The following is a 70,104-nucleotide window of genomic DNA, read 5'->3' as shown; positions in this document are numbered from 1 at the left end:
CGATGGATACGGGCGACACCACTAAAGACGGCTCTATCTTTTGCCGATCCTTGAAGATACACGCTATGTTGTCCGGAATGCATATGTCTAGTGTATACCAAATGCGTCAAGGACGCCAGCTGTTTTAATTTGTGCGATGCTCGTGACTTCAGAGATCGCCGCCCGTGAAGCAAGAGAGAAGCGAGACGACGAGGATACGCACGCATGTATATATCCATGCAGGGCTGGCTGCAGCGACAGGGACAAGGGATTGGACTTGCCGGTGCAGGAGAGGTGCCGTACACGAATCCGAATTCGGGACAGAATGATAGGATGATGAATTTGTTTTTGTTTTGAAGGAACCGGTACGAGAGTTACCCGTTATATTAGTAAGATGGAGATCTGACGGACCAATTTTTTTACAACCTAAAAAAAACAGATTGAGTCCGGGCATCCCCAGCCTGCCCAAAGGCCTACTCTCATACTATAAGGCACTCCAATTGGCGCACTCCTGCAAAAGAAAGCTCAAAGGGAGGCTTCATCCTCAATAAGATGGACAACCTAGGTTGAAGATAGCTCTGTATGATCAAAAGTGTACATATTTTGTTCATTCCAAATCTCCCATAAAACTAGCAAAAGAAGGGACATGATCCCTTTTTCACTAAGTGTGAGGTGTGGTCGTCATGATCGACTACAAATCATGCACCAAATTCGATGGCAACCAATTGAAGGGGCCGATAGTCGGCTGGGCAATCTAGGACGTGACAAGCCCCCATATACACCGGGTGAAGTGGCATTCAACAAGAAGATGGTGAGAGGTCTTTGGAGATCGCCGACACAAGGTGCAAATAAAGTTAGAAGGCCACCCTCTATTTGATAGACCATCCACGGTCTAAAACCTATTCTGAATAGCCAGCCAAGCAAAAAACTTACACTTCAGTGACACACAAGCTTTCAAAAAGATGGTCATATCGTCTGTGACGATAGTTCCAGAAGTACATCTGATAAACTAAAAATTTAAAGTACTCCAAATCAACATTCATCCTCCAAATAATCATCCATAATATGGAGTTGCAAGATGACCTCCCATGAGATCATCCATAGAGGATAGCCTAGGAGACGTGTTGGTGGGACATCATCTGGGCGAGGTCGAGGTCCCGTACCCAGGATGATGATAGGCAATAGATAGATTAGACCCGATCACCCGACGAGCCCCGCCTCCAGCTCCGGTGCCCCCGTCCCGTGTCGCTGCCCGGCGATTGAAGTGTCGCCGCTCGCTTGGCTGGGCCGGCATGCGTGCGCGTGCCGAGCATTGCGCGAGGAAAACTACAAAGCAGCGACGCCGCTCAAGAGTAACGTGTAACAGGGATTAGCCCCGTCCTAATCACAGAAAGTGTAGCTGATTAGGACACTAACTCAACCGGCTGGATCACTCGTCAGAGTCGCCTTTCAGCGAGCCTAATCTTTGCACACGGGTACCTACGCGTAATGCGGATACTGTGATTGGGTAACAGGATAAGCTCAGTGTACACAGGGGTTTCCTGTGTTCCTCTGTTCTGTCGTTATATGCTGCTGATCAGCTGTACCTGATGTTCACGAGCCTGACAGTATGCTCGTGTTGCATTATTCATAACTAGCGTATTAACCCGTACGTCTGCACATACTAGAAATTTAACTTACAGCTAAATTGTAGATATTTGTGTTAATAACGGTTGTATGCTAAGATACATCAGCTATTTATATTTAAATATTAGAATGTAAAATATAAATGTAATTTTTTTCATAATATTGGAATCATGTTTATTATTTGTGAATAGATCTAATTTATAATTTTCATTTTATGTGTTATGCAAATTGATTTTTATTTGTTTCTTGATTTTTTGAAATTATTATAATTTTAATGTCATCACCGTATCTCATATTATTATTTTTGGAAATACATTATAAATTCTTTGATATTATTTTTATGTGATAATCCGTAATATGTTTGCGTTCTGTGGTTTTAATTTTGTAATGTTTGATTACACGCATATTTAATTGGCATATTTTAATTGATTTGGATTTGTAATGTTTGATTACACACATATTTAATTGGCATATTTTAATTAATTTGAAAAAGTGTGTTGATTGCTAACGTAACTAAATTAGAATTTGCTAACGTAATCTTGTTGGACAAAGGGTATCTACAACCAAAAAAAAAGGAAGGAAAGGAAAGGTAAGAAGTAGTCTTGGGGCTGGACTCTATGATTTGTTTTTTAATCTTTATGTTGTTTTGTCTGGTTGTTGATCTATGGTTACAGTTAATCAATCAATCAATTCGACGGTTGGATGTTTTGCTTTTTGGAGGGAATTTCTAGGATTTTTCTAGAATTAATATGGAGGCACTAAAAAGAGCCTCCAATTAGTAAATATAAGATTGTAGCCTTGCAGGAACCGAAGAATGCGTTTCTGTTAACGCGACAAGCTTAATTTCAGGATGACCGAGTACTCGAGATAAGATCGTTGAGCATCTTCAAGAGATGTGTAAAAACCTACCTCTAATATCACTATATAGAGAGCTTCTCAATAAAAATTTATTTTCTTTCATCTCTAACGAACTTTTAATATCGTATTACCTATGTCTTCTACTATGTCATCGACAGATAAATCTTACCTATCATCTCTCCCTTTGCTCTTTACCAACGATAGTACCAGTATGCTCCTCCATCGTCTTTGCTCTTGCTGCCTATCTCCACGAGCTGGCCCTGCCCACCTGTTGCTCCTGCTACCGTGGCTGTCCTGACCATGCCTATCAACAGCCGCCTCCCTCGAGCTTCACCAGCGACGACTCCAATATCCAATGTTGGCTCCAACATCCACATCGTCTCGCTAGAGATCGAGGTAGGGAGCTCGCGAATCAGAGGCCACGAGGCGCTCCTCCTCGCCATCGACCTCCTTGTGACGCCATGGTCTTTGGGGATCGTGTGGCAGTCGAGCCGAGGGCTGGGTCGAGCTCAAAGCTTTAGTCAGATGGGCTCGACAAGAACGGAGGCGGGTGGCTCGCCATCGACCTCGTCGGAGGGTAGCTCAGCGGGGACACTGATGGGGAGCATAGGCGCGCAGGGAGTGAGATCATTGGAGAGAGGAGGTTGGTGGGTTCGGAGATGGATAACGAGTTAGGGTGAATTCCAACTTCTAGTTAGGATGGGAACTTATTTTGGGAGTGATAAAAATTAAGAACAAGATTGAGAGATTATTGAAGTTTAATTTTAATATCAAAATCCCTAAAAATAACTATTAAGAGTTATTTTAGACATTTATTGGAGATGCTCTTAGCGACAGAGTATCCTACATCCGAGAAAGATAGATAGATACAGCCATGGCACAAAGATGCCACATCGAGCAGGGCAAATGCCATGCCACACCCTTGGCTCCGTAGGTGCTGAGTCATCGATAGGCACCCACGATGCGAGGGAATCCGCTGCAAAAAGACACTCACTTTTAAAGCTAGATCGTGGCATCGCGTGCATCGACTGATGCTTCATTTGCACCATTCGTCTCCATGATGGACCGATCGTATTATCGATGTAACACATCACCTGGGATGCGTATCTCTCGTTTGAATAGACTTTTTTTAGTTTTTTTTAGAAGTCGGAAGCTATTCAAACGGCTGATTTTCGGTCTCGGCTTCTGGTGGCTTTCGATTGACTGAGGAAGCGGTTGTAGCTAAAATAAACTAAAAGCTGAGAAACAGATTCTGACTGATTTTTTTTTGGCTTTTAAGTGTACTAAGAAACTAAAAATTTATTATAAAAACTAACAAATAAAATTCAACAGTTACAACCGTTTTATCAGCTAGCTAAAATCTCAAACCGATCTCAACTAGCACTATAATTTGTCCTATCCATACCAAAACCATAGCCAACCTAAACGGGTATATGATTTGTCCTGTCCATACCGAAGCCGAAACTATGGGCTGTGTTACATGCTCGGGATCCGTTCCGCGGCCGCGACGTGCGTGCCAGTGATGCGCGGGGTAGCTGGCCAGGGGACAATCAATTCCCTTGCGCCACCGGTCAATCCGGCCGGTAGGCTGAGCGTCCACGCAGCCAGGCGCCAGCCGGCTGATGGTGAGTTCATCGCCGGAGTCACGGGGTTCCGCAAACCCAAAAGGATTGGGCGTCCTCCCGGCCTGACCGCCGCAGATAGACTGCACATGCATTCAATCGCACGTTGTCCTTCGTTAGCGCTTTCGTCCATTTCACGTGCTGCTGGACTTAGAATATCGTCTCCGGAAACCCAACGTTTCGCGTGGCCTGCTCACTCACATGCATGTCGAGAGGAATTCATGCATGCGGCCGGGAGTCTGCTCGCTCCGTCGTCTACGGCACCATTCTCACATGAAAACCTTGTCATCTTGTCATGCTGCACTATCAGTTTGGTACGTAGTACTAGTACGATACACAAGTCTTTTCAACACATCGAGTATTTTTGGCAAATTTTGTATTTTAGACAACATACGGTACCGTATTTACGAAAATAGACAACAGTTTAGCGTATTTACAAATTTAGCACTCGTATTCGGAACCTCAGTTACCGAATACTCGATTTTGGAACTTCAGAATCCAAAAACAGTCCGGACCCACTGTTTTCGACAACTCAGTTACCGAATACGGTACTGTTCACCATATTCGGCAACTCAGTTACCGAAAACACAGTAAACAGTGCCGTATTCGACAACTGAGTTACCGAAAACACAGTAAACAGTGCCGTATTCGGCAACTCAGTTGCCGAATACGGCCTGTCCAGTCTGCCGCGCCGGGACGAGTGGTAGCGCTACAGTAAAGAAGCTAGCAAGCTAGCGTCTGAGCTAGGAAGGCATAGAAATGCCGGTTTTTTTATTTAATTCGCGAATTTTTTTGGAGTACAAAAATAGTCCAAAAATTCTAAACGTTTTCATGAGCAAATTAGATATCACTAGCAACCTATTTTAATTAGTTTGGTCCAAAAAACCTGAGCCAATATTTAATTAGAATTATCCTAATAAACCAACTTTTATAAACTCTAGCAAATTTTAATACCTCAAATAAATTCACAAAAATCTAGAAAAATTCACTAATATTCTTCTAATGTGGTGTAATAATTTATAAAAATATTTTCAACCCTATGTTATTTGGTGAAAAAATGAGTTCCTTTGTAATGATCTATTTATATGCATTTTCATCATTTCATGTGATATTCGCTTTTTAATTCAATTTGAATAAAAAAATTCAAATATACACAATACCTTGGTTTTCAGATTAATTCAAAAATGCTCAATATAATATGTTGCCGGCACCAAGCTGACAACGTCAGGCAATAAACAGTTGGTATGAACAGTTCCTGGAGTCTCGTTTGGCCTCACCTCAGCTTGTGACTGAAAAAGACAAGTGCCGGCAACATATTATATTGAGAATTTTTGAATTAATCTGAGAACCAAGGTATTATGCATGTTTAAATTTTTTTATTTAAATTGAATTAAAAAGCGAATATCACATGAAATAATGAAAATACATATAAATGGATCATTACAAAGGAACTTATTTTTTTCACCAAATAACATAGGGTTGGAAACATTTTTATAAATTATTACACCACATTAGAAGAATATTAGTGAATTTTTCTAGATTTTTGTGAATTTATTTGAGGCATTAAAATTTGCTAGAGTTTATAAAAGTTGGTTTATTAGGATAATTCTAATTAAATATTGGCTCAGGCTTTTTGGACCAAACTAATTAAAATGAGTTGTTAGTGATCTCTAATTTGCTCATGAAAACGTTTAGAATTTTTGGACTATTTTTGTACTCAAAAAAATTCGCGAATTAAATAAAAAACCGTTATTTCTATGCCTTCCTAGCTCAGACGCTAGCTTGCTAGCTTCTTTACTGTAGCGCTGCCCCTCGTCCCGGCGCGGCAGAGTGGACAGGCCGTATTCGGCGACTCAGTTGCCGAATACGGCACTGTTTACTATGTTTACGGTAACTCAGTTGTCGAATACGGCATTGTTTACTGTGTTTTCGGTAACTGAGTTGCCGAATATGGTGAACAGTACCGTATTCGGTAACTGAGTTGCCGAAAACAGTGGATCCGGACTGTTTTCGGATTCTGAGGTTCCAAAATCGAGTATTCGGTAACTGAGGTTCCGAATACAAGTGCTAAATTTGTAAATACGCTAAACTGTTGTCTATTTTCATAAATACGGTACCGTATGTTGTCTAAAATACAAAATTTGCCAGTATTTTTCGTTGACATCGTAATGACTGGACGTTCCTGCACTGCGCTGATCAGAGTGGAGTCAAGTCGGTTTTTCCCCCCCATTCTCCCCGAGGCGAAATCATCCGCCCCGAGGCAGCTGTCTCGCATCCAGTGGGGGGAGCCGGGAGCGTCGTCGAAAGGGTTTGCGATCATCGTCCGATTTGGCAACTCATCATGGGTCGCCTGATTTTGCCGTTGAAGCTACGCCAGTTCTGATTATCACATGGCGCTTAATTTAACAGACACGTACCGCTAGGATAATCGCGCCACCGTGCGCTCCCGCCGGCCATAATTTTTCAAATTCCTGTTCTGGGAGCACGGTAAAGCGCTGTGCTTTAAAACTGTCAAACTTCTCCAAAGCAGTTGCCGTTGAAGGTATTACCTTCGTTATCTTTTATTTATTGTTTAGGATATTAACATGATATCCAATATATAATCATATGAAAGTATTTTTTTTATAGCGGATCTGTTCGTATCACTTATATATGTCAAATTCTAACAATTCTGTGTGTATCAATAGTTAAAATTTTCAAAATTGGTCTGCACATCTTTTAAAACGACATATATTTGAGAATGTCCACTGACTGCTCTCAAAAGTAGGAACAAAACTGTCGTTTCGTGTCATCGTGTGAGGACGAGTCATCTGCGCTTTTAGTCATTTGCCTTGGCTCGCACTTCTATCCTACTTGACAACACTGTAACATAACTTATGAAGCACATTCCTAGTTAGGTATGATCCAGGGCCGAAAGCGAAGATAAACTTAGATTACTTGGTCGGTTTGAAGATATACCTCAGAACGGGCAGTGCGTACTGTATTGTTTTCTTTCAGGTTTCAGACACGCAGAGTCCTCCATGCAGACAAAATTGATGTGTCTGATAATGTGACAAGACCATGCTTTTCTCCTTGCAATTCTAGTACAGTAGCAAAACTTGGAGGATAATTAGATAACCCACCGTGTGTTGCTAAAGCTTGAAAGCTAGCGGCCCTTTAAGCGCCAACCACAAACAGCCCAACGTTCCAATGAGACTGGTTCCAGCGGAACTCCAATCAGTTACGATGTGACCTGAATTGTATATGTCGCGGTTACTTAGCTCCATCCTCCGATACCCGAGTGCAGGCCTGCACTTTCTCCCCACTTGGAACCTTCGAGCTTTCCTTTCCTACCAAGCACTAGCATTCTTAAAGCATTTGTGATCCGGCGCTTCAGTTATAGAAATCGAGCACAAGTACGTAGCAACTAGTAACTTGGTAGGACAACATGTGCAGGAAGGAGCGTACTAATTCGTTCTCGTTGATGTACGAACAGATTCAGATGCGTCACGGTGCTAACACTGTTATGTATGAACGCACAGCATTTGTTACGCCAAAGTTGCATGCTGTATTCTGTAAAACTGTGCAGAAATGTTGGTTGTACTTATGAGTGACCGGCTTTACTCGATTTGGTGGTACGTACGTTTGATACGAGCACTACTTGCACGTTCGATTACCAACAAGATCTCCTCACTAAAGATGGAAGAGTTCACTGATCTGGAAAAACAAATAGAACACACTTTACTCTGAAAACCCAGACGAAAACAACGAATTGCTGAGGCTAAACCCTACTCTGAACATTTGCATACCCTCTTTCGGCACACCATCACGGATCCCTTCACCCGGAGCGGCGGTTAGCATCCGAAGCCCTCAAAAACGGCTAACAAAGACGTCGCTTTTGCAGCACAACGGGCACTTTCGAAGTGGAAAGATTAGGTAAATCTCCGCAATCTGTCCGGGATATATGCGAAAAGAAAAAGAAAACTCGGCCTTTTTAACTCTTCTAGCTGCTGGCTGGTCCTTCTCCCTCTTAGAAAATGCAACTTCGTATGTTTCTGTGCACTGATATGCTATTTTAGCCGTTTATTAATCTTATTTGATATTTATCCATCATATGATTCTTTATTTATTTTATAATTTTTTATCTACCTTATTTAATACGAATCTCAACACAAATAAACGGTTTTAATAAACTATACATCCACATATCCAAAAGGAATTTTCATATTCCTCTCCTCCCCGTCACCATCCTTCGGCGCGCGCTCGCTACCATTTTGTTCCCCTCACGGCGCCTCGCTCCCCCGCGGCTTTCCATGGGACCCTCGCCTCCCGGCGTATCTAGAGACGCAACCTTTTGTGGCGTCGTCGATTCAGCAAGGCGGGTGATGCGCCCACTGCCCACATGGCCGTGTCCTGATCGACCGGCTTGTGCTCCCGTCTCCGTTCCTGGGTTGGGTGCTTGGACGTGGCCGATACAGCGTCGTCCAGGGTTTCGAACTCAGTGACCTTCTCGTTGTCTTCGCCTCCCGTTTCGGTGCTCTAACAAACGTGAGGAATGCCGGAATGAGCTGGACGCAACGGTTCTGTACAGCTAGGTGGAGGTACTGGTAGTAAGCTCAGGGCAGGTTTAACAAATTCGGTTTCAAGGTTAGTGAGTGTGGATGTCTGGTGTCTGCACATCGTGCTCAACATTCGCGATTCGCGTTAATTTATCTGCTTCTCTTTCCCACCCTTTCAGCCTCTCTCGAGAAAGGCAGAGCAGTGAGAAAGTGAGCAGGAGGACCAGCCGTTGCTAGTTGGTTTCGGCCTCTGTTTAGCTTGGAGCAGGGAGTGTGCCGCTGGGGCCTTAACATTCTCCCTTGTCCCCATCGTTTCAAGTAACTCTCTCTCTCTCCCCCGCAAGGCCGAGGCCAGCCGCGCGCGAGCTCAGCTCCTCGTGTCCGCCTCAACTCATCTATATAAGCGCTCGCCTCTCTCCTCACTTAAATCATCCAGTGTTAGCTCCGCACGGAGAGAGAGAGAGAGAGAGAGAGAGAGAGAGAGAGAGAGAGGAGGCGGAGCAGCAGCAGCAGCAAACAGGGAATTAAGGCCAGACAGATAGGTGGTAGAGAGAGGAATTAGCGAGAGCTGAGCTGAAGGGGAGGGCAGCAACAACCATAGCTAGCCAGTAGAGCATAGCAATGAGGTCGACGAGGAGATCCTTTCCGTCGTCGTCGCGGCAGAGCGTGCTGGCCGCGCTCGTAGGCGTGGTGTTGGCGGCGACGGCGTGCTGCGCGGCGGCGCAGCTGAACCAGAGCTACTACGCGTCGACGTGCCCCAACGTGGAGACCCTGGTTCGCGGCGCCGTCACCCAGAAGCTGCAGGAGACCTTCAACGCCGCGCCCGGCACGCTCCGCCTCTTCTTCCACGATTGCTTCGTCAGGGTACGCACGCACAATCACATGATTCATCACTTGGCCCGAGAGTCAACCTGTCACGTTCGTCAGTTTCTATGGGTTGTTGATGTCGATGGATCGACCCTTTTCTTTGCAGGGGTGCGACGCGTCTGTGCTGCTCTCGGGTCCCGACGACGAGCACAGCGCGGGCCCGGACACGACGCTGTCCCCCGACGCGCTGGACCTCATCACCCGCGCCAAGGCGGCCGTCGACGGCGACCCGCAGTGCACCAACAAGGTCTCCTGCGCCGACATCCTCGCCCTCGCCGCCCGCGACGTCGTCTCCCAGGTACCGATCGAACCACACCAGGACACATACACCTCTGCCCCAACTCCCGTAGAAAATTCCTTGGCGCTGTCTCTCTTTACGTCTCTTTCGGCGCCTGGAGGGATACCACCGGAGAGCCGTTTGAGCTTGCTTGCTTTCGAGACGGTTATGCCACCCGGGATTTGCTGAAGGCTTACGCTTAAACCCTACGCCATCAGCACTACCTTAATCACTCCCAAACCTGCTTTATGTTTCGGTCTCCGTTCTAGCTCCGGCAGGTGGAATGCCGCGTGCCCACCGGGCGACAGCTATGATGAGGCTGACGTGTACTAACGCTCCATATGCTTTTCGCACTATCGTCTATCTTATTATTTTTTATTTATTTTTTATATAAATCTTTATGTAAATAAATGGTTCTAAATGTATATCCAAGTGGAATTTTCGTATTGTACTACTGCCTGCGTATGTGCATGGGCAACTCGGCAGCGGCAGCACGAGTCCACAGTGACCCTTAGCTGTGCCGCAATCATGCCTCTCCCTCCCCTGTGCCGGAGCACGTCCGCGCGCAGCGCATCATGTCCGGAGCACTGTCTTCTCCCACTGCGCGCTGCAATCCCGCAGCCTCGGTGCCGTCAAAAGCCCCAGCTGCCATGCAACTGTACGTGCAGGCACAGTTCGGCAGAGTTTTTTTGGAGTACCTTTTACCTATCCTAATGTAAGTTTTTGCAGCTTGATTAGGAAATTAGGATTAGCACAAATCTGGAGCTGCAGAGAGAAGCTCAAAGGGATTTTTTTTTTACATTGGCGCTAAAACATGGGATTGGGTTTGGAGTGGTCCTGGGGCTGTACCTTTGTCGGAATCCCCCTGCCCCAGCTCATTTATTCGCTGTAATAACCGGCCCAGAGTTGGGAAGGCATGGCGCGTAGATGAAATCGCAGTGGCCGGTCAGCCTGCCCTGGTGATGGGAGTGAGTTACTGCTCTGTCCGTGTGCCGGTCTTCCCCATCGGATTCGACTTCCCGAGGGGAAAAACACACGGTCTGACTTCAATGAGCCGGTACGGCGTCGGCAGATACGTCCACCCGATACCTAATCCGCCGGGCGGGGCTGCGCAGTGTCTGCAGCCTCTCTGGACGGACAGACCGGTGTTCGTAGAGCTACGGATTCAGTTATTGAGCCTCGCAACTTGGCCGATAATTCTGCACATGTTCAGATACGAACTTACTACTTTGGAGTAGATTGCAAGCTGTTGCGCTGTGTTGTAATTTTTTTAGTACTGATTGGAGTAGGTTGCAAGCTGCTGCGTTGTGAATTTCGAGTTCTGATTTCACTGTAAGAATAGCCTGGTTATGTACTGACTGATGGTGAAAACTGCTCGTGCTGGTTTATGCAGGCGGGCGGGCCGTACTACCAGGTGGAGCTGGGTCGGCTGGACGGCAAGGTCGGCACACGCGCCGTGGTGAAGCACAGCCTCCCCGGCGCCGGCTTCGACCTCGACCAGCTCAACAAGCTCTTCGCCGCCAATGGGCTCACGCAGACCGACATGATCGCGCTCTCAGGTATACGCTCGCCACGGATTCACGCACACATCACGACATGCCATGCATCTGATTTACTAGCCGAACGATCGATGTCTCGAGCTCACAAATGCTCGGTGGCTGGCGAGTCCCATGTCACGAAAGCCAGCGGCGAACTGTTTGGCAGTGGCGGCCGGGAAGGATGGCTCATCACTTCGCCTTCTCTCGTCTGGCGCCGCTGTTGCTATGCATTTTTTGCTCGTAGAGACGCATGCCCTTTCCAGGCTGGAGCTGGGTATGCTCAGCTTTTCTGTGCAGCGTGCAGGCTTTTTTCCTTTGCAAGGTCCCATTAGTCCAACCCATTGTTACTGTGTTATCACAGCGACCCATCGCCATTGTTACTGTGGTACACTACACACGTTGTAGCTGTCAGCATGTCAGTGCCAAGTGCTGACCAGCCGCTGCTCGTTAAACTGAAAACTGTTCTGTTTGACTAGTGTAAAATTGCTAATGATTGAACAAAGATGACGCTGTCACTGACATGCTTGGGATGGGATGGCTGCAGGGGGGCACACGATCGGCGTGTCGCACTGCGACAAGTTCGTGCGGCGGCTGTACACGTTCAAGGGCGGCGCGGCGGCGCAGCGCGGCCCGCCGATGAACCTCTACTTCCTGCGGCAGATGCGGCAGACGTGCCCGCTCAACTACAGCGCGTCCGCCTTCGCGATGCTGGACGCCGTCACGCCGCGCAAGTTCGACAACGGCTACTACCTGACGCTGCAGCAGATGAAGGGCCTGCTGGCCTCGGACCAGGTCCTCTTCGCCGACCGCCGGTCCCGGGCCACCGTCAACTACTTCGCGGCCAACCAGACGGCGTTCTTCGACGCCTTCGTCGCCGCCATGGCCAAGCTCGGCCGCATCGGGGTCAAGACCGGCGCCGACGGCGAGATCCGCCGGGTGTGCACCAAGGCGAACTAGCACGTCTGCACGTGCAGCTGGAGTTGCATCGCGTTGGTTGATCCGCACCGTACATTGTGCAGTAGAGGGTTGAGGTTGTCCGTCACTAGCTTGCTGCTGTCCATTCTCAAGAGTCCATCGATCACATCACAGTGTATTAATTTGTTCCCGCCCAATTCTTTTCTAGATCGTGTAATCATCATGTTAGAAGAAGAGGCTTCATACATCTTATCAGTTCAGGGCCTACCACAATGTGACACAAGATGAAGGTACTACACTTACATCGATGTAAATGCTACAGTTGGTCATGCAGTTGATCACAAGTATACCCCTACCCTTCCACCTTCTTTCCCATATGCCATTCAACTCTCAGAAATGAGATGAGGTCGAGTCGTCTGTACATTAAACTCTCAGCCTCTCTCTGTCCCCTTCAGACTGAGGACAGGGCATGTATGGTCCAAGTCCTCATAAATACAGACAGCGTGAGCTCTGTGTGTGTGTTCTTCAGAAAGCATGTGAAGGTTTCAGTGAATGAGCAAGCAGAAATTAAGGTAGATGAGAAGGGACAGTGATCTATGGTGTTACTGCCTACTCTAATGGAGAGGATGGTTTCTGTTTCCGGATTTGTCCTCTTCGTAGTAGATAAGAGAGAAATGAAGGACGAAGGCGAAGGAAAAGAGAGCATATGTAAGCTCATGCGCAAGGAAAAGGTGACGGCTGAAAAATGTGATCTTGTGACACGAGTACCACAAAGCATGCGGCCATAAACCACTGCTTTTCTAGGTCAAGTACTGAAGTCTCAAGCCATTAGCACCTGTTCAGAATGCATAACTTCATTCGTTGGATTGGCACAATCGCAAGGTCCCTTTCTTGATCAGGAGGAGCCGGCTTTGCAGTTTTCCAACCAACTGAAGTGATTCCTCCTAGAACAAATATTCGTATGTTCTGGTACTCAGCTTCAAGCTGCTCATTAACTGAAATTTACGCTTCCAGCTTGGATAATCATGACCCTATCTTTTTTTCGAAAAATAAAGCTTTATTAACTTTTAATGTTACATCAAGATAATACAAACACATAACAATTCATTTTCAGCTTCTGCATAGTCTAGATGCACACAGCCAAAAGCACATAAACCAAAAGAAAGACGGATAACTAGCGGTCTACGATGGGCCTTCAATCCAAAATCTAGACTTTCATGCAAAACGTGTAAAGATTCCCTTAACCGTTCGCACCAATAGAGTATATGTTGCCGTCACCATATGTCGGTGCTCTTTCCGCTTCAAACCCATATATGAAGCAAACACATACATAAAAAGATAACTGCAAAAGAAAGTTAATTTTTTTAAAAAAACTATATTATTTCTACATAGCCACAATGACTAACAAAAAGCTACCATCGTTACCATAACTTTGTCTTTCCATTGTTTACTAATCTAACAAAACCAATTACCAAACATATTTTATACACTTCTAGGTGGATAAAGGTTGGAAGCCACTTGAATGATAAACCACGCAGATCATGCAAAGTAGTAATAAAAAAATAGATGCTTAATCGTCTCATTCTTGTGACAAAAACAATACTTTTAACTACTTTGTCATTGTCTCTTGACTACATTATCTTTTGTAACGAGGACCCCTCTTTGAAAGTACCAAAGGAAGATTTTTTTATTTTTATCTTTAGAGGTATTTTAATCTTCCAGAATTTCTTGTTCCTTCGAGATTCATCATTATGTATAAGTGCTCGGTAAAGGGACCGAACTGAGTGTATAGTCATTTGCATAGAAGAGTGTTATTTTGAACATCGAGATTTGGATCCCTAAACCCCCTGATCGATTGGCAGAGGATAATCAATTTTATTAGTCGATAATGCTTTTTTGTGACTGTAGTTTTGACAGAAGAATCTAGAGCGAAAATAATTCAGTCTTTTGAGTACCCCATGAGGGATCAAGAAGAAAGACATCATATGAATTAGGAGACTACCAAGGACATAGTTGAGGAGAACACGTCTACCTCCTAACAATAAATACTTGCCTATCCAACTAATCACTCTTTTTTTCAAATCTCTCCTTAACTCATTTCCAATCTGAGTTTCAGGGTTTGTGATAATGTATTGGTATGCCCAAATAGCGCAGAAGGAGTTCACCCTTAGCATATCTGAATATTTCTTTGTATTGGCTTACACTATCTATCGCTTCATCAAAATAGAACAATTCGTTCTTATGAAAGTTGATCTTTAAGCCATATAATTGCACGTAAGTGCAGAGAAGTCATTTCATGTTTCTAGCCTTTTCTAAGTCATGATCCATAAAGATGATTGTATTATCCGCATATTAGAGAATAGATAGACCCCCTGGACTAGATGGGGAACTATTCCATTTCTTGATCTACTATATTCGCTCTTTTGATCAGGATTGCTAACATATCTGCGACAGTGTTATAAAGGATCGGTGATAATGGATCTCCTTGATGTAAACCTTTTTTGTTTTGGAAGAATCATTCAATTGAATCGTTAACTTTGATGGCTACATTTTCTCTAGATATGAAACGTTCCACCCAAGAGCACCATTTCGATGAGAAACTTTTCATCTGAAGGCTCTATAATAGAAAAAGGTCATTTGACTTCGTCATAAATCTTCTCAAAATCAATTTTTAGTAATACTCAATTTAGTTTCTTTCGGTGGAGTTCGTGTATAGTTTCATATAGTATTACGACCCTTTCCAGAATGTTACGTCCCCGCATAAACGTTGTTTGGGTGGGGTGGATTATGCTGCCTGCAATGCTATTTATGCAATTGGTTGCAACCTTTGTAAAGATTTTGAAGCTCACATTCAATAGACAAATTGGCCTATATTGCTGAATGCGACAAACATCTTTAGTTTTTGGTATTAGGATGATTTTTCTGAAGTTTAAGCTAAAAAGCAGGAGATCTCTAGAATGCAACTCATGAAACAATATCATCAAGTCCTCCTTGATTACATCCCAAAATTTATGGTAAAATTCCGTCGGAAAACCATCGGTGCCGAGGGCTTTGCTATGTTCCATTTGGAACACAAGCATCCCAAACCTCTTTTTCTGTAAAGGGAGCTGTAAGGATTTTGTTTTCAGCATCGATTACATGTGGTATATCCTTGGTCCATGATTCATTCATGAAAAAGTTATTCGTCACAGGTGGTTCGAATACATCTTTATAATACTTTGTTATGTATTTCATTAATTGAGTTTCATGCTCAATTTTCCCTTCATCCTACTCTAGGTATAATATTCTCTATTTTTTGTATTTTCCATTTACTATCATATGAAAGTAACGTGCATTATCATCTCTATAAAGGATTTGATTGACCTTTGCTCTTTGATACCATTTAGACTCTTCCTCCCATAGAAGTTGATTAACTTTTTGTTTGCTCGATTCTTTAGATGAAGCTTGGAATCAGATAAGTCCCTTGACTCTGATGCTTTGTCAAGGACATCTATTATATCCATAAGTTCTCTCTTTTGTTGTTTATATGTTCCACTCGTATGGGCAGCCAATCCTCTGAGATGGCGTCTAAGAGCACTTAGTTTGTTTGACCATTTTTGGCTTGGTGTTCGTCCTGTATTCGTTCGGTTCCAAACCTCCTTAACACGGTATGAAAAACCTTCACAAGCTAGCCAACCTAGTTCTAGCTTGAAAGTTCTATGACCGCCTTGCTAGGTCAACCCTCCGATATCAAGGAAGATAGGGGTGTGATCTGAAATTTCTGTTCTTTCCAAAGCTTGAACAGTGACTAATTTAATTTCCCATTCTGTGGACATCAACACTCGATCCAGTTTCTCAAATGTCGATTTGTGATGGTTTTTTCCCAAGTGTATAGTCTTCCCGTTAGATCAATTTCCCTTATGTCCAAGCTGTCAATGACAACATTGAATATGGATGCCCAACGGTTTAAGATTCTCTCATTATTTTTTTCGCTTAAACCTCATAATATTAAAGTCCCCTCCAATTAGCAGGGGATGAGGATTACTCCGGCATGTATCTACCATTTCTTCTAGAAATTTTGATTTTAGGTCTTTCTGGGCTGGTCCGTACACAACTATAAGAGTCCACATAAATAAATCTGCCTTGTTTCGTAGATGGAATTTAACGGAGAAATCACCATCCAAAATATGGATAATCTCATATGTGGCCTGGTTCACCCCAACTAGAATGCCAACAGACCTACCCTAGGGGTCAGACAGTGCCAATCTAAGTCCAAACCACCATAAAGACGTTGAAGTAAACCCATACCAACCTCTCTTTTCCCGGTCTATAGAAGAGCAGTAAAATCTAAATTATTGTCATGAACACATTTATTTATGAATCAGAGTTTAGCAAAGTCACTGAGACCTTTGTTATTCCAGAAAACTCCTCTCATTTGACAAAGTTGGATTTATTATTTATCTTAACGGACTTGATTTTCAGTCCTTCACTTTTCCTTAACTTTGCAGAGCGGGATTTTTTTATTGCAAGGTTTAGCCTTTAGGTCGCAAAACTTGCTACCATGCTCTGCCTCATCCCTATCAACCTCGTTAAATCTTTTAGCAAGTGGGATAAGAGTGGATCAAACTCTGAATCCGACTCATCCTCACTGGTTTCATTCGTATTTGAAAGTTCAGTTGTAGTCATATTGTATCTCGTGTTTCTGGATGACAATCTTTGTTTGCCATTTTCCATGTTTATAATCTCCTTAATAGACTTTTCAATTTCTACTTCATTCGTACCCATTACTACTCCTAGATTTGAAATGTTCATTTAAATACGCCCCCTAAAGTAGCAAAAACTAGGAGGAATGTCTACGGACATACGTGCTGGCGAAGTGGATGAGGTGTATGACAAATGCAAGGTCGCATTTTTTTTTATTGCAGCTAGCTCCAATTTCCCTTGGCCCGATGCTGGCCTGTCTAAGTTCCTGATGGCAGTACATCGCATCGCGCGAGTCAGTGAGTCCTTGTTCGGCCCTGCCACACCATTATTGCATGGTGTAGCAACTGATCTTTCGCTTCAGCGGAGCCTAGCTAACGTCGGTGTCGTGCTTCTCATAGTATTCATTAAGCAAGCTGGTTCAACAGGTTGCTACAGTGGCCCATCTGCCACAATGCCCCATCTCATAGCTAGCACGAGAGCTGTGGGAGAGCTAATAGGGCCGCCCACCATGTGCCCAGTAACCATGTTCGTGGCCATGGAGCCATTGCACCTCTCTGAGTCGGATGTCAGGGTGACGCTGAAAATCGGTGTTGTGGCCGCCTCCTTTTGGCCTGCAGCCATGGCATCACGCCCAACCTGCTGCGCTAGGGGTGCCTTCGGCGATGCATCTCCCCTAGCTTCATGTGCGCCCACATCATCCGCCTTTAGGCAGTTAGCGCCGAAATGACCATATGGAGAGCCTCCCTATGACTTGGCCAGCGCGATGCCCTTACAGGTAGTGGCCAAGGCAACCTGTTGTATGCCTTTGCATATGGCCTAGCCAGCCACAACCCCCATCACCTCGCTCCTGGGTGATGTAGCCGAGGCAGGGCAGGCCGCCGCCGTCCCAGTTTATGTGCCATCGAGCTTTAGCCTGTCATTCTTTTTTTAGTAGACCTGAAATGGTTTTGTTAGAGCTACACAAGGTGCTGGTTCTGGGACGCTTGGCGGCACACATGCAGATATAGAACCGCCATCACGGCTGCCTTGCTACACCGAGTCCACCAGAGTTCACAAGTTACCAAAACCACATTGCTTTGTGCTTCCCCTGGGTGGTGTTTTCTTCGGGTTGAAAGGGCGTGACCGTAATGAGGTGTGTTCCGCACCAGCTATCGTCTAGAGATGGGGTTGACGCGATGAGATTTTGAGTCAAAACCTCCGCGTCTACCTGCATCGACTCAAACAAATTGGTCATTTGCTTCACATTCTGGTTAGATGTGGAGTTTTTTGGTTTTTTGCTCAAATGGTACTACTGTCTAGGATTTTCTCCTCCTCTAGGAGATCATCCTCAGGTCCAGTTCCCCGTCTTGCAAAAGAATCTGATAAACTTCCACCAAAAAATCAGACAGCTTGCGGGAGAAAGATATGTCATAACCATCAATGCCGAAGATTACATCTAACTTGTGAGGAAGCATGCTTGCATCCAACATCACTACTTGGAGGCACACAATTCCTCACCTCCTTAAACACTACATGTCCACTACTTGCGGTGCACCTAGGATTGTGCCGATAGCCTAATTTTCCAAGTAATAATGGAGTATAGCCAGGACCCCATCGACGTGTACCCATTCAGAGATTGCCAAAGTGACATCGTGTGCTTTCAGATGAAACTCGATGTCGATCATCCTATGAAACTCTTCATCAGACGGGAAAACCACAAGAAAGTTTCCATCCCCATGGGATATTGCTTCCTATTTCCAGTCAAGATGAGTGAGACGTTGTAGCTCATTTTATACAACCTTAGCTAAGAGACTTCCTCCTGATATTTTGATCAGAGTCTTAGGTGTTGAATCTATTATAATATATTTACCACTAACCGTAGACAGTTGGAAGAATCCCAATTTACTCACACTGAAACCAAATAGCAAAGCATTCAGTTTGGGAATCTTAAGTATAAGGCACTTTGAAGTCTTGTGATCTCTCGTCACAAATGTTACAGTAAAGTACCTTTTGCATTCATTTCGAGTATGCCACTTTGTTTTACAACGGTAATAGTAAGGCGCTTTAGGTCCCTTGGCTTTGCTGTCCACATGTTCCTTCAGTGGCTGCAACACTTGGATCATCGGCGGTGGTGGTCGAACGGGTTGAAGTTGCCACGGCCACGCCCACCAGGCCGCCCAAAGAGTCTGCTTTCACCCGACGGCCGCCGCCTCAAGTCAGTAGCGCCGAAGGAGAAAGAGATGCTTTGTATGCCTCCCGGTCCTGCATTACCACCAAATCCCCCAAGGGAACTGACCTCTCTGAATGATGAGAACATGGGTGGCCTTGAAGCCCCATCCTGGGCATTGGTTGGATGCTTGTCGACTTCGCTCGGGGAACCAATGCTCTGGACGCCGACGGCACCATTGCCCTTCCGACTCTTTTCTCCTTGGCTCTCCGGTCACTGGCCACCTCTGTTGACACCACCACATCCCACACCGGCGTCCATGGTAGAATCTAACTACCTGGTGCCGAACCGTCCAACTATGAGCGCTTGAGCATAAGTTTTCCTCTGGCGTGGATTGGGATTTTGTGCCCATGCCGACGAGTGAGGTCTGCCGGCTTGAGAGATATTCAAAAAACGCTCAAAAACATCAATCCAATCTTTCCCCTTCAGCCTGATTTTGGTTTCTAATTGTCGGTCCTGCCTATTTGGAAAAGAAATGGGAAGAATCGGCTCCTTCTCCGCAATCAAAAAGGCACTTTCCTGATTTTCGTCGGGGAGATGGTTTGAATGGTATGTGACAGCATCTTGGAAATCCTCTTCATTGGCTTCCTGTGAAATAGCTGCTAGATGCTCTATAAGGTATGTATCAGCGTGTTGATTCTGTTCGCACTCGGATGCCAGCATCGTCGCGAGGGTGATCTTTTGGCTAATCCCCTGGACCGAGGCCGTCGATCAAACCGCAAGCTCCAACCACGGCTCCGGGGACCTGAGATGCTCTCGCGCAGTAAATTACTAGTCGACTTGCATTAATCTTATTGACCTGCATTAATCAATGAAATTTAAATAGTTGTAAGGTGCATCACATGGAACAGTCGCAGAGCTCAGAGAATCTAGAAATGTGCATGACAAGGCCTCAATCGCAGGGCTCACAGTCAAGTTCATATCACCTTCCTGTTCATGCCCACATTGTATTTCTCCCCCATGCTAAGATGCTAGCCCTTTTCTTGGTTCTGCAATGAAATGTGTCAAATCATAAGGCCTCTTCCATTGACAGAGCTCAACTGCTGCAAGTTCTTCATTTGGTTCGTGGCCCTCAATCGTTCTCAGCCAGATTGGATTGGAGTGCAGCAGCTCGCACCATCTATTGTCGATGATAATTTTACTGATTGGTGGCACCAAGCACAACGGAGCGCAGGCAAGGACAGGCGGAAAGGTCTCAACACCTTGATCATCCTAACAGCTTGGTGGTTATGGAAACATCGCAATGATTACGTCTTCAACGACGCTACCTCAAGAGTGGAGGTCGTTCTACAAGAAATTTGCGTGGTGGCTTGCCTTTGGATCTCAGCGGGGGCGAGGGGGCTGGCGGCTCTTTGGCTCATTTAGGCTCTAGAGTTTTGCTCTTGGTCGGGTGGCGTTTGTGTGTCTGTTCTATTTTTTGGTTTTTCAGTTTTAGTTCTGTTCTGGTTTTGTTCTTTCTTTCCTGTGTTCGTTTTTGCTGTTTTTAGATGTCTTTTTCCTTCTATCTTTAATACAAAGACGCGCAGCTCTTCTACGTATTTGAGAGAAAAAAACTGACATTGACAAACAGTAAATATTACAGTTTATTGCAGTAATGCTTCAAACTTTGCTGGTCATGGAAGAAAAGTACTCCAAGACTAGTAGCCATATAGAACAGAAAGATTCAGAATGGTCCAGACCATATACAAGTACACACCAATATGAATGTGATCAGCGATTCGGCGTGGCTATTGATGCCATACAATGTCTGTTTAATGTACTGCCAATAGAAGTATGTACTCGCTGGCGAGAAATTCTATGAATCCTACCCGAAATTTCAGATAGCTTTAAACCCCAAATTTCACATCACCTTAAATACCTGATCATCTCATTTTCAGTCATGAAGTGCAATAAAACTAAACAGTTCACTTGTCTGAAACTGAATTATTCTTTGCTAAATCTGACTACTCTAAGGATTCAAACTGTATACAGAAGAGGATTATAAATTGACACCATGATCTTAGTTTGGTCCCTTATCTAGCTGAACGAATGGAGAATAAAAACCAAAGGCCAAGCACACAAGAAATGTAACGGTGACAGATATATATGTGACTCTAGAATACAATACCTCATGCCTGCCACACACCACTGGTTTTCTAGGTCTACATTATTCAAGCCAGTGGCATTCCCTTTAGATTGCATTTCATCCCTTGGTTCGGGGAAAATGCGCAGTCGCTTTCTGAAGTAAACTCACCTGTCACAACTCACAACTGGACTGCTTACTTTCCCAACTACCGTAACTGAAGGGAAAAAAATAAAAAGAATAAGTTTTAAGCTCACTTTGGAAGACGTGAATTTTGTATAAATCAGTACAACTACCGCAAGAATCCTACAGAATTCGTATGTTCCAAACAAATGCCACCGCCCAAGCTGGTAAAATAGGAAATCACTATCAAGCTGACAGAGTTCAGCTATACAACATGATCACTTGAACCAAGTCTGAGGTTTATCACTTAGAAAATTTTGGAACAGAACTACATACAACTTAGCACATTCTGAACTAGTGGAGTTGTGATTTCTTTTGCAGAAAGAGAGAATATCTTCTTTTTTCTGATCTTCCCTGTATCACCAACTCTCGGTAGAAATATAATTAGCCTGGTTGACGAGCTTAGCAAGGTTCTGAAAAAAATTCCCCTTGTGGGAAAAGAATTAAACAGAGATGAGTTCTTTCTCCGAACTTTTCACCCATTTAGAAGCACCACTCCCTACTATGGTAGCAAAATTTTCAATTGTGAGAAACTTGACATAGATATAAAAAAAAAAACTTCTGGAGACTTATCAAAGATAAAGTGCCAACAATACGCACCATAGCTCTCAAAAGTTGAAGCTACTCAACTCCTATTTCCATGCTCAAATTTTGGCCCAGTACCTATTCATACCCTTATCCCTTTCCCACCTAGCAATGCCAAATCCATATGAAAGTCACTTATCTAGTGCATATCCTGTCCATCATCCAATGCCAGCATGACTTGGTGCAACAAAAAAAAGATGAGTTCTCGTATCCATTTGTATCTTACACCCTTTTTAGATAATGGAATAAGCAGACATATCCTGGCCTCTGCATCCGAAAATTTTTATGGACCCCTAAAGAACAAACCCAAAGCATTCTGCAGCAACAGGTGGCATGAAGGGCCAGGCTAATCAATCTGATCATGTCTCACTCTTTTCTGCATAAAGCTACAAGCAAGTACCTGTCACTCTCCTTATTGAGTTGGATTCTATCTGCTGATGTGCTGAACTAAAATACAATGTAACTATTAACTATCTTAAGCCCTTGTGGGGGCATATCTTTCAACAAAAGCACATGACCAAAGATTGGGCTGCTTCACAATGTGACAACAAAGGCCATGCCATGGTCACATGAAGCGGTTATAAGCTAATGTCATGTAGCTCACTGAGCAATGAAAAGTGCCTTGTGTCCTAGAAAACTAAAGATAGATCTGCAAGAAGTTTTTAGGGGAAAAAATAGGTCAGCAAGAACAAAAAAAAAAACAGTTTCGATACTCTCTGCAAAAATATAAAAAAACGTTGTGAATCATCCCATGCGAGAGTGGATAAATATGAAACTAATGTACCACATTTTGTAGTAAGATCCTAAAAATACGACCACCTTAAATAAGTGCAATTGGTTGTGCAGAATTCTTTTTGAGTGATGACATGGGTGTCTAGATAAGACCAACCAGAATGGCAGCAAAGCATATCTGCCATAAAGTTGTGAAATTGCTGTGGGTTCCTCAAACTGTTCCTTGTCCTAAGAAAATATGTATTCTGATAACTGAATCATTATCTGTACGAATTGAACAGTATAAATTTATTTTCTCATTATGGTAAGGAAACATAGGATTGATGCAAAAGATTCTATTCAGAACAACATCATCAAAGGTAATAGGAGCAGTCCTCTCAATTCTGAATATCATATTTATTTAAGTTGGCCTACCAAGAAAAATGAAGAAGCAGGTTTCTGAAAAGAAAAATGAAGGAATACTCAAATGCTGACACCAATTAATAGAAAATAGAAATTGCTTTCATGACTAATAAGCTCCCACCGTCTGTTTACGTCATTCAATGGTGAGTAGATCAAAATTCAAATGCACAAGTAATGATATTAATGGATTAAATTTCTATCAATTGCCCGTCCACCCCCCCCCCCCCTCCCCGGAATACACAAGTCAACTAAAACAACGCATGAGAGATTATATATTCTGGCGCTTTTTTTTAGGGTAAGTATGTTTTTTTTTTTTTTTTGAGAGGGTGAGGGAAAGCATGTTGTGCTACTATTAGAAATGTATAATGCGATCTTGGCCCGTATGGGTTAGGAAGCCTAAAAGATGCAATGAATCAGCCCAACAACCAACTTGCAAAGCATACATAGGGTAGCAGGAAATATTCGATAAATTATAATTACAATTCCAATAAAAGAGAACCAGCTTTTAATTGATTATTTGTGAGTTTCTGACCATACAGCGATCGGGCAGAGTTCATATGCACAAGGATGAAGGGAACGAGATGTAATAACAAAAATTTACAGGGGTTTCCAAGAGAGACAGTCTATAATATTCACATATTGGAGTGAATTGGGTCAGCATCTATAATGTCTAACAGTTTCATGATAAATTCATGCTATTTTAGAGTTTGAACCACCCAGATTCATGTGTTCCCCTAGTCCATCTCCGAGGGTATTGCTGAAGCTTTGCATATTGGACACCAGTTCTTCTGTCTGAGCCATTCGTGAATGCACGACACATGGTACCGATGCTCACATTGCATCCTACCAATTTCTTCACCCTCAATGTACTCCTCCTGCAACATCCAGTTAGTGTCAGTCAGAAATGCAAGCGGCTGAAAATAATAACCATCCAGTTCAAGGAAATACTTGTTCATTTGAAATAGTAATGGTTTTAGTTTGGGAAAAAAAGTAATGACTAAGGAATGTCATATGTCAGAAAACAAACACACAGAGATATTTTTTTCTTTTTTTAATCGGAACATAGATAGTTTTTAGAGTGAGGGAAGACAAGAATCCTAGATACAGGCTTCAACAGCATAAGTATACTTTTCTTTCCTTTGCTTTTGTGCACCTTATGTAACTCCAATTTGTTACCACATGTTTCCCTTTCTAGTTGGCCTATGTTTTGTCATTTGTCAGGAAATGTAGACTCTTCTTTTCCGCAAAAAAAGAGGTCAAACACATTAAGCGTACCATCAAGTTGTATTGTCAATTTTTCCATTAGAAATTACATGGCAATTAACATTATTTTTCTAAAAAAAAGGATCATAGAATCGCTAGCATTCTTGAGTAAAACAAATACCTGACATATGCTGCATTTCACATCATCTACTACAATCTTGTTGACTTCTCGCTCTGAATTTCTTGCTTTATACACACTTCGGCTGACACATTTGGCGAATTGCTCTTCAGAAAGGGCAGTACTCACTGAGCCAATTTGCTCTTCTAAAGCTAGTAGTTCCTAAAAAACATAATACTAAGCAAATTTAAACCTTTTTTCCAAGTATATTAAATCTGCACAAATAATGGAGTCGACATGATGAAAGTAATACCTCATAAGACATATTGTCAATATCCAATCTCATATCTTGGTGCTGATCATTCAAGCCAAGGCCACTAAGGAGCAGATTAGTTTCCAGCACCAGCAGTTGCTGCCATTTTTTTATACAGAATATATTTCAGTGCAAGGTTGGGAAATGAGAAGAAAATGAATATCAAGGTAAAGGACTAACCTCATAAGTCAATTCATCATATTGTTCAATCCTGTCCAAAGCTAGCAACACCTACAGACAGTAAACATGGCACATATCACAATAATTATTCCTTCGTCAGACCAAGAAATTATAGCATCTAACAAAAAACAGTATCCTTAAAAATGTATTATAGTTTTGACAAATTTTATTGTAATAGGCAAAGAAAAAAATTCAAATCATGTATGTAAGAAGTTTCGGAAAAACAACCTCCGCAATTCCTTCCATGTTTATGCGCCTGTAGCCATCTCTCTTCGGAAGCAGACCATGGAACATTTGTGGAGGGCTTCCCTCAGGACGAGAACTTGTTGTATGACTACTTGAGCCTTGGCGATTAGATGAATAAATTGCATGAGGCAATTTCGCGTGAAAAGGTCTTGCTAATCTCTGTGGGGAAACATCATCCATGGAAAAATGTCCCCTTCCTACATGGCGAACCCTTGTAACAGTCTCACGCAGAGCAAATATGCCACCCTCTCTTTCACCCGGCATCCTCTCCCTGACGGGCTGAGTAGAAGATCGCCTAGTCCTTCCTGAATCTGCAGAATACTGAAAACTTCTGCTACTGGTCCTTGCTGTTTGTTGGGAAGCTGATTGTTCAGCAGCTCTAGCTCTAGGATCAGTACTTCCAGTACTGCCGGGATAAATGGCAGGTGGCTGACCTAAACTGGCTTGTCCACTCATTCCTCTTGATCTTGACGAACCTTCTCCATCAGAAGGCCTCTTTTTCGTAACTTCGACCCTCCTATTACGAACAGAATCAGATGAAGAACAACCTGAAGGCAAAACATCTGATATTGAAGTGCAACCAAGGTTTTTTAGGCCACATTTCTGCAGTCCGGTACTGGCAGTACCAGCACCGCTTGATGATTTGACACCAATGGTGGAACTTTGAGGTGCAGTACGCCGACGAACAAAAGTGGAAGCAACTTGAGATCTGCCTGAATTCAATTCTTCTTTATCCTTCTGCCTACGTGGCTTAGTACTCAATGAAGTATTTCTGACTATGGAATCAACTGTATGTGCAGAAATCCCTGAAGAAACAGAAGGGTCTAAAACTTCAAGATCAGGTTCTTCTGGGAGACCTCCTTCTGTAATTGTTGAGGATGATGAACCCTCTGATGCATTCTGCCGAGTATAGGGATGCCCATCCTCATAAACAACAGCTTTCTTGCCACTCTGCAGATGTCTGACCTCAGCTCTTCTGTTACTGCCTTCAGAACTGTGTACCTCTGCCAAAAGCTTTTGCTTTTCCTCATAATATTTTCTAACAGGACCTTTTGAGGAGCTTGAAGAGGAGGCCTTAGAGCCTGGTGATTGAAACGGCTCATGTAAATGTCTTGGCTTCCCTTTATTGTCAGCCCATCTGGCTTTCATAGTATTGAGATTTGTAGTCTTCCCCGGCTTATTGCTGTACTGGCTTGGCCTCTCCTCATCGCTTTGATTTCTCAAGGAGATGCCAGATCCTCGTCTAAGAAACCCAACTGGGTTGGTGGATCTACCGGAAGCTTCCTCCATACCAAAATGCAGCACAAAAACACAGAGGTGGATATCTTCTCCAGAAATTCTTTTGCTAGAATTCTGCAACCCAAATTTGATAAAGGTTAGCGACAAACAACTCCTGGAGAACTAATGTTGCTAAAAAAAGGAACAAGATAACCCATATACACACGAAGCATGACGCAGTTCAGAAAAGCAAAGGTAGAGAAGGTAATGTTACCAATCTCCAACAACAGCACCAAACAATCAACTTAGGACCTAGTGTTAGTTAAGAACAATCACCGCTGCTCCATGAGAGTTGTATATGTACCTTTATTTACCTTTGCAACATCATAGGATAACAGGGTCAGTTATCTTCGACCACGATCACATTTCACATTTCTTCTTCGCCTTTAAAGCTAAAAAAGTCAAACGCATCCTAAGTTTTTCTGACTGCAAAAGGGACAGGGAAGGTCTCCTATGTGCTATACTGCTCTTGTCTCGCTTGTTATCTCCAACAAATTGAAATTACCACATCAAAGGCACATCATGATCAAGAACCTCATAAAAATTGTAATAGTTAGATAGTTAGATTGTGATGCAATATAGGCAGAACGAAAGGCATTCTTGAGACCATATACTGCATGAACCACTGGGGTCATCGAGCACGTGGAGGCAGCGTTCATCTATCTAGCATCGAGTACTAAGCGATTTCTTTCGAATTCTTAAAAGAATCTTTAGCCTGGCAATAAGTCTGTACCAACGGAAAGAAGTTTGCAAATACCAAACACGTAGCATAAGGATAAATATATGACACTCTCACATTTCTTATCCTCCATCGAAGAATGAATGATGTGGCTTTGAATAATTTCAACAGAGCCCCGCCCACAAAATTCCATTTCGCAATTCCACAACTGAACTCATAAATATAAATATCATAACCAGATTTCTGGAGAGAAAATCTCCCTACATTCCTACATAAACTAAACAGGTGCACCAAACCGGGGGGATAAAGAGAGAAAAAAAAACACAACTGAGTACACTAATCCAAGGTCCTAAAAAGCCATGCCAAAGAGCAGAACAGCAGCAGCCAAATCCAGGCCTAACCTTCGAATCAAATCAACACATATTCACAGTTCATTTGGGAAAGAAATGACAGGCATTTTCAACCTTTTGACCCCCAAAATCCCCAAATCAAGCATACCAAACAAAGAAACGATCAAATGATTACAACTTCTAAGGTTCCTTCCTCCCACATCTAATCAAAGGCACCCTGCATCCCACCCATGCCGTACCTCCTTGGAAGCGAAGGCGGCGGCGCCTCCCTGTTTCCTTTTCCTTTCCTCTCCTCGCGAAAATGGAAGCCGGGGAAGACGGCGGCGCCTCCCTGATTCCTTTTCCTTTCCTCTCCTCGCGAAAATGGGAGCCGGGGAAGACGGCGAGCGAACATAGGGACGATTTGGGCAGATCCGAGGCGGATTTATTTAGCGGTCGGCTGCGCGGAGGAAGACGCGTGACCCGGCTGACGGGTTAACGGAGCTCCGTCTCTCCCACGTGGCGGCGCTGACTGGGCACACCACGCACGCGTCGTCGTCGTGGACTGCGGCGCCTGTGACTCGGGCGGGCTAGATCCACGTCGTTGGGACTGCCCTAAGATTCGTGCGGGATGAGCTGATTGTCGTTCAGGCGCCGTTGCTTCCTCTGAAGAAACGAAATAGCAGCCGGCGCTCTGAACAAGGTTTCCTTGGTGGCTTATCCATTTGAACCTTTTCATTTCAGCATGATATTTCATCCAGTTCTGAAGTAAAAAAGAAAAGGTATAACTGTTTAAGGACAATATTGATTTTTTTTAATCTTTTTTCTTGGTTTAAAAATAGAGAACAAGATTGTTTTTTATTTTATTTTTTTGAAAAATGACTGTAGCTTTCTATGCCCATCCATCATTTCCAGTCTTTTTGCAGGTCCTTACATCCATCCATCATTATCCATGGATCAAATTTAGGAGAAAATATAATGCTTTCATTTTGAAAAGATATCGGCCATTTGGAACTTGCCTTGCATTAACCCAAAACCCTGCTCCAAATTCAGAGAGATGCTTCAAAATTCTCTTGAGCGAATCAATAGCATAGAAACTGCTCAAAACTACTCTGTCTAAGTTTAGACCATAGAAATTTTGTAGGAAAATTTAGAGAACAAGGCGAGTATTTACTTTACAAAACATATGTTTCCTAACTTGAAATCCTTGCATATATATAACATCAACCTATATATTGGCTTTGTACATCTTCGGATATAGTAGCTATGATAATTTTATTTTATTATCTAGACAACATCAAACTACGGATTTCTTGATCAGGTACTTAATGTTGTTGTTCCGGTACTTTTTGGTGTGAGGGATTATTTCCTGATGATCAGTTGATTTAGGTGCCTAATCCACCTCACTGTTCAATGGAGATGGGATGTGTATCCTGTAATTCTTGGGTAGAAAGACAAGTAGGTAGGAGTTAACACGAGATCGAGATGAGTTGCTACTTCTTTCTCAAATCAAACAGATTGCTTGAGTTTTTTTCCAAAAAAACAGATGGCTTGTGTAAACTCCTAAATCATGCCTTAATCATCTTTCCTCTAATCTAGACTGTGGTAAACAGTGGCTGTCAGAACAAAAGATGTACAGGATCTGTGGTACCAATGCTTGGTTATGTCTACTTCAGGAGAGCTTTTTTTAATGGCTGCTGCTCCAGTGATGTGAGAACTCAACTCTTTTCCTTTCCATTTTTTTGACTAAGCAAGAGGAATTGTAGCAAGCACCAACCACCAACCGCAAATATTCCAAAAAGAAACTACCAACTGCAAAGTGGTGCTTAAACACTGGGGTCATTTCGACTAAAACTTTTCAGCTGTTGGAATGACCGGGTAACACATTGGCTTCTTAATTACCCCAAACAAATTGTAGGACTAAGATAGCCGACTACAGGGGTAAATATGCATCTTACAAATTTTTTGTGAAATAGATGACATCTCCGTGTTCACATAACGCTCCTCAAAAACACACAAGCGAAAGCTAAATAGAGAGAAAGTTCAAAATGAAGGTTTTGAGCTAACATGACTTCACGAAAGAATATAAACCCTAGATTTCATTTAAGATCATTCCATATGTCTTGACACTTGAAAGCTCTCAACTTTAAAAAAAACTAAAAAAATGATCACCAAACAAAAAAAACTCTCAGGTTGATGATCTAGATGTAAGGTAACTCAAGAGATTCTCATATACATGAGTATGTGAATTTTATAAATTTAGCAATAGGAAGAACAACATCCTAAGGTGAAAGGATTGTAGTTCAAAGGTAAAAACGAAAATCAACACGAAAATAGAAAAACTTGCAAAGAAGGCAAGAGAACCAAAAGGAGTAGACTAGAAGGAGATGAGCACGAGCATATACAAGAAAATAATCTTTATTAAGCACAGAGGTTAGCCCTATTTTCGATATATTACAAAGTTGTTTCTTAAAAAACACTCTAATTTATTACAAAGACTAAATTTATTCTCTCCTTTCCTCAAAAATCTATCACCAGGCTCTCAAACGGCTGACTCAAGACTCTCACAGTTCTACCCCTCTATTTATAAGCCTAGAGAGGTGTTTTGGCTCTTAAGTTTCCTTATTCCTAAAATACCCCTCACCGGTAATGCACTCATACCTATCACCGGGATATTTTAGTTCATTTTTCGTTCCATCCATCGAGGCCATGACTTTTTCATAACTTAGATTTACCTCAACACAAGCTTCATGATGATACCATGTGACCCTCCTGTCCTCCCATGGTTTTGTGGCAAACCGCGAAACCCTAGCACGCTTCTCAAAGCGTGACTAGCCGTCACTTGTTTTGCCTCAAGCAAGCGCTCTGATGTTGATACATGTATTCCGTCTTGCGATCTTGACCACCGGCAAGTCTCTTCTACTCCCGATACCTCGGGTCACCTTATCACTTGTACCGAATCCTCTTTGCTTGACTTTGTCAACACGTCGTTTTCATCCTTCTCCATGCATGCTTTGCTTGACCTCCACGTGTACCATCAGGATCACTCTTTACTCCGCCCGATCTCTTTGATCGTCCAGTACCAAGTCTCCAGTTTGACCCCGATCATCTCACTGTTGACCGACAAGTCGCATCCATAACCTATACACCATGAGACAAACAAACATGTTTCTCCATACTCCAAAATATATACAGGTTAGCACAAACCAAAAATCCACAGTTTAGAACTCATTTTGTAGAAAACGTGAGCACCGGATGTTTTGGTGTGTTCTATTTCTGAACACCGAATCATTTGCTGTGCTCAGATCCATTTTGCACAAAAAAAAAATGCTCTCTGCAAGAAAAGGTCTGGCGCAATCTTTCAGTGTTAACCATTTTATCACTGGAACGTCTGATGAGTTCAACTCCACTTAATCAATGATTGACAACTACTCTGCAAGAATTAGTCCAGCGCTCTTTTGAACTCATCACCGGATCATCCGGTGATCTCTTCAAATTTGGCGCCAAAATTTCTTCTTGCAGGAAATGCTTCGGTGAGCACAGTGCTCTTATACCAGACTATCCGGTGTATTGATCATATTTCTCCTCAGAGATAAAATGCTTCGACGTCAGCTTCAGCACAACACCGGATCATTCGGTGCTTTTAACTCCATTTTGGCTTCTTCACAAAAATGCTCTGACGCCTGCTCCTTTAGAACACTAAACTATCCGGTAAATACAAATTTCCTGACACCGAATTATTCGGTGATCATTCTTTTCCTGGATTCACGCCAACTCCATTGTACTCTCCCACAATGGTTAGCCATAAGTAAAATCACACATAAACACACTTGTGCCAATCAAAATCAACTCAAATCAACCGTTATCAATAACTCATCACAAGCAAGCCAATATACATATATCCACTCTCACAAATCGATAGAGTTAAGTTGGTGTAAAGAAGGGTTAGGTTGGGTTGAGAATGAACTTGTGTGATCATGAGTTGCTATTGCAGTTGTAAATTAGAACGAAATAAAATGATAAAAAATAAACCTGGAGTAGGTAGCTCATGAATAAATAAATAAATAGCGGAACAAGTCCCTCGCAAAATAAATAAATAAAATAGCAGAACAAGTCCCTCACAAAATAAATAAATAAAATAGCGGGACAAGTGTAAGACCAGATCAGCAACGCAACGCAAACGTGTTCTTCTCAATTCTTTAAGAAAAATTCCATCTCAAGGAACATAATCCGCTTTGTAACGGGCCAAACAGAAAGCTCCATGTCTGCAGTACGCGTGTGCTCTTGTTTATTTCTGCAGCGTGTATGTATACATATACGTGTTAACCAAAAATAGGAGACAAGGAAAAGTGGACAACTAATGGCGGGCCAAATAAACCCAGTGGCGGATGATGGCATGCACAATGTTGTGCATAGTGGTTACATGTGGACACCGGTGTCCATTTTTTTCCAAATCGGATACTCTATATCTGAGTCGTATTCTGACACTTATGTTAGATTATGAGTTGTATTTTATGTGTTTAATTTTTTTTCTAAATTGGATATTTGAATCCAAGTTATTCTTACATCCGTGTCCGTATCTAGGTAACACTGTTACATAAACTTTGTTTGTAATACTGTCTCTCTCTCTCAATTCTCAATTCATTTTTGCTTGCAACAGCTCCTAACAAGTGTTTATTTATATTGCTAGCTTCATGTTCATTCTATGGACGTGTTTTGTACTGAATTTCTGTAAATGCCAATATAAAGAAGAGGTTCTCTTTCGATATGCCCTAATTCCTCTCAAAGAATCTAGAATGATTTTGTTTCAGCTTTTGTTCGAATTCTGCAATCCTCTTCTGGGGCCAAGCTATCTGCTTCTTTGCCTCCGTCTTTGTCATATCCTGTGCCTTTTGCGCATTTTGGTTGTGCCTTCCTTTGATCAAAGTGAGCATCTAGTGCTTAGTTCTTTGCCTTTGGCCACCATTGCTTCTCAAAGGGGCAATCAGCTTTTGCAATTGGTTTGGATCCCTTCCTTTCCTGCCAGATAAGTCTTTAGAACTTGCACGCTACAATTTTAGTATTTCAGGTTCACATTGATCTCCGAGTTTTTTTAAAAAAAATTGGATCTCAAAACAAATTCTTTAAAAAAATTGAGGCATTTTTACATGTCATCGCCGATTGCAAATCAACGGGAAAACGTTTTACCGAATCTACAGGTTTAGCAGAGAAACAAATAGTTCGTTCTGAACATTTGATCATGCAAAGTGGATGGCGCCGTTGGAGGGCGGTGATTTAGGCCACTAGATGGGCATGATGAATTATGAGTATGTCATCACCTGCCGTCCGTTAGTATGAGGCCAATTATATAGTGGCATCTGTATACTTAACTGAACTAACAGGCTATTAGCTATTGCTGTGTTTCCTATGGCAAGCGGGTCCTGGAACTCAAACCACCAAGCTTTAGCCAGCAGAAATGAGTCCGATTTCAGACTATGATTGCTGAAATGGTGTTGGCAGACAGGCACACTGCGATGTGAGCTCGAACATGGAAAGAAATCAGCCGGATTACGGGATCCTGTCAGGAGACCAGATTCCCAGTCCTGTAGCGTAAATCATGTACAGGCTTCATCTATAATCACTACCTGTATCAAATTTAAAGCTAAGTTGCTAGCCTGTGTCTTTGAACACGGAAGGACAGAGAGCCATGGCTGTGCCGAGTGAGATCAACGCATGTGCTGGCCACCGAACTGTGTCCTTGCAGTAATTGTGTTTGCGCCACAGGCTATCATGCTGCGATGCACGCATGACAGCGTATGACGCCGGCGTAAACCATGCGTGCTCTGTCGGCACAGAGCACGGCGTATCCGGCCATGGCCCCAGGGCAGCGGATCGATGGAGCAGTCGTACTTGCCGTTCGGTACGAGCCCAGCCACCCGATCGAGTGCAACTTTCTGCGCACTTCTCTTCCGCCAGGTCGAAAGCATACGTGTACAGCTCGCAGGGCGGAGGATGGAACGAGCACCGCATCCAACCATGGTTGGTTGGAGTCGACGGGAGTGTGTGGTTGTGATCCGGTTGTGATTGCTTGGCGTCCTGAAATCAGAAGCGGTTTGGCTTGGCTCGCCGTGCTGGACGCGCAGGCGGGGGCACGCGGGGAGACGTGCACGGGACGCGCAAGCGCCGAGCCCGCCGTTGAGCCGGCCGGGCGCAACGGCAGCGTCGATGATGATGCGTGCCCGGCTGCTCGGCGCCCGCGAGTCTGCGACGCAAGGGCGGGAGGAAACGTCGCCCCGCGCGACACACGGACACGGAGCGGTCGGTGAATCGTTTGCCGGCCACTGGGCGCGGGGCTTGGCAGAAATAGCCCATAGCCCACGGGTGGCGGAGGAAACGCCACCGGTGGTGGAGCTCAACCAGGCCGGCCCAAACTACCCGTGTTGAGCCCCAGAGCTGAAAAATTATGCGATGGCATTTTTATTTGGAAGAGGTCAAGGGGTTAATCTCCTGTCCGGTTGATCTCCACAAGAGACAAAGTTTGTGCAACCAAGTTTTGGCAGTTTGCTGATTTTTTTTTAAAAAAAGTAAAGTTTGCTTGATCAAATTTGTCTGCTACTTTGATCCTTGGATCATCACATTTTTATTCGGATAGTGTCATGCCGACGTTTTCACCACTTTCGTTTTCCTCGGCTCTCTGTTTTCCCCTTCTTCTACCCAACGCTGGTCAACTTGTGGGCGCACATGTCACATCACGTCTCGTTGGTATAGATACTAGAAGTTATACTTTTATTATCTAAGAAAATTTGGCCACACAACTTTTGGTCACAGATATTTAGCTAGGTTCTTTGTTTTTCTCTTTTATTATGTGGAAGAGGCGCAGTCACTTAACACTAGAATCACCCTAGGAATGAGGATCGGAGGTGTAAAAATAGCCAAACGGAGAGCAACCGTGAGAGGATGGATGTTTCACCAGGTGTCAACTATTGACCTTGCAATTCTAACTATTTGACAAGTTCTATTTGGAAACATGGGGCTCTTCCATTGCCCGGCTTTTTCTCATCGTGTTGCCCTCGTCCTCTCTCCTCCTTTCCCCTTAGTCACGCCATTTTTGGCCATTTCAAGCTTACAAAGGTACGACCGTTTCTCCACTCCTCTTGGTTTTGAGACACGCAAACAAGACTATGATATATTGATGCCTGTGGCTGTGGTTGTGAAGCAACCATGAACTGATCTCACTGGGTTCGAGGTATGTTGATGTTCTTGTTCTTTTCAAAGGGATTTGCTCGTATAGACCTCAAGTTCCATGGCAAATCATGATTTACATTTGATGCGTTATCTTGCTATGTGGCTCCAAGAAGCATTAGAACCATCCAATTCTTTTCTTTTTATCCTCATTTCACTTGAGTCTCTGCAGCCATTCTTCTGATAGAATCGATACAATTCCCCTGCATATTTATCATGATGGAGAAAAGTATCACAAGACCTCTGCAAAAATGAAAAAAAAAAATCCATTTGAACTTAGGTTCATCTGCAAAAACTCGAAAAGCACTCGTTGATTTTGGTTGATCTATACTTGTAACAAGTTCCTTTGTTTGGATCACAAGTGAAATGTTACAGCACCCAAACAAATGAGATAACAGAATATTGTACTCTACATGCGCAATAGATATTTGGATGGAAATGTTTTGACAATGTTGGAGTACAAATGGACATGAAACCAGGAGAGTAGTTTTTTCTTTTAATAGAAAAGATCAATGGCTCCACAACGTGCCAGGAGCGTCTGTCACAGAGCACAAGAAAACATAGATCAGTGGCATGCATGTTGTAAAACAACATCTCAAGGTCAAGTATATACAAATCGGAGCTGAGAAAACAAAAAATCTCCCAAAACACAGCTCATGATGCCTTGGGCTGACAGGCAAAATACGTGTTAGCATGTAAGCTCCTGCAAAATTTCCATTTGGTAAATCTCTCTGCTTTGTTCTGCAGTAGAAGCAGCCCATGGCCACCCGGCCGTCGCCGCGGTCGAGCGACGGTACGCGCCCAAGAAGCAAGAGCGGGAGCGGTAGGCCCCCGTCGAGCCCGCGCAGCTCCGACTCGTCACGCCAGACCACCGGCCGCTCATCCGCGGCGTCCGACAAACCGATGCCGTCCTTCCTCCGCCCCACCGTGAGCTCGTCCCTGCACAGCTCCTCCTCATCGTCCTCATTGTCGTCATACTCCTCCTCCTCCAAGGGACCCGCCGCCACGGCGAGGCGGTCCGCCGACAAGGCCCCGGCGCAGCCACTGGGCGCGCCGCGGCCGATCACGCCCAAGGACACGACTAAGGCCAAGGCGCCGGCGGTGAAGTCCACGTCGCGGTGGTCCTCTGTGTTACCGAGGCAGCTGGTGCAGAAAGCGTCCAATGCCATCAAAGCCAGCAGCAAGTCCCGCGGCAAGAAGATCAAGGAGGTGGCGAGCTCTGGCACCGCCGCTTCGGCGTCCGGCAAGGAGGGAGCCGGTGCTTCCGCCGAGGCCAAGGGCGAGACGGCGAGAGCCCAGCCCGTCGACGAGCAGCACCAGCAGCCTGAGACAACTGCCGAGTCGCCTCCTGCAGTGCAAGAAGAGGAGGCTGCTCTGGAGCCCAAAGCTGAGGAAAACGAACAGCACGTGGCGACGTCGCAGGAGGTTGTCAGTATTGACATCACGACCGTGGAGGAGAGAGATCAAGTGGACAAGGTTAGTGCAGAACAGCCGAAGGAAGAAGCAGAGAAGGAGGAGGCCGCCGAGGAGGAGAAGATCGTACCGGAGGAGGCTGAACCAATGGAGGAGAGAGATCAAGTGGAGAAGGTTAGTGCAGAACAGCCGAAGGAAGAAGCAGAGAAGGAGGAGGCCGCCGAGGAGGAGAAGATCGTACCGGAGGAGGCTGAACCAGTGGAGGAGAGAGATCAAGTGGAGAAGATTAGTGCAGAACAGCCGAAGGAAGAAGCAGAGAAGGAGGAGGCCGCCGAGGAGGAGAAGATCATACAGGAGGAGGCTGAACCAGTGAAGGTCGAGACGCCGGAGCCGAAGCTGCAAGAAGAGACGCCGCAAAGTTGTGCGGTTGCGGAGACAGAGGGCCAGCAGAACACAGAAGATGAGTCACCGGCCGTCGTTCTAGAAGAAGCGGCGAAGGAGGCAGCAATTCCGGGAGGAGAACATGAATCGGCCACAAGCACGGTGGAAGAGACTGTGGTCGAGGAGACCAAGGCCGAGGAGAGGCAACAAGAAGAGGCTCCGAAACTCGAAGAGACCATGGAGAACTCTGAAACGAGCGTGATCTCTAAAGAACCGAAGGAAGAAACCAGTGTGATCTCTGAAGAACCAAAGGAAGAAACGAGCGTCATCTCTGAAGAACCAAAGGAATATCCTACGCCTATCGAGAAGCAAGAGGAGGTTGCCGAGGAGGCAAAGATAGCTGTGGGATCGAGCGCGTCAGCTCCAACAACGCCGCAGAAAGAAGCTCTCGAGGACGTGGAGACAGTGCCTAAACAGGTGAGTGCTTCGGAGCCCGTAACGCCGATTACAGAAGCCATTAGCAAGGACAAGGCGGTGATCGAGACGCTGCTGAGCGCATCAGCACCAGCGACGCCGGCGATTGCAGTCGACAAGGGCGGGGCGTCAAAGCAGACGACGGTCCCCGAGGAGTCGAAGCTAACGTTCAAGGGGAGCAAGGTGAAGACGGCCATGGAGAAGCGGTCGGACGAGGAGCAGCCCAAGAAGAAGGAGGTGGCGCGGAGTAACGACGTGATCGAGGAGGCCAAGAGCAAGCTGCTGGAGAAGAAGAAGAGCAAGGTGAAGGCGCTGGTGGGGGCCTTCGAGACCGTCATGGACAGCCCGGGCAAGTCAAGCTGATTGATTTGGAGGGAAGGTTGAGTTGTGATATGTGGTTTGACTTGTGTGGTGTTTGATATTGGATGGTGAGGTATTCCGGTTTGTTGCTTTCTAGTTTGTTGATCATTGATTCTTGTGATTATCACTTAAACAAACGAAGATGTTATTGCTGATTTGTTTATTTCATCATTTACCTGTTGTTTATGTGGAGATAATAGCAGTATTTTCTTGGATTCGATTGCTGCAATACACGGTTTCTTCTTACACAATTGACAAGTATCATGCATGTGAATCTAGTACGATTGCCCCGGTTACTGGGTATGCTTGAAAATACAATTGTATTCGCTATCTGAAAAGCTGTATATCACTCGAGTACTTCATCTCCTTCCATCACCCGCTTTTCACCCGATCTGTGCTGAGATTCATGTTGAGGTGGGTCTTCTCCAACTCTAGCGAGACTCCAACAAAACTACAGTGAGATTAGAGTTACGAAGTAGGATTCAAGGATTAGGGTTGAGGGAGAGGGCTTCTCTGGTGAGGACCCTCTAATCTTTGGGCAAAGAGGGATAGCTAGGGAGGTAGGCTGGCTCGATGATAGCAATGGTTCAGGAGGGGTGGCAATGTGGCAAGGCCGCCGCTAACTGGGGTGGTGGAGGATGGACGGTGGATAGTAGGGATGAGGTGAGGGTGTCAAATTGAGAGAGGTTAGCATGATAGTAAACTGCGATCATAGATTTGGCAAGGGATGCCATCGGAGACAGAAGGAGGAGGGTTGGGCAAGCAAGGAGGAAGATGATCTAAAGGAGAAAGAAAGGTGAAGAGGTAAAAGAAAGCCTTGCCTATTGTATCTTGATCCAACAGCCACAAAAATTCAAGTGCCAAGGGGTCCTAAAACACCCGAGATGTATATAGATGGCCCCACTATACAACTCTAACATTTAGACGTAATAATTTGTCGTGTGTTTCTTTTATAAGGCAACCTCTTCTACTAGTTGTACAGTGATATCATGGACCAATATGGAGGCCTAGGTAACTAATCCTCGTTATGGAGGCTCAGATAGCTCATACTGTCATACATACATATTTGGTTTAATACATAGTACCAGTCATCTTAAGGTTTCATATCTTAAAGATACTCTGTCTAATCTAAATTATAAAGGAGCCAGTGTGTTTGATGTTGTATTTCTTGACGTTGTATTTCACAAACACTTAATGGAACCGCTCATATTTGTTTAATCAAACCGCTCATATTTGTTTGATGGTCCGCCATCAAATCCAATATAAGGGCTTACAGTCTCCTGATGATCCATCCCTCCTCTCACGCTCTCCTTTCCAATTTACATTCAACGCATACGAAAATGATCATCGCTGAAGCCAGTATGCAAATTAAAAGGGAACTAGCAAGACATCTCACGCTAATAACATAACTAGTCTCGCCATAATTTTAATTATTCTTTTTTCATTTAAACCTCAATTTTAATTATTATTTATTTTATTTTATTTGGACTCTTTATTTAGATATTTTTCTTTTCAACTTGTATAAAAATCAAACTGTTATTTTTTTCATAATTTTTAATTCCGAATTTAGCTATTTATTAATTGTATTTGATATGGAATCTTTGATTTAACCTAGACCGTTAAATGTTCATAATAATAAGTGATCTAGATTTTTTTTTTCTTTTTCCGATTAGAAGATACATGAACAATATAAAATTTGTGAAAATTTTAAATCTCACTTCATCTCCTCCTAGATCTCTAATGTTCTCTTCAGCTATCTCACTACTCCTGTGAAGAATGAGAGTGCCAGGGAAGACATCCCAACTTTACCCCTAAGAAGATGAGAATCCTGGCACCCAGTCAGGTTGGCTGAGACCTTGCTCTCCCAACCGTTGCACCAGTGAGAGGTTCCCGCTATCTCACTGCTATGATACTTACTATTTGTGCAAACGCTCGCAGTTGGAAAATCTTTGACTTGACCAATCACGTATGAACATACATGTGGTATACCATAGCAGGAGTGCGGACTTGCTTATTTGCATGGATGGTTCTTTCTCATCATTGGATTCCAATTTCCGGATGAATGCTCGGTTGATGGAGTTGCGTACTACCGAAACGGATGAGGCAAGACGTGAAACCGAAGGAGTCCAATTGCTATGTCGAACTTAATTTGCATGTAGATGTGTGCCGATTAATTGGAACGGTTTATTATGGAAATTATCTGTGATAATTTCTCTATAAATAGTGTCTTCCAGCGGGGAGCTCGATTCAAATAAAAAGGCTCGTTGTGTTCGAACAGTAGAGCTCAAAAGCGATCGCAGATTTTGAAAACAGAGGGACAATGTTTTATTTTTGAATTTCTAGGATGAGCCATCTAAGGTAAGGGTATCTCATCCGTAGCTATCAAAGATGCTTATGGTTCTAGTCATATAGATCATCGAATTAGCTAATATTTGTGACCAATATTAATTTAATTATGTAGATTCACATGATTTTAGTATTATATTTCAAAAATATAGCTGAATTTGATGTTTTTTAGCCTCTATGAGGTTTTATTCTGAATGAGGATTTTTTGAATAGATCTATATCTAGATAGGGAGAGAAAGTAATGAATCCACATATTTTGAGTTATAAATTTGCGCCAATGTAAATTCAATTGCGTAGACATATTATAATCATAAAAAGTTTATTTTCCCCTTTTTTTAAAAAATCTTTTTATTATAATTTTTTAATTAATTAATCTAATTTTATGGTTGAAATTAAAGATGGACAAAGAATGCATGTACGATGCGCTAAGATATGGAGAAATATACATCAAAAGACTCTCTGTTTTTATTGAACCCGTCGAGAAGAACGTTTTGACTAAGAATACAAAAGAAATATATTGTTCATGTTCTGACTGCAAGAACAAAAAATTATGGGACAAATTAAGCATAATCAAATCACACTTGATCTTGAGAGGTTTTGTCAAGGATTAAACATGTTGATCCAATCATCTTCAGCCACCCGCAATCACAATCGCCAGCATCACAACAGCCCCCGCGCCTGGCATCTCTGCCTCAGGCACCTCCTCCCCAGCGTCGAAGCCTCTTCGCCTCAGGCACATTCACCTCATGCCCAGTATCTCCGCCTCAACCATCTTTGCATCATTCTTCACCATCTACGACTTCGGCACCTCCACCTCCAACGTCTACGACTCCAATATCTCTGCCTCCAGCGTCTGCGCCTCCACCACCTTCACCTGAGCATCGGAGAGTCCCTATCATGGTTACGCTATACAAAAATACTCTAACATCTCTGTGAAAAGGTAGCTTCTGTCCTCAAAAGCAAAGACATCATCCGCTCAGGAATCTCCAGGGAAGGACGATCTTGCGAAAGAGACTAACAAAATATTAAGTACTACTTAGTTGGATTTCTTGTCTACACCGGATGTTCTTAAGAAATATGATAATGGCAAGCTATTTCTGCCATTGTTTCAACTCCAAGAAGGTATATGGGAGATGAGGAGATTTCACGAATAGTACATGAGGGCATGTCGAGCGGGGTTCTCTATAATCACTGATTATATTCCCTCTAACATTTTTCTAAGTGGAGACTCCTATCTCATGGTGAATTTTAGGCCATGCACGCTTTGTTCCGTCACGACAAACTTGACATCAATCTTATAAGCGTGTGGTGTCTATAACTATACACAATCTACCCCTATGTTCATATATCTACCAATGTATGCTATAAAAGCTAATGACTAGTGACTTGTTTTATAGGATGCAATTTTCCAATCAGATTCATTAATCCGCAACGAATTTTCTAGCCCAATTTAATCGTGAAGTCGAGGACTGATGACCCCCAAATTAAGGGAAAAAGTAACAAGAATAAAGCAAAGGTCATAAGAGAAATGATCAAATCATGTAAACTTAAAATGTCAACGTACATAGGAAAGGCTATGCTAGAAAAACAAGATAAGGACTACATCATGCCTCCCTACAACTTTAAGTAAGCGTAATATGTCAAAAACCTAACATAAGTATTCATTTAGTGACCACTTTATTTGTATAATGCAGATATCGAAGTCGAGTAGACTCGTGATACTTGACTCAGTCGATCTCCCCCAGAAATGCTACCAAGATCTCATCGATGTTATACAGAACTAAAAAAAATCTCCATACATAAAATTCTTATAAATCATTTATTAATTGATAATTACTTATTGACATTCGAATATAGCTTATAAGTGGTACATAAAGAAAGGTGAGATACACGATATGATTAAGCTGGATGCGATGACGGTTCGTACACACTTTCTGGTAATAACACATTTCTAATGCTTATATCTCACTATTTATGATGAAGAGTCTTATTGAACTAACGAATATGTTGCGTTTTTATTCGAAGTGGCATAAGCAAGGTTTCGATACCATTCTTTGTGGATACTATGTTTGCTAGTTTCTTTTGGTAAAGAGATGGTACACAACGAACCCCAAGGACGTAAGTCATCATTGCGCTTAAACATTCTTATTTGGTTATGTTTTTATTTTATGCACGGATGATCGAACGTACCCACACCTCTCAAAGACGAAAATATCTAAAACGTCCAACGTGACATGTGCCGGTTCATCATGCACGAAGTCATCCACAAGAGTGGCAGATTCTTCAATCTCGGAGGCGAATTGGCTAGCCATCCGAGGCTTTGTGAGTGGGAGAGGAATGACTTTTAGCAATTTTGGCTTGTGATGTAAATTGTGATAATATATGTACTTGTGAATGCTATTGTACTTGTGTTGAATATTGTATTTATGTTCATTCAAATGTTGTTGAAATATGTCTTGAAAATGTGTTAAAATCTAGAGGGAATAAAATATATGCTCATTATTTTCTTAATGAAATATATTTTCATAGACGGTTTCTTAAAAAAACTATATGTGAAAATCTATCTATCTGCATACGGACGCTAAAGTGCGTCACGTGTAAAAATAATTTCCACATATGGTTCATTAAGAATGTGAAAACTATTTTCACAGACGATCTATTTTGTCCCTGTGGAAATTGTTCATTTTCACAGGCCTTCTACTACAAACGGTTACGCTAAACACCTATAAAAACAGGTTACAGACCGCCTTTAAAAATAGTTTCTATAGTAGTGAATATATATGCATTTGTTACCCAGTTAGCCTTTGTTACTGACTCGAATGCATTAGATAGAAAATGAGTAAATTTCATAAAACTACATTAAAATTGGAAAAAACTATCGCAAAACTACGCTTTTTGAAATTAGTTTCACAAAACTGCACTTTTATCAATAGTGTTTTTCACAAAACTACACTACTATTTTCATGCCATATCACAAACTACATATTTATTGTCATTTCGTATCGCAAACTACACTTTCAAGCCTTAAAAAAGTGCAGTTTTACGATACAAAATGAGCATAAATGTGTAGTTTTGTGACATGAACTGACAAAATAAATATAGCTTTTTTCAAATTGACTCTTCAAAGTGTATTTTTATTATACTTATGTTAGTAAAAGTGTAGTTTTTTTCAATTGGTTTTTGCAAGTGTAATTTTGTAATAGTTTTTTCTAATTATAGTGTAGTTTTGTGAAATTTACTCTAAAAAGGAGACGAGATTTTGTAAGTACCGTCTAAATAGATAGATAGATGGAACGTGGACTTTTTGTTTTGATATTTTGCTTTCCAATCTGTATGAAAATTGAATTGCTAATTTTTTATATCTTTTAATTTTGAATATATCTAATTATTAATCGTATTTGATATGGATTTTTTGTTAAATCTAGACCGTTAGATATTTATAACAACGAGTGATTTAAATTCTTTTTTTTTCAAATTTTGTGACCTTGGCAGCGAAACTAGTAATTCATTTTTCTTCTTAAATATTAAGATAATAGATAGATGCTCTCGTGTGTATGCTGGTGGCTAAACAGTTTTCAGAAGCAGGGTGCTTAACTCTCAAAGATAGAGCAAATCATCCAAGAATTTGTTCATGTTACACACACTCTTAGCTCCCAAAGATACTTTTATAGTTTGTACACATGAAAACGTAGTAGGGCATCAGATGAGATCAGTTGACCATCTGACTTCCCGCTCGCCGAACAGCAAAGGATGCATCGTATCAAGATTACAGTAACAAACCCTAGTTACACGGAAGACAACATATTCTTGGATCTTCCTCTTGCTCAGAGCAGATAGATCGAGGCGGCGATCAGTTTCTAGCTGAGCTCCAAGAAGCGCCGGGCCATCGGGTGCTTGGCATCGGACAGCTCGGACGGCGGGAGCACCTCCACGATCTCGCCGTCGACGACGAGGCACACCAGGTCCGCGATGCGCTGGATCTGCTTCACGCTGTGCGAGACCATCACCGTGGTGAGCCCCCTCGTCTTCTTCAGGCGCACGATCGCCTCCTCGATGTTCTGCGTCGATATGGGGTCCAGCGCGCTCGTCGGCTCGTCCAGCAGGAGCACCTGCAGCAAATTGTCAGAAGCGGTAGGACGGCATGCGAAAACAGTTGGAGGAAGAAGCGTCTGTGTTCGTTCGCATGCCTCGGGGTCGTTGGCGAGGGTGCGGGCCAAGGCGACGCGCTGCGCCTGGCCGACGGACAGCTCGGAGGCCGGCTTGGAGGACAGAGCAGGGTCCAAATCGGCTAGGTTCAGCAGGTTCCGCACTTCGGCTTCCGTGAGCTTCTTGCCGAGCAACTGCGGCCCGTAGCGCACGTTGTCTGCAACGGTACCTGGAATAGCATGCGGAAGACAAATCAGTGCTAAATCACAAAGGCTTGATGAAGCTTACATGCCTTCAGCAACTTGGCAGCTTACATGCCTTCCAATTTTCAAATCTGTTGCTTAAGAAAGTTCTCTGCAGCAATAGGAAATATTCCCTCCGTCCCTTAAAAAATGTAAGAGATATTTTGTTTTAAAAAAAGTTAAATTTCGTAAGTTTTAACCGACAATTAGTTAATTTTATGCATATTTAGTATACAATATTTGTTTCAATAGATTTATATTTCAAAGTTGGAAATGAAACAGCAAATACATAAAAGCAGCAAGTTGGGAGCACGAAACTCGATGAAATGGGAGGAGCACCGTCCAGATATCAAGATACCAGGTACGCCCAGGAAAAGAAATGATTTTCCGTGCAGCCTGGAACAAGTTTAGGGCTTGTCGATGGCCATTGTGCCACGTACTACTCAAATGACATTAGCAAGCGGTGCCATTGAGCAAGAACAATTGTACTTTGCATATTGGCAAGGTACTAGGTCAGATCTCAGCAGCCCTAAAGTATGTTTTATCCTTGTCAGAACTGTACTTTGGCTAATAAACTATCACCGGGGTCAAATCAAGAAGTCTTGAGTCCAGCAATGGCGCCCTCAAGCAAGATTCCGCTGAAATATGTAAACGGCATCAGGCATTCTTTTAGCTTACCAAACTCCTCCCTTCTAACAACTGTACCATCATCACCGCGTGCTAAGAATGATGGCATGAATCATGCTCGCCCACCCCAAAATTACCTTCAGTTCTATCATGCCCATCACAGTTATCAAGTGGAAACACCTTGCTTATCAGCGAGGCTCTTCACCTATTCAACCTAGAAATGGTCATGTGAGTAGTTTATCATGATTGCCCACTAACTATCTACTCGCTGCTAACTGGTGCAGGCCAAAAAATCGATTTATTTATTTTTCTTGCGAATCACCGAATAGTCGATTCAAGAAGCCAAGCTTGCACAATGCAAATGTCAAACGTAATTTTTTATACTTCTGCTTAATTTATTCGGGTAATTCCAAACCAATTGTTCACCATGACATCAAATCGAACATAATTAAGCCGGGGCGTAAAAATTGTAGCTTTTCACGAAATTAAGCCGAGTTTTCGTGTCTGGCACGCACGTACCGTCGAACATGGCTGGGAGCTGGAAGAGCATGCCGACCTTGCGGCGGAGCGCGAGGACGTCGAGGCTGCAGATGTCGGCGCCGTCGAGGAGCACGGCGCCGGGCGCGGGCTCCCAGAGGCGGTTGAGCGCGCGGAGCAGCGTGGACTTGCCGCTGCCGCTGGGCCCGATGACGCCCATCACCAGCCCGCGCGGCACGTCCAGGTCGACGCCCCGCAGGATCTCCTCGCCGGTCGCGTCCGCCCGCCGCCGCAGCCCCCGCACCCGTATCTTGGCCGCCCCAGCTCCTCCGCCGTTCTCCCCGGGCCTGTCCACGTCCAGCAGGTGCTCCCTGAGATCATCTGCTTCACAGGATCGGACAATCAAGCACGCCATCCCATGCCGGTAACTGTGTAGCACAACTGATAAGCTCAGCGCGATGCATCGGTTGGGTGGTGGTTGCTCACCTGAAGCTGAGCCCATTGGAGACCACGGCGAGGAGTGAGGAGAAGAAAGTGGATGGAGGAGGAGGTGGGGCCGTGGGGGTGGGAATCCCGGGTGGTGCTTCTGCTTTGGAACTTAACGTCAGATCGGTGCGCGCCTCCTCCCACTGAGTCGGGTGGCTTTTGGCGCGTGGGTGGCCCAGCACAAGAACGGTGGCATCCGGTGGCAGCCGGGTGCCAGCCTAACTTGGACTCGTGTCTTTTTTATTTTTATTTTATTTTTTACAGTTGAGTTCTCTTCTCAGTGCTATATTGAGGTTTTTAAATGGGGTACACGCTCACATCGAATCTCAGACCGACAAGATCACGCTGGTATACCTTACTAAGTAGCCGTTCGCTCCTATGCACTTAGACTCGTGTCGTTACGAAAGTATATTCGTTCCGGCCGATCCCACATGGCACATAGCTTATCACCTCTCGTTTCTCCATGGGAGTTATGTGCGGCTTGTGTGAGCTTAGTTAAGATTTACACTGGCCATACTGTCGAATTATCAAAACCTGCTGGTAGAATCGCAGCGGACAACTGGACCACGACCCAAGTCGTAGGATACCTGGATATCACTGGATGAAGGAAAAAGACTAGCCTCCGTCTGGATCCAGTGGCACAGAATCAGCAACAGCTCGACCTTGAGAACCCTCGATCTCCTGCGGGCTCGAGGTCTCACATGGCGCCGGCCGGAGCCGGAAAAGACAAGGTACCTCTCGCTCCCCCGCCCCAGAAAGCACCACGCCCAGATAAGAGCCACGGCCACTTGTATGTAATATACTGATATGATAAAAGCGCGGAGCGGTTATATCGGCAGGCGTCCGTGATTATGAGAAGTACGTACGGCGGATGGGCCCCAGCGCGCCGCGTGCGGATGTCGGCGTCATCCGGGGCAGGCGGGCGGGCGGGCTGGGGAAGCAACTCACCAACTAGTTTTGCAAGTACGGCTTATCTCTCGCTATCCTCTCTTTTATCTATTTTTTATATTTATTAATTTTCTTATCTATTTTATAATTTTTATCTATTATTTTATATAAATCTCAATGTAAATAAACTGTCATGATAAAACATACATTCATCCATTTTTCTTATCAGAACTGTTCATCTATGTTAATATTTATATAAAAAGATATGTAAAAAAACATATAAGATAGATAAAAAGTTAATAAATAGATAAATATCAGATAGTGAAAAGGTAGACGATAATTTTACGTGGTTAACCCATTGCGGAGGCACCACCGCACCGCGTTTTGCCGCGGTAGGCGACGCCACGAGGTGACCCCGCGTTTCTCTCTCTTCGTCTCGGGCCGAATTGCGTCGTCGTGTCTCGTGTGCGTGTGGCCGTGTGGGCCGTCGAGTTGTGGCTGTACGCTTGTACGTTTGGGCCAAGAGGCCCATAACAGAATGGGGTTTCAACCTAGACAGGACAGGTTGGGTTCTATGAGATTTGGGCCTGCGTGGATTAGGAAGGACCGTTGCTCATCAAATGACCTGTTTTAGCCCAAATACTTCTTTTTAGCCTAGCAAAAGAGAGCTCTAGTCAGATTAAATCTGGCTATGGGCCTGTTACGTAAGCCAGACTGCAAGGTTGACAGATCACCGGACATCAATGCGTATCATCGACAGTCTACTTCCTGCCTCCATGATTATGAACACTCATGTAGCAGTTGCATATTTCAACTGGTAAACGAATTGTTAGTTTGAATTGGTTATGTAAGAATTCGGTACTTTCATACTATTTCTCAAGTGGTTAATAGTTGGGCATTTGTACTCTTCCAGCAAGAATTATTGGTGCAAATAATTCCATGCTCATGTTGTCATGTCAGTATTATATGCTAGCTTTCGTAAATTCCATCTAGTTTTGCCAACCGAGCAATGATATGCCACTGGAATATGATATTGGTCATTCAGATACTGATGTTCCCAATCGCCTAAGTTATTCGTGTGGGTGTGCCACATTAAAGATCGGAGTAATATGCATTCATGTTTCTGTGATGGCGCCACTATCAAAATTGTATGTCTCAGTATCATGTGTCTATGTTGCGTTCCAAGTTCCAACTGGACAATTCATGTCAATCATAGCACCAACTTGTACGAAACTAACCGATCGAGCTACGTCCAGCTGGGATTCTTCTTTTTTTTTTTGCTGGAATGTAGCGTATGAAGGACTACCCTTACCCATCTCTTTCCCTCTGAAGAAATGGGGATATATCCCGGTCCTTTCTTGTCTGAAACTACAGCTCGATCATCACATGTCGCTTCATTCTAGCCCGGAATTATTGAATGAAACAGATAGGCTCAATAGATCTCGATTGGACGGTCAATGCCGTGATGGCCTACTAGTTGCGCTGGCGTCATTCTAAACACTGCACGATCGACGAAGTTACGCACCTCCCTGGCATGATAGATTAACAGTGGAACTAATCAAAGTCCAGAATCTCGCCACGCATGAATGCGCACCTGTAGTGCGCAATTGGTTTCTGAAGAAAACAGTCGAGCTGCATGATTTCAGAATAGGGCAACCTGAGCATGCCCACTTGAAAACATCGCCGTCGGTGGTCATCCTAGTCACAATCCATCAGAGAGACTCTCAACCATCACATCGCCATATTGACAACGATAGCGACGCATGTTTAGCCAAGCGGTGGTCGTCGAAAGGAAGCTAGGGACGTCACACATGCAGGGAGTAGGAGTTAATTTTTAGTTCATTTTTTAAAATTTTAAATCAGCCTAATGACTAAAAAAATATAAAACTTAAATCGCTAGTAGCAACAAAGATGCGTTGTTTGCTTGAAAGTTAATACTACTATGTGAAACCGTAGATTATGGCCTTGCCTGTATGATACTCCCTTCAGTCTTAAAAAACCGACGCTGAAGAGGTTTGCAAAAAATATGTGAAAAACTGACGTTGAGGGAATTGGGGGATCATCCGGACTCTTTTACCCATGCTATTAGTGCAACAACACAACGGCATGCATGGTATTTATGGCTGCTTCCTTTCCAAAGCTACCTTTGGTGTTTGGTGAGATGAGAGGAAAGGATACAATGCTCTAGGAGAGTTAATGTGTATATATAAGTGCGCGCGAGTGGATATTTTAGCGTCAAACCATTCGAGCAGCCAAATTACTTAGCTGTACTCGAGTCGTAGTTGGCTTGCGCGAGCAAAGAAAAGCTGGCGTGAAAAGAAGGAAATTCTATAAGTTGTAAGCATGACACTGTCTTTCTCACATCTCATTTGTGACGTGTCAGATTGTTGGGTTAGAAAAGAACAGTAGAAAAGAAGATCTTTTAAATCTTTCTACGAGGGATCTCACCGAATTTCCTTCGAAAAAGAAAAGGAAGCATGGCGGTGAGAGGGATACGCAGAAGATGGGATGGTCGTTGTCTAGGGCAATTAAACAAAGCCTTGAGCATGCAGAATGAATAAACAAATGCGCCAAGCATGCAAGAAAAAAAAATTGAGCAAAAAAATAAACCACAAGCAAGTTCATCAAAGAAGAAAAGATTTGCACGAAAACAACATACGGCATGCATGGTATTTATGGCTGTTTCCTTTCCAAAGCTACCTTTGGTGTGTGGTGAGATGAGAGGAAAGGATACAATGCTCTAAGAGAGTTAATGTGTATATATACGTGCGCGCGAGTGGATATTTTAGCGCCAAACCATTCGAGGAGACGAAATTACTTAGCTGTACTTGAGTCGTATTTAGCTGGCGCGAGCAAAGAAAAGCTGAAGTCAAAAGAAGTAAATTATATAAGATTCGGTCCTACAGATAGATTCTCTCGTATATATGACACGTGTCCTTCTTTATTTTTATGTCTGCTATATCAAACTGTTAAATTGAAAAGGAACAGTATGAGAGAAGACTTTTTTTTCTTTCTACGAAGGATGAATTTCCTTCGAAAAAGAAAAAGAAGCAAGGCGGTGAGAGAGACATGCAGAAGATGGGATGGTTGTTGTCTTGGGCAATTAAACAAATCCTTGAGCTGCAGAATGAATAAAGAAATACGCCAAGCATGCAAGAACAAAAAAAAAACCACAAGCAAGCGCAGCAAAGAAGAAAAGATTAGCAAGAAAACAACATACGTAGAGTGGTACTCCCAGTATACGTCTTGCGGTAGGGAGATCGTCTCAAACTACTCGGACAACAACGCTTTATTATTACTCTATTTTGTGTTCCTTGCTATTTAATTAGTATAGATAGAATGGTAAATAAGGCCCTTTATTAATCTCTCACTGATATGTAAAATCATGTCTAAAACGTTCAGCTTTTTAAGATCTGAGGGAGTACTCCAACTAGATTAACTTCAAGGAACGGCTGTCCTAACAACGGCAAAGAAGCGAAAGAATTTTGGTGGACGAACAAACAGATTGTACGGTGACCTAGTAATTGATTGCTTGTCACGAGAATCATGTCGGCAGCACAATACTAGTGCAGTACTGCGAAGCCTGGGTTGTGGCTTCCCCTGTCTCGGAAAAAGGCCTGTGCTTTTCGAGCACACCGTCCAAAAAGTAGAGCCGCGGTAGAAAAGCGGCCTCTGGCTTCGGATACCGTATCGAACCGGAGATCATCACAGCGTGTCACGAGGAGAGCAAAACTGTGTCGGGATGATGTCCAGGTTCATCCAAAGGATACTTCTAAGAAATGGGGGTAAAGGTACCAGCTACTCTTCCCTTTGGCGTTGTTGCTTCTTGTTCGCTCGTCACCGAGACCACTTCACGGACGGCGATCGCTGATTCGTGGCAGTGAGCTGCCGTGCTACGCTCACTAGCTCAGGTGACAACGTGGGCTCGTGAGTCGTGGCTGAGCACCGCCTAGTGAAGCCAAAAAGGGGAGTCGCCTGGCCACTGCCATGCCCATACTGTATTTCCTTCGCTCTCGCTGCAGGCCCATATAAAATGGCAAGGGATAACTACGCCTTAGTACAGGAGTACAATGGAATCAGTGATGACCACAGCGCAGAGCTGCGTTGCGTTCAGCGAACTGATCGCAGCACGCACGTAGCCGTGCCAGGCGGGCCTCACGACGAGCGTCCGAGAGAGGGCAGGCAGGCGGTGAAATTTCTTCAATGCGGCAGCAGCAGCAGCAGAATAAACGCGAGAACGTGCACGAGGCGAGCACGGGTTCCACGACGGCATCAATCATCACCCTGCGACTTCTTTACCGGCCGGGAGTGGTGAGATACAGGTCCGACCAAGAAGGGGCGCGTGGTAACATAGCCGTTGGGGCTTGGGTTGGGATGGGCACGGGGACAACGACGCGGGACGCGGGAGCACGAGCCCACGACGGTGTTGCTATCAATGACGGCCAAGTACGAGGCAAGTGTGCGGCAGCCGATCGCTCCTCTCATGTGGTACAGCTACTCCAGATCCACTCGCTAGAAAGCAAAGTCTAATGTAGGCTAAGAGCCACAGTAAGAAACGAAACGAGATGCATGCGAGGTGTGCTCATGTGCTAGCATGCGGCTCGGCGAAACGAAGCCATAGCCCGGCAGGTCACTTGCTCATACGGAAAAGTCGCAGCCCTTTTCATTCTCGTACAGACAAAAAAAAAAAGTAGCACTAGTACTACACAAAACACGCACAGCTTTTGTATGGTTCCCTAACCCCCGACCCGACCAACGCAAGCCGCCAGAGCCTCACCTGCGCAGCGGCACGGACGCATGGATGCACGGCCGGCCACAACATGCACCACATCGCCGTGCTCCGATCCGTCCGCAGGAAGAGCCGCGGAGGCCTGGTGCCCGCAACCAATCCCCGCCGCACGTACTGCCAGCCAACACCAACACCAGCCTCGAGATTCCCGCAAAAGCGGCATACCCCCTCCACCTCCCTCCGGCGCGGCTTCCTAGGTCGACCGGCGTGGCCCCGAAAGGAGGGCGGAGCGCCATGATTACCATGCTGCCCATCACGTGACCCGCCAGCTCGAAGCGAGGCAGTCGTGATTACGTGGCATTTCTGGGGCAGTCTCGCCAGCGGAATGGGAAATCCTTTCTCCGGGCTGCAACGCGGGCCCCGCGCAACAGCGACCTAGGTGCTAGGGCCGTTACCGCCGGGCGGGCCCCGCGCCCACCAGCTCGAGCCGGGCCACCGCCGCGCGCCGGCTCGAGTCTCGTCGCCCTCGAACGCGCCGGCGCGGATGGGAGGGAGCCGGGTGACGCCGGCGAGCTCCGACAGGCTCCTCACGCTGATGGCGCTCCAGGCGTTGCCGGAGTTGACGGCCGCGGAGCAGGAGTACCGGCCGGCCTCTGTGACCAGCATCTCGGAGCGCACGAACATCAGATCGGACGGCCGCAGGTCGCTCCACCGCTGCTGCGCCGCCGGAGCGGTCTCGCCCTCGCAGCCACCGGCGGTGCTTACCAGTATACGGTGCCCGAACCTCCGGTCGAACGCCTCCGGATCCGGCTCGGCCACCACGGCCGCCGGCTCCACCATCAGCACCCGGTCCTTCCTCACCTTCGCGCCGTCGAAACAGCCCACCGCCACGCCACCGTCAGCCGACCTTCGCGAGTTAGGGCCAACTCGCCCGGGTGCGCGCACTGACCCCGTGGAGTGCCGGCCAGAGATCCTCCGCCCAGCCGGAGCGGGCGTAGGAGCAGGAGACTCTTTGGTCGCGGCAGCCGCCTTCGTCTCAGGCGGGTCAGGCGGCCCCGTGGTAGACGGCTTAGGCGGCTCGGGGAGGAGCAGCACGTCCTCCGGGTCGACGCGAGAGCGGCAGAGCGGGCACGTAGAGTGCGCGTCGAGCCACGTATCCACGCATTCAACGTGGAACCCGTGGCGGCATTTCGGCAGCAGCCGCAGTGCCTCAGCGGGCTCGAACCGGCCGAGGCAGACGGCGCACTCGAGCCCTTCCTTCTGCCCCCGCAGCGCGCCGAAGCGGAACACCGGGAGCGACTCCACCACGGCGCGGTTGACGCCGGAGTTCCTCCGTTCTCCTGCCGCGCCCCCTCCGGACGACCCGTACCCGCCGCCGCTCCCGTACGGGCCCGACGACTCCGCGGCACTCCGCTTGCAGTGCTTGGCGTAGAGCAGTAGCAGGAACGTGATGGAGAAGACGCTCGTGAGGATGCCCACGACGACAGCCACGCCCGGCCTGAACGGCATGGCCGACGAGGCCGGCGGCGACGGTAGCGGCGACTCGACCGCGCCGTCGTAGTCCGACAGCAAGAGCCGCCGCGACGGCTCCATCGGCATGGCGGCGAAGCTTCGCAGCCGAGTGAAGAACCGCACACACTGCTCGGTGCGGCGCTGCCGCTGCCACCACAAGTGTTTGTGATTTGTTATCAAGCGGTAGAGGTAATAATAGCGGTGGAGGCTAGAGCCCAGCGGCGTGCAGGCGGCCACAGCGGCCGTCACTGTAGCAGTTGGGGCGGTGAGCGGATCTCCCGGTGATGGGGCCTCGTGGCGGGGAGCCGAGGCAGTGGGGGCCCGGCACTGGTGACCACCTCCGCCGCTACGCTACTCCGCTGGTGAAGATAACGCGGCGGACGACCCCCGTGCGGCTTGTCGCGGAGTGAACTGAGCTGAGAGTGGCACTACACTCTGGGCACTGACAGTTCAGTTGTAGCACGGTGGGGCCATGTGTCAGTCAGTCGACGAACGGAGTTTTAATTTTTTCTGAAAGAAAGGCAGGAAGGGGCAGCATGGGCTGGGGCGCAGAGACCCCTGTTTCGAGCGAGTAATGCGCATTTAAGAATGGTAGGTTGCGAGATTACTGTTTTGGGCACCATCAGATCGGCCGCTAACACGGATGGCCGAGGGCATTATGGGAAACCTCTGCGTGTTTTCGGTTTCGTGCTGAGATCGTCGGAGGTCGTGCGCGCGGAGCGAGGGAATGAATTCCCGTGGACGGAAACCCCAAAAAAGGCTCCGCCGCAGACTCGCGTACACGACGCGATAAGCGCATCAGCCGCTGACACGGCTGCCACCAGCGGCCGTGGGCCCCGCGTGACAGTTGCCACGTCTCGGACCTGGGTAGTTGGCGGGTGTACGTGGGAGATAACCTGCATCATCCGTTCGGGACACGTGAGCCCTGCTCTGCTCTGCGAAATTTGAATGTTTGCTTCCGAAATATTTTACGCCCCGTGCGGCAGGCCACCGGCGTCGGCAGGACCGGTGCCGCACTTTCCGTTTCAGGGACTCTCGTCCTGCTCCAGTTTTAAGGCGCACGTCAAGGGTGTTTGCCAAAGCTTCAGCTGTATGATTCACGTTAAATCTAGGTGAAATTCTGTCAATGGTACCCCTTTATTTTTTTTAACAGACTGATTCGTGAAGTTTGTCTTCTCGTAATATAAATTTGTAAAGTAGATAAAAAGATACTCTATAAAAACATGATCCATAGAGTTGTGAAGCAATTACTCATAATTGCCACTGGGTAATACTCTCTCGGTCATTCGCCGCCACCCCGCCCTTCGCCTGCCGTCCTCTACACAGTCACCCGTCACCTAGCTCCAGATTTACTGTAGATACGGAGAGCAGATATGTAACTAGAGCTATGCTAATAGAGCCTAATTCAGCTCGATAAAAGGTTGGTGCTGCTGGTACTATATCGCTTCAGAGTTGTATCAATACTCCATGGCTCCATGCACTTGATCGAAGTGGTTTCGGGAGCCAATCAGATCCTGCTCTGATATTTTGATGGTTTAGAATAAAATTAAAAATAGAATTTATTATTATATATAAATCGTTTAAATTTAATTTTTTTCAATTTATTTTTAATCAATATACATAATATACATATATATAGGATCTCTAAGTTTTAGGATCCACTTCCCCCGTCAGCCCTGGAGCCAATTTTATAGTTTTGGCCGCCTTGTTTATCTTTCAGGGGCATGCTCATTGTATCTCTCCTTTCTCCTGTCAAAAATGATGTAAAGGAACAGCGCGGTGTGCTCTGGTCGGGACAATGCTCAGGATCCGTCGATCTCCAGTAGATTTCGACGCACTGTATCGTTAATATATTTACTTTTGATTTATTTAATGTTTATCAAATAATTATAGGATACAACTTTATTTATTACTTATTTATTAAACATTGTTATATATTAATTATAATATTTAATAATTATTTAATGTTTCTTAAATATGAGAGATTTGTGTTTTAGTGTAGAGCCAGAACAGTGTAGTCAAGGGGCATTAAATCTATATCAAAATCTTCTAGTACATGATTTTCATTAACACCTATAATGATCAATATAGCATTAAAAGTCTCATTGCAGGTTATGTATGTGGAGAAAATGATGATTCCTTCAACGAGAACAAACTAATCCAAGTTGTATCCACATTGCGTACAAGATACTTCTGCTCCGTATTAACCGCTCTGCTCCAATATGTAACCACTGATAGCCTTAGGACCCTCTTACACGAGAGACGTCAAATGTATCTTAAGGTATACGAACTAGCTGATCATCCTTTTGTGCTAGGTCTCTCTATGAGGCAATGAAGTATGGCGACGTTGCCCGATCAGTATGCATCCCACATCCAAGTTCATCGTTTTCTATTTGACCAGCTTGCTTATCTTTTTTCCATTGATTCGAATGCTCCTCTTTTGTATTCGACGTTTCTGAAAGACGTTGAGTTGATCAACAAAGGAATCTCAAATTTCTTGGTGATGTATATGCTCTTCGGCGGGGGTGTGATACCTGATTCACGTAAAAGACGATAAAGATCAACGAACCTAAGGTGTACAACAACGCCCTCTACTATTGAATCAGAAAATAACGAGACTGATTTGGACGATGATTTCATGCCCTCCTCGACATTCCAGCAACAATATAGAAGAAGGTTTAAGTAACACTACAAGAGGACGTTCTTGCACCACATCGACATGATGTATGATCAATAAGGAAATAGGACATGCTCCTACCGTAATAGCTCAAGGTGACATCGAGGTCAACGACTTTATGCCACAATGACCGAGGGCTCAATCTCCGAATGACACTAATGACCCTGAAGATGATGGTATATTTGCTTCTACCTATTCTCACAACTTACAATTATCATATCAGAGACGATAACTATCTTACTTTAATAGAATGGACTAGCACAACTGACATTCTTTCACTAGTTTACGTTGACACTTTTCGCTGTCATCTTGAAATGATATAAGTAATCAACAGGTATATACTATATATCTTGAGATCAATGACATATTGGGGAATATTGTCACTACTACATTTTAAATTGTGCATATTCAAACATAACTAAGTGTTAAGACTACTCATAGCTTTTGAGACTATACGGTAAATTAGGAATTTTAAAATATACATTTAAATTAATAAATAATTTTTAATTTTGTCAAAAATTGGCAATTGCTAACATTAATGTGTTTATGCTTAAATCATAACATATGTTCATACCTATGTTTTGACTCAGTCTTTAGATAAAACAAGCACACATATTATAGCCACACAAGCACACTTGTAGTAACAATCTATTATGAGCAATAACCATACAAACACACATGTTATAAGAGCCGTTACCACACAAACATATATGCTGTAAGAATTTATAAGAACTGTTATTACACAAGCACACACGTTACAAGAGTAGTTATCACATAAACAGACACGTTGTAAGAGCAGTTACTACACAAACACACGCGTCGTAAGAATTTATAAGAGCAATTATCATACAAGCACACGCGTTACAAAAGCAATTACCACACAAAGCAAATACATTGTAAAAGCAGTTACCGCACAAACACACACGTTGTAAGAATTTGTAAAAGCAGTTACCACATAAGCACACGTATTACAAGAGCAGTTACCACATAAACGCAACCGCACATCAATCCTGACCATATTCGGCTTAATTTTCGACATATGAAGTGCTGAATATGGTCCACGGTGTCATATTCGGTATCACGTGTATCGAAAATAGTGCGATCAGCCCATATTCGATATTCTCATGTAAAAAATGGTTTTTGATAAATGAGATGTCAAATACGTATATAGAATTATAAATATAATGATATATTACTTATTTTGATAAATATAATCGAATATATTGCTTACTTTTTGATTTTTACCTCAATGTTAGCCTAACATGACAGCTTACTTACAGCAGCAGGCGTGCATGATTTACGCACAGTTGCAGGATCTTTCAGGCGGCGTGGGGCTCTTGTTTTCTACAACTCGTCCGTGCTCCTGTCGTTCTTGTTCCACAACTCGTCCGTGCCGCTGTTGCCTCGCGCCTGTGTCGATCCTTCATGGGTCAGCACGAACTTGGGTTCGCTACGGTCAGTGAAAAGGCAAGCTGATGCCTGATGGAGGTGTTCAACAACAGTTACAGCCGCTGTCGCGCAATAATTTGCGTGCGCTTTAGCCTGTCAGTTGGCATGAACTCGTGCCGATTTGCACTGCCGCGAGCCCGGTTTCCGTCAGTGTGGCAATGTAGCGGGCATGCACGGCGAACGACATAAGTCTATTCAGCGCCTGCTGTGGCCTCTAATTAATGATGATACTGCACGCATCGGCCTCCGACGTAGGGAAGCAAGGAGCCAAAAGCCATGGCTGCTGCAACAGGGCATCGTGTAGCTGCGTCTGAAGCTATAGAAGACCGGTGTGGATCGGTGACGGCCGGTACAGTCGAGCGGCTTGTCGTCGTGTGCGTCGATCGATCGCACGTTGCATGCATGCGTGCATGGAAAGGGACACGACGCGTCACGATCCCGAGCTAGCTGAAAAGCTAATCTAGCTAGTCCTGTGCTGTTAACTCTGACAGCCGTCTTTGGAGCATCTCATGGACGTCATTGAAATGGTAGACGACGCATCAAGGAAGCAGACAACGGTGTGCAGGTTACAGACAATGCTTCCTATGTCCACGGTTAAACCCAAAGGCTTCAGTTTGGACCTCTCGAGATGTAAGCTAAGCAAGGAGGAGGCCTCTCGAGATTGGGCTTTATACACGCTACCTATGGTCTTTGGGCCTCTCGAGATATTAAAGGCCGGGTAGCAACAAGCCTACAAACATAAGAAATGAAAGTTCACAGTCCACGGCTCGCGAATCGGGCCCACGGTGGAGTCCTCTTGATCGGTCGAAATTGTTCGACAAAAATACGCGTATACTTTAAAATACTACATATCTAGCATACCATCGTTCATTGGAAGAGCGATAATAAGTTATTATCCATCCAACAGATAACACCTTGTGAGATTCACGACATAGCGATCAAAAATTAAATATTTTGATCGATGTGGTGTCCACGTCACCGTATTACATAACCAACAAACGACAATAAAATATTGTCGTTTGTTGTAACGATGAAATGGCTCTACTGGGGCTACTGAAAAATGTGTCACTCGTTCAATAGGTGACATCTTTTTCTACACATAGGTAGCTTGCAGGTGTTGTTGTATGCACGTGTTTTTTGCTTTGATGTGTCACTGTACAACATTATACATAAAAAAAAAATACAACAGTAGCCAATGTGATGAATAGTGTACCGCTAAAAGTATCCTTCCCAAGGGCATTGGTGGGTAATATTTCAGCGGCGTGGCACGATTTAGTATCAAAGTTTGTCCATATACAATCGAACAGCAACATGGATGTATTCAAATGGGTCAAGATCAGAGTGGCTAATTCCCGGTTCAATCGATGTATAAGACCTTAATCAATAATGGTGTATCAAATATTAATAAGGAAATTTGGAAGATGAAATTGCTTTTGAAGATTAAGATTTTTATAAAGGAACTGGAATGGAATTAAAACATGTTTTTATAGCAACGATGAAACCATTCAACATCTTTTCTTTGAACGTCACTTTGCTATGTTTTTTTAGAGTAGTTCACGTTGCCTTTAATTTAGAATCACCTAGTGATGTAAATGACTTGTTCGGTGTATGGCTTCCGGGGGTGGGTTCCAAATTAAAATCGCATTTGTTAGTGGGAGAGGCTACTTTATGCTATGCTTTTTGGCTTAGTAGAAATGGCATGATCTTTGATAAAATACTAATTAAATCTTACATGTATATTTTATACAAAAGAACATACTGATTCTACTTTTGGGCACTTCTACAGCGAAAAGCGAAATGAAGATGACAAGAACATGATACACAATGCTTGCCATACATTGGAGGTGACGATTATGCAGATCTTCACATCGCGTGGATGTAAATTTAGTAATAGGTTATGCTAATAATTTATCTCATCCAAACTTTGTAGGCATTTATAATTATCATGTTATGTCATTTGGTTTGCATGACGTGTGTGTGGTGCTATTAATCTCAGTGCTATAATAGTGTAATAATTAACGGTCAGATGTCCCATGGTGCTGAAACCGAAATTTCATTCCATTGTTAAAAAGGAAGAGTTGAGGAGGTTAAAACGACTTGTGTGTTGAATATCGAATGAAGTAAACAAAGAGGTATGAATACTCCCCGAAACTCTCGTGATCGGGAGCGTCAATGTCCACTCACTCTCATTTATCAGGACATAGGACCATCTCTCTGTCCGTATGCCACAGTATTGCCATTACTGAGAATGGCATAATAATGTAAGTCTGGTGGTATCAAAAGGTCAAAATGTAACAGGTTAGTATACCTGTTTATGCCATGACAATCGCTAGGAGATGTAAGCTAAGAAAGGAGAATAATGTGTCAAAAATTTGAAGGCCACTAAACTTGTTTGGTCTTTTCTCACAAAAGCACCTGCACTTGGATACCCTGTTCAAGTTTAAGCGATCGGAAATGTTCCATGCCGAATGATGTCTGAAAGTTTTACTGAAACTGGAAGAAATTCCAGTTGACGATCTGTGGCCGTTGGATTCAACAGCCCAACTCTTTCTTCTTCCTCTACACAACCCCTTCTCTCTCCTGCAATAAAACTTGTCGAAGAGCGTCCCTGCTCCGCCTCTGGCGTTCCCATCGCATCCTTCAATCGGTCATCGACTGAAATTTTGCCTATTTTCAGGCAACTGACAGTGAGACATTTCCTTATTCAATTGTGTTATATTAGGCCTCTAGTGTTACGTATAGTGTCACTTCGGCTATGGCAGCTGATCTTTGCTTCTCGCCACTTAACAAACCGCTAGACATGGTGATGTGATCACACTAATCATACAAACCCAAAAATACCTTGTGTGATCTAAAAGGCAGTGTGTGATTCATCTCAAACGAGATATTTTAGGAGATGTAGCGATGCAGGCCTCCGTCAAGACAATGCGCACACATACACTGGGCAGCATGCTGGATCCAGGGATAATGCATGGCGAGGTTCCGGACCGATGACACGGCGATGACTGCGAGGGGCAATGTGAGGTGGGCCAGGCAAGCAGTTCACGCCATCGCTGGCAAAGCAGAGGTGTACTCCTACGAAAATGGCAGGCGTCTCCGCCTGCAAATTCGGAAAAGAGCACTCTGCCCCTTTCCAAACCAAGTTTAGTGTAGAGCCTACGCGCCTGCGTGAAATGGCAACGAATAGAAAGTTACTCCGTAGAAACCACGAGTTGATCCAGACGTCGGTCTATATTGAAGTAATTTTTATAAGACTCTATTTAGAAATATTTTTATAAGATTTTATCTATCTCATTTATCTTGTAATTTAATAATTAAATTAAAAAGAAAAAAATAAATATATATTATCATAAAAAAAGATCTTTCGCAGAATCAAATCCTATAAAATTTACTTTGTCACTTCCATGTTAATGGGAGCGTAGATCGGCCCCTGCACTGCACAGCAATCGTTGCGATGCATGCCGCTCGGACGGACGGAAGCGGCACGCGTCGCGCGCGGACGAGGCCGCCCGGTGTGGTCACCACACACGGCATGGTCGCGTTCCGTTTTACTCCTTATCCTTCGCGTCGCATGGGCAGCTCCCGGTCCCGGCCGGGCTACCTATACGCTCTTCTAGACTTGCTGCTGGTCCGGACGCCGATCAGGGCCGGTGAGATCAGGGCCGGGGAAATTAAAACTCGGCCCCTGTTGAATTAAAATATAAAAAATTATTAATATATAAATTATAAAAATAATATTCTGTATATTAAAAAATTATTTTTAATAAATACTGAAAGTATATAAAAAACATCACGCATCTCAAACATTTTCTAAGATTATTTGATTTGCTTGAACTGCTTGTATTCCTCTTAAAAAAATTATTCCTCTTTTTACTGCTAGATGCATACTTTCTATAAGACATGGTATAAGAACATGCTAAAAATTGAAAAAAAAGTACATTAGCGATTGAATTTTTTGAGATGGAATTAGCAAGGAAACCATTCTACTAATCTTCTTGGCAAAGCTGATGATTCTCGCCTCGGATTGTAGGGCTCGACGGCGACTTTGCATAACGCGTCGATGAGTCCGCCGCAGGAGGCATCCACCCAGACACCGTCTAAGAAGAGCACGTGCGGCTCGCGGGGGTCGGAGACGGCAATAATGCGACGTAGGCGGATAAGAACTGCAAGGAGGAAGCAATATCATCGATTTCTCTGTGTTTAAGAGGATTGTTAACTTGATCTGTTACTAACCTACTGCAAAAGAACCAAAGCAACAAATCTATTTCTTTTAAGCCGGCCAAAAGTTAAAGCCCATGCATGATGTAATTGCAGCAGCCAATCAATTAAAATTTAAGGTGTTGTGTTTTATTAGGTCAGCAATAATATATACCTATATCTATGTAGGATGGGTCCCTTGGTTTTGGGGGCCCGCCAGGCTTGCCCCGCCGGCCCTGGTCTGGCTGGCTCCAGTGCTCCTGGACAATGGCGACAGCTGTTCTTCGCAAGCATACGATCTCTGTCTCCCCCCTCCAGCTTTCCGAAGAAGCATGGGCAGATATTAATGTCGTAGTGGTACTGGATTGGATGATGGCAGGAGCTAGTGCATTGCTGCATGCACTGAGCAGTGAGTAGTAGGAGTCCAGTTGGCTCCTGCAAGGCCATATTATCCCATAGGTTTTCGATGCCAACGTGTCCCTTGATGCTGCCACTGTTGAGTACTGCTAGTGTTTAATTGGATGTTTATTACTGGACTAGTTTAATTCACGTGCGTTACAACAAAAACATAATATTTATAACAGATAATATAGTTGGCTGGATGTTCTCGTCCTTGCCGCCCCCCTTGGTGTCCGTCGATGTAGGTCTCCTTACACGACAGCCTAAAGGCGAGCATGGTGATGGCTCAGGCGATGAGGGGGACGCAGCGTTGGTGGACCAGGGAGACAGGGCGTGAGCCGAACATGTGAAGAAAATCGAGTATTTATCGAGTGGTATGAGGTGGATAATTTTTGCAAAATTTAAAGTTAGTATACAGAACGTGGAGGCAGACCGCGTGAAGGTAGCACTACGTGTTTTTTAAATAATAGAGATGTGGCAACATACTGCAGTCTAGTACTCCATTGCATTGCTTTGTACCGTCGGTTCTGGGGAATACCTATAGGAACGTGTAATGTGATAATCGGTTCATGGTGAGTAGTATTTCTAACATGACTACTGGTTTTTTTTATAAAGCCATAGAGTACAGGTCGACACAAAGTTTATCTCTTCAAATTTAGTGTGATTGATTCCCATGAATTTTAGAGATAGGGTTAGAGATATTTACTGTTATATTATGCTGGTGTAATATCACCATCTTATATGAAGCCCATATTATATTGCTTTGTGTAGAGTCTCTGTGAGATAGTTGTCATTCCAAACACATGATAGCACGCTAATGGGAGATTAACACCTAGGTATTCAAATGCGTGAAATGAGTTCAAATTCGCGCCTCCCCTGTTAGACAAGCCCAAATGTCGGTCTGTTCGTTTGTGCGTCCAGATCAGCATATATACCCGTACCTAACGACAGCATGTCGGAGAACCAATAGCCTGAGCTAAATGTTGAACAGCCGCCCTTAACTGTTCGCGATTCGATCAAAATGTAGCCGTTCAGCTACTTCTGCTACAGCATGCAATGGACTGTGGCCACCTCAGCTTCACCATTACCTGTGTACCAAACCTCATGAAACATCATCAGTAGCACCGCCTTTTAGGTCGATTTCCGGTAGACAATAACCACACCTGCAACGTATGTACGTATCCGTGCTTGAATGCCCTGGATGGCAAGGCCGGCAAGGTCACAGCCGCCGCGTTCCTTCTCCCATGGGCAAACGGGCAAACAGCCAGCACGCCGGCAGCGGGCGCGAACCTTCCCCGAACCCCAAGGCACATGCCACGGCCGGATCACGCCGCGGGCGGGCAGGCATGCAGCACGAGCGGAGCAAGCAGCCCAGCACTAGCAGGCGCCTCACTGTAAAGCTACGCCAAACCACTGCGCGCACGGCCCCATTGCTGCGCGCGACCGAAGGAAAGCACCGCAAAAGCTGCGCGCTTTCCTCGCCCGAGCAGGCCCCACTTGCCCGGCTACCCCTTTCGCGGATGCTGCGGATGGATGGGCGGGTGGTCAAGTAAAGCCGCCCGCGCCTCACGGCCCCACCGGCGCGGACGTACGTACGCGGCCTCGACTGGATCCAGGGTGCGTCCAGCCGTGCCATGTCCCAAATCTACCCGCCCCGCGCCGCATTTACTTCGCAGACGCGCCAGCCAGATGCCGAGCCGCGGCACTCGCCCGTTGGTTACCGCCTGTCCGCGGCTGCCTGCCCCGGCTAAGAAACCGGCCTCCCCTCCCGTATAAATACCACCCATCGCACTGCCATTCCAATCCACATCGAGCTAACCATCTCCTTCCCAGCTCCCCACACTCCACTCTCACTAGAACAGCAACAAAGGAGCCGCTTGTGAGTTTGCGCGAAGATGAGGTCGTTTGCGTTTGGCATTGTGGCGATGGCTTGCATGATGGCCATCGCGCAGGGTGGCAACTTCTACCAGGACGCCGAGATCTCCTGGGGGCAGGGCCGCGGCAAGATCGTGGACGACGGCCGCGGCCTCGACCTCACGCTGGACAGGAGCTCCGGGTCCGGGTTCCAGTCCAAGAACGAGTACCTCTTCGGCAAGATCGACATGCAGATCAAGCTCGTCCCGGGCAACTCCGCCGGCACAGTCACCACCTTCTACGTACGTGAGCTTCGACTCGTTTATTCACTCCTTCCTGATCGAGGTTAAGTTGTGCGTACGTGAACTTATCTTTGCGATGTTTGTTTGCGTGCAGCTGTCTTCTCAGGGGAACACGCACGACGAGATCGACTTCGAGTTTTTGGGCAACGAGACCGGCGAGCCGTACACGCTGCACACCAACGTGTTCACGCAGGGGCAGGGGCAGCGTGAGCAGCAGTTCCGCCTCTGGTTCGACCCAACCAAGACCTTCCACACCTACTCCATCATCTGGAACCCACAGCACGTCATGTGAGTCTTTAATTCACACAGCAGCATCCATCACGCCTGCACATGAGCTTTGTTCTTTTGCGAGACAGCCGCGCATGTCGCTAACAACAGGCTGTGTACGTACGTGCAGATTCGCGGTGGACGGCACCCCGATCAGGGACTTCAAGAACCACGAGGCGCGCGGCGTGGGGTTCCCCAAGAGCCAGCCGATGCGGCTGTACGCGAGCCTGTGGAACGCCGACGACTGGGCCACGCAGGGCGGGCGGGTGAAGGCGGACTGGACCCAGGCGCCGTTCGTCGCCTCGTTCCGCGGCTTCAACGCCGACGCGTGCGTGTGGTCGAACGGCAAGCAGCAGTGCCCCGTCGGCACCATGGAGAGCGTGGCGACGCCCGGGGGCAGGCGCGGCGGCAGCGGCAGCAGCTGGTGGAACCAGCAGCTCAGCGACATGAGCTACCGCCGCATGCGGTGGGTGCAGAGGAAGTTCATGATCTACAACTACTGCACGGACACCAAGCGCTTCCCCCAGGGCGTGCCCGTCGAGTGCAAGCTCCGGTGAAACCGAAGGATCGATCCGTCGAGAGACAATAATGTTTCGGAATGGGCGATGCAATGTAAATGTAGTATGCATATCGCATTCTTTGATTCGTTTTGCAACACCAGATGTTCCTACAAAGTTCGATTAGTGACTTTCTTTTTGAGCCTAGTCTGGCTGCGATTTCCATCATGTGTTCTGTGTGCGGGACCGCTGAGTTAATCAGGCAGGCTCGCTATCCCTTGGACAGGGACACCCTGTAAAACTGGACTCTTGCATGAGGGGAAAGCTTATCCGGGTTAGATTATTTTAACCGACGAAGCGGACATGCATGCATGCAATAATCGTGGCTGCGATTGCGACAGGAGGACAGACATTTCATGATTCCTATGATCATATTATAAGCTGGCTAATGAAAAGTTACGACGTGCTTGGAGTATAGTAGAGCAAAACTGGACTCTCATCCTTGGTTTTCGCTATACACCGGACGCGTTTTCTTCAGACTGCACGTTACCACCTTCCCACAGAAAACCGGACGAGTGGAGTCAAACCCACTAGGCAGGGAGGCGCCCGTACTCCGAAGAGAGATAGCAGATGTTCATCGACCGCAAAGCAAATTCCAAGAGATTAACCATAAGATGCTCTTATAGCACACATTTCACAAAAATACTAATTATAATCCATATACAAAGGCGACTTCAAAATTCCAAATACGATATTATCTCAAATACATGATGTACATTGCGTGCTTCGTGCAAGACCAATCCAAGAAATATTCACTGAAACGCAAGATAAAGACACGCAATGCATGGTCATCATATGGCTCTCATGCAACATTCAGGCATGCCTGCACTCATGCAGCCCCCGACGTGATGCTCGCTCGCATAATCGCGTTCCAAGTTCGAAACCAACCAAAGGACAGCCTCAGGCCAACTCTAGCACCTACTTTAAAATTTCATTATCTAAAACACTATTACAACATCAATAATGAACATATACACTAGACAGTACACACATCGGTCAAAACACATCTAATCGAGACGAACACGCACGCACACGGCAGGGCTACGGATCGAAACTCTAAGCCATATACCAAATCCACTCGATGCGAATCGGTTGGGGATTGAATCGAGATGCGGTTTGGATTCAGATAGAGATTGGGATTCTCTTCATTGTCGGTGCGTGACCAACACCAGATGTGGCTAATCGCCCTATGAAGAGAAGGATCTGGAACCCGAGGACTTACCAGAGGCTTGAGGAGGACCACGGACCTGCTATTGCGGTCGAGGACACTGACAATGGGGAACCTCAGAGCTTGGTCGCTAGATCTACGGTGGCCCAGTCCTCACCCGCGAGTGACGATGCTTCGGACGCCCGATCGTCGGATGCTGCTCGCTTTCGTTTGCCACTGATGCTGCCCGCCTCGCCTCCGCCAGGGCATGCCAGATCCTCTTCCGCCGCTTTGCGGGAGCCACAATCCGTTCATGAGTCCCGTCCCGTACAATGAACTGGGCGCCACATTCTACCCTAAAAAATGTCATCGTTGCTCCCCTCCCTGCATACCTATAGAGCTCAATATGGACTCCGCTAGAGGTGTTTTGCAGGATGACGCCGAACAACATCTAATGTGGATGCTAGTCCGGAGATGGATGCAGGCGGCTAGAGATGGCCTCAACTTGCTTCGTGTTGTGCACTCACTCTTGCAGCCCCCGCCTGTTTTAGCACACTGTGGGCAAGCTACAATTTATGCTACCACGTCGTACTCCTGGGGCCACACCCCATCAGTCGTGTGATCACCTCTTTGTATCCATTCCTATTGGTTGTTGCTGTTTTTTTTCATATGGATCCGTGGTATTACAAGTAGAACTATACGTAGCACTAGGGATGACAATAGGTCTAGACCCGTTGGGTAATACCACTCTCTATCCATACTTGTCTCAAATAAACATGTCCGCTATAATATCCATACCCACACACAAAGATACAATTTTTACCCACACACATACCCATGAGGGTAACGACCGGGTACCCGACAGGTTACTCACACCTGATATCACTTCTCTCTCTGAGTGTTGCAGAAATACATAAATCAAGAGATTGAGTGGAGACTTGGACCGAAAAACTAGGAGAGCAGAGCGACGACGACAAGGATCGAATGGAAGAGGCAACGACAGGCCGGAGAGTCGGTTGGAGGTGACCGGGATCTGGCTACACTGTTGAGAGGGGAATGGGTGACAGCAATGACCAAGAGGAGATAAGGCCGCGACATTGGCCGGCTGGGGGGGGGGGATCTTGTGACCGGGATAGGAGCGCTGGGCAAGAGAGGATCCAACGATGACGACTAGGAGGGGAACGACGGGCGACAGGGTGAGTGTCGATTGGGGCACTGGCTGGCAGCCAGGGGGCAGGGTTACTCACTAGTAGTCACTTATTGGGTTAGTGTTGCCAGTTGCGTGGGTAGTTTGGGCTACATGAGCTGGACCTACAATATCGTGGAAGGAGGTGAGGGACCATGGATAAACGGATTTAGATACTACAAGAATGTACATGAACCCGCTCCATTTGGTATGTGAGGGTTTTTGCCTGTTAACAAATCCGTGGGTAAGAAAAATACCTCATACTCAACCTCTAATAGAGTAATTACCTATCAAATAGTGGGTAACAGGTACCCATTACCATCCCTACGTAGCAGGATGCAGTTTGCTGCAAGCTTCCCTGTTAGAGATGATAATGGACACATTTTATCCATGTACTCGTGGGTAAAAACCCTAATGGGCACATGTTTGAGATGCATTTTTTGCCAGTGGATCTGGATGTGGGTTTGATGTTAAACCAAAAGGGGTATACAGAGATGGGTATGAAATAGTCTTATCCATACCTGCTTCGTTCATGTACCTGCTCCACGCATATAACATGTGGATTCAATTCATTTTTAGTATATAAACTATCAGACTATCCCTTAGGGTGTCTTGTTCTGTCATTCTCTACCCCAGTTCTAGCTGTCACACCCTAACGCCCTAATTCCCTACCCTTAGTCCCAGCCACCTCACCCTGATGCCCCCGTTTGCACTTGACCACCCAGCTTCACGCGATCACACCCCGTCCAACCAGCTCTGCTCGATCGCGTCTCGAGGTCCCGTCGCCACCAACGCAGCCGACCATGGGCCCCCATCTGCCCCTGACGCCCCCAACTAGGCTCTAACACTCCATCTGCCGCCAATCTTTGGATTTCTTCGTCCTTTTTCGTGTACTGATTTTGATTGCGGTGGATTGAATTTTCATCAGATTATAAGTCTCAGTTTGAGGCTAAAAAAAGTTCATATTTTTTGTAGGGTGGACCAAGATGCAGAGGAAAAAAAGTTTGGTGCTATATTGGCGGACATACGGGCGTGCTCACGGGACGGCGGGCACGGGTGCGAGTTCTTATCTGCGATGGGTAATAGGCAGGGTTCACAAATACGTCGGTAACCGCTCGAAATGCATGATTACTGACCAATTCGCTGCGGTACGCATTTAGAAATCGACCGGTTTTCGGTTAAGTTCCAATTCAAAATTTGAAATTTGATTGAATTCGGCTACATTTTGACCAAAATCAATCGAATTTTGGCTGAATTCTCCGATTTTCGAAGAATGCGTTGGGGTCCGGTTTATGGTGCTCGATCTCATTTGTGAACCTTGGTAATAGGTGTGAATATGGATTTAAAAATTAGCTCGCGGTTATGAATTTATATACTTATATCTGTGGGTATGATGCTTTTGCCATCCCTACTCCGTTGGGCCTCAGTAAGCCTGGGCGAATGGAAGAGCATGCATGCCGACTCGTCCTGGTACCGGCTCCTCTAACGCAGAGGAGGAAATGTATCGGTGAACAGTACTATAAACACTATTTTGTGGTTGGTGAGTAATAATTTACGTAAATCACTGTTCACCAGATTACTATTTGTTGGCTCGCTGTCTACGGGTACTGTTCATGTATCTTGTTCATGGAGGAAGTCATGATCACTGCTCAGCCGGTGCGTTTCTTTCCTTACGTCACATGAGCCGGTTCCCTGGTCCTGGCATTTGGCCAAAGTGCTCAGCTACGTGCCCTTGAAATGGCCGCCTAGCTCTTCACTTTCGCATGCCACCCCCTCCCCCCTCTTCTCTCCAAAGGACACATACAACCTTTTCTCCTGCTCTGTCTCCTCCTCCACAGGACACACCCATCCCGATCGATCCCCAGTTCACCTCAACATACTCGCGTCACATTGCCCCAGGACGGTCTCTCTGCGTGGTCGTTTCCTGCTGTTGCTGCGCTGCTCAGCCTTTCAGCCATGCGTGCCTCTCTGTGGAGGTTGGGCCTCCTTGTCCTGGCCGTGGCGACGGCGGCCGTCGTCGACGCCTACCGCGGCGGCGGCGACCACAATTTCCACCGGGACTTCGATGTCGTGTGGGGGGACGGCAATGCGCGGTTCCGCGACGACGGCCGGCTCGTGGAGCTGTCGCTGGACGAGCGGACGGGCGCGCGGCTGCAGTCCAAGGACCGGTTCCTGTTCGGGAGGTTCGATCTCGAGATCAAGCTCGTCGCCGGCGAGTCCGCGGGGACCATCACCTCGTTCTATGTGAGTACGCCGTTCTTCAATGATCTGCGCCGTGGTTAATTGCATTTGTGCTCTTGCTTTCCTCTTGGCTAAGATTGGTCATTTCACTAGAAATAAAATGATATTGTTCAGTGAGCAACTGGGAGTCTGGGAGTGCCCCATGAGTTTGACACCTGTCATTCTAGGAGTGAATTTTGCTGAAGGGGTCAGGAAAAATAAAAGTTTTGAACTTGACCAGGCGAGGTAAAAAAATTTGCTCTGTTTGGTCTCGCCCATTTGTCGCTATTACCCTCAGCCTCTGGTAAACAAGATGGGCGCTTTCCGCTTAGCAGATCGGGCGCCTAACTGACGAACACCGCGGCGATTTTTGTACTATTTGATGCATAAATGCTGGTAATTTATGAATTCAATAGACATTTGTGACGAATAGGCCAAGTAGCAACACAGATCTGCTACAGATATAGTGTGTACATGTCCTTCGATACCAAATACAAGTCCATTTGGAATGGGATGGGTAGGTCCATTTCTTCTCCTTTTCCCCTTAGGTGAAAAGCGAGACCATTTCATATGTGCCAACAGTTAATTGCGTAAGGAAATACATTGAAAAAAAATGTTGCTGGTGTACTTGGGGGTCTGTAAATTTGCAATACTATTATGTTGACAGTACCACTTGGCATTACAATTCACAGCTTTGCAAGATGGATTTGACCTTTGTATGCAGCTGCTGCCATTAGCATCTTGTCTACGAGGGATTGAGGGTTGTGACATCTTTATCAGGGAATGAAAATTTTGCCCAAGCTCGTCTCCTCCGCGTTGTCATATCTAACTGACGAATTGTGCAGATCTGCACGGGAGGCGCTCGGCACGACGAGGTGGACTTCGAGTTCCTGGGCAACGTGAGCGGCGAGCCGTACATCCTGCACACCAACATCTTCAGCGACGGCAAGGGCGAGCGGGAGCAGCAGTTCGTGCTCTGGTTCGACCCCACGGAGGACTTCCACACCTACTCCATCCTCTGGAACCCACTCAACATCATGTACGTGCCTCCCATGACATGAGCTCCTCCCTCTCTTTTTTCCCTCCTCATTTCGTCTGCAGTGTGCCATCTCTATGTCTATGAGCTTG

The 70,104-nt window shown here is 45.2% G+C and overlaps 7 protein-coding genes across 11 annotated transcripts in view; 4 read left to right on the top strand and 3 right to left on the bottom strand.

Moving 5' to 3' along the window:
* Positions 1-8,919: 8,919 nt before the first annotated feature.
* Positions 8,920-12,522, top strand: LOC133883390 (peroxidase 16-like). Its single transcript, XM_062322705.1, has 4 exons — positions 8,920-9,487; positions 9,597-9,788; positions 11,161-11,326; positions 11,850-12,522. Exons 1-4 carry the CDS (start codon positions 9,245-9,247, stop codon positions 12,260-12,262), a joined length of 1,014 nt encoding a protein of 337 aa, XP_062178689.1. The 5' UTR covers positions 8,920-9,244; the 3' UTR covers positions 12,263-12,522.
* Positions 12,523-23,541: 11,019 nt separating this feature from the next.
* LOC133931402 (uncharacterized) lies at positions 23,542-27,869 on the bottom strand. Of its 2 annotated transcripts, XM_062378275.1 has the most exons (7): positions 27,680-27,869; positions 27,208-27,298; positions 25,116-26,486; positions 24,888-24,938; positions 24,708-24,806; positions 24,458-24,616; positions 23,542-23,948 (listed from the first exon to the last, which is right to left on the bottom strand). In XM_062378275.1, exons 1-7 carry the CDS (start codon positions 27,832-27,834, stop codon positions 23,808-23,810), a joined length of 2,067 nt encoding a protein of 688 aa, XP_062234259.1. In that variant the 5' UTR covers positions 27,835-27,869; the 3' UTR covers positions 23,542-23,807. The 2 variants fall into 2 exon arrangements, with proteins under 2 accessions (XP_062234259.1, XP_062234260.1); XM_062378276.1 differs by lacking the exon at positions 27,208-27,298 and having other exon boundaries at positions 27,680-27,815.
* Positions 27,870-34,231: 6,362 nt separating this feature from the next.
* On the top strand, positions 34,232-37,465 carry LOC133930307 (uncharacterized). 3 transcript variants are annotated; one of them, XM_062376940.1, is made up of 2 exons: positions 34,232-34,529; positions 35,388-37,465. In XM_062376940.1, exon 2 carries the CDS (start codon positions 35,400-35,402, stop codon positions 37,269-37,271), a length of 1,872 nt encoding a protein of 623 aa, XP_062232924.1. In that variant the 5' UTR covers positions 34,232-34,529; positions 35,388-35,399; the 3' UTR covers positions 37,272-37,465. The 3 variants fall into 3 exon arrangements, with proteins under 3 accessions (XP_062232924.1, XP_062232925.1, XP_062232923.1); XM_062376941.1 differs by having other exon boundaries at positions 34,232-34,644; positions 35,391-37,465; XM_062376939.1 differs by having other exon boundaries at positions 34,232-34,644.
* Positions 37,466-43,201: 5,736 nt separating this feature from the next.
* Positions 43,202-45,739, bottom strand: LOC133930022 (protein STAR1). 2 transcript variants are annotated; one of them, XM_062376710.1, is made up of 3 exons: positions 45,593-45,739; positions 45,149-45,487; positions 43,202-43,989 (listed from the first exon to the last, which is right to left on the bottom strand). In XM_062376710.1, the coding sequence occupies exons 1-3, from the start codon at positions 45,606-45,608 to the stop codon at positions 43,472-43,474; spliced, it is 873 nt and encodes a 290-aa protein (XP_062232694.1). In that variant the 5' UTR covers positions 45,609-45,739; the 3' UTR covers positions 43,202-43,471. The 2 variants fall into 2 exon arrangements, with proteins under 2 accessions (XP_062232694.1, XP_062232696.1); XM_062376712.1 differs by lacking the exon at positions 45,593-45,739 and having other exon boundaries at positions 43,202-43,723; positions 43,802-43,989; positions 45,149-45,586.
* A 5,326-nt stretch (positions 45,740-51,065) lies between these two features.
* On the bottom strand, positions 51,066-53,113 carry LOC133930628 (RING-H2 finger protein ATL43-like). The gene has a single exon (XM_062377310.1). The coding sequence runs from the start codon at positions 52,806-52,808 to the stop codon at positions 51,645-51,647; it is 1,164 nt and encodes a 387-aa protein (XP_062233294.1). The 5' UTR covers positions 52,809-53,113; the 3' UTR covers positions 51,066-51,644.
* A 10,042-nt stretch (positions 53,114-63,155) lies between these two features.
* LOC133931400 (xyloglucan endotransglucosylase/hydrolase protein 22-like) lies at positions 63,156-64,586 on the top strand. Its single transcript, XM_062378273.1, has 3 exons — positions 63,156-63,599; positions 63,694-63,887; positions 63,997-64,586. Exons 1-3 carry the CDS (start codon positions 63,339-63,341, stop codon positions 64,421-64,423), a joined length of 882 nt encoding a protein of 293 aa, XP_062234257.1. The 5' UTR covers positions 63,156-63,338; the 3' UTR covers positions 64,424-64,586.
* Positions 64,587-68,435: 3,849 nt separating this feature from the next.
* LOC133931399 (xyloglucan endotransglucosylase protein 7-like) overlaps positions 68,436-70,104 on the top strand; it is a 2,827-nt gene continuing 1,158 nt past the window's right edge. The window contains exons 1-2 of the mRNA XM_062378272.1: positions 68,436-69,000; positions 69,822-70,015. Coding sequence (XP_062234256.1) covers positions 68,713-69,000; positions 69,822-70,015 — 482 coding nt within the window. The 5' untranslated portion in view covers positions 68,436-68,712. The remainder of the gene's footprint in view (positions 69,001-69,821; positions 70,016-70,104) is intronic.

The sequence above is a fragment of the Phragmites australis genome, chromosome 10, assembly GCF_958298935.1.
Source record: "Phragmites australis chromosome 10, lpPhrAust1.1, whole genome shotgun sequence".
Classification (NCBI taxonomy): domain Eukaryota; kingdom Viridiplantae; phylum Streptophyta; class Magnoliopsida; order Poales; family Poaceae; genus Phragmites; species Phragmites australis.
Note: the sequence above shows the minus strand (reverse complement) of the source record. Positions and strands in the feature narration are given on the sequence as shown.

Bases quoted from the DNA above. Each gene is read 5' to 3' on its own strand.
- LOC133931400 (XM_062378273.1), top strand. From the start codon at position 63,339: ATGAGGTCGTTTGCGTTTGGCATTGTGGCGATGGCTTGCATGATGGCC. The intron at 63,600-63,693 runs GTACGTGAGCTT...GTTTGCGTGCAG, and splicing joins GCACAGTCACCACCTTCTAC to CTGTCTTCTCAGGGGAACAC. The intron at 63,888-63,996 runs GTGAGTCTTTAA...ACGTACGTGCAG, and splicing joins TGGAACCCACAGCACGTCAT to ATTCGCGGTGGACGGCACCC.
- LOC133930307 (XM_062376940.1), top strand. From the start codon at position 35,400: ATGGCCACCCGGCCGTCGCCGCGGTCGAGCGACGGTACGCGCCCAAGA.
- LOC133930628 (XM_062377310.1), bottom strand. From the start codon at position 52,808: ATGCCGATGGAGCCGTCGCGGCGGCTCTTGCTGTCGGACTACGACGGC.
- LOC133883390 (XM_062322705.1), top strand. From the start codon at position 9,245: ATGAGGTCGACGAGGAGATCCTTTCCGTCGTCGTCGCGGCAGAGCGTG. The intron at 9,488-9,596 runs GTACGCACGCAC...TTTTCTTTGCAG, and splicing joins TCCACGATTGCTTCGTCAGG to GGGTGCGACGCGTCTGTGCT. The intron at 9,789-11,160 runs GTACCGATCGAA...TGGTTTATGCAG, and splicing joins CCCGCGACGTCGTCTCCCAG to GCGGGCGGGCCGTACTACCA.
- LOC133930022 (XM_062376710.1), bottom strand. The intron at 43,990-45,148 runs GTACGTGCGTGC...ATGCTATTCCAG, and splicing joins GCTCCCAGCCATGTTCGACG to GTACCGTTGCAGACAACGTG.
- LOC133931402 (XM_062378275.1), bottom strand. From the start codon at position 27,834: ATGTTCGCTCGCCGTCTTCCCCGGCTCCCATTTTCGCGAGGAGAGGAA. The intron at 26,487-27,207 runs GTGAGAGTGTCA...TTTGGGTTGCAG, and splicing joins TTCGATGGAGGATAAGAAAT to AATTCTAGCAAAAGAATTTC. The intron at 24,617-24,707 runs GTATTACTTTCA...TATGTTTTTTAG, and splicing joins TTGACAATATGTCTTATGAG to GAACTACTAGCTTTAGAAGA.